The sequence below is a fragment of the Pipistrellus hanaki genome (assembly GCF_964339955.1).
Source record: "Pipistrellus hanaki genome assembly, chromosome: 16".
NCBI lineage: Eukaryota > Metazoa > Chordata > Mammalia > Chiroptera > Vespertilionidae > Pipistrellus > Pipistrellus hanaki.
The window spans coordinates 8,287,815-8,355,248 of NC_140518.1; the positions used below are offsets into that span (position 1 = coordinate 8,287,815).

The following is a 67,434-nucleotide window of genomic DNA, read 5'->3' on the forward strand; positions in this document are numbered from 1 at the left end:
AAAAAGGTGTGAGAGAGAAAGGCAGAAACAAGCTGAGGGGCAAAGAGGGAGGTGAGAAACGGGGAGAGAGCATGTCTATGATAGGCGGGCACAGAAAGGGGATATGACAGAGGAAATAGGCGAGGTCAGAGGAAGGAAGACAGAGGAAAAGGAGAGAAGGAAAAGAACAGTTAATATGAGAAGCATTAGTAAAAGGAAAACAACAAAACAGGTTTTTGTTGTTGTTTTGTTTCCCCCCTAGAAATACACCCACATGAGTGAGAATGGGGAAATAGCAGGAGAAACCGGCAAAGGACATTGTTTGGGGGAGGCAGGCACCGGGAAAGGAAGGAAAGGGACAGAAGGAAAGGCAATCACACAATCCCAAGAGGGGCCACTCTCTCCTACCACTGTCCCCGTCTTCAAGGGGATCTGACCTGGCAGTAGTTCTTGGTTTGTGCCGGAAATAATCACCCAGATTTCCAGGGTTCCTGCCCTCAGTAAGCGGATCCCTCTGATGAGTACTTGTCCGGTAGAGAATCACATGCGATGCTACAGCTAAGACTGAGATAAATAATTGGCACCTGACCTCTCCCAGAAGCACATGCGAGGGCATGGGGTCGGAGCCTCCACTTTTACGAAAGAGCCAAGCAAAGGACTCCCTCCAGCAATTCTCCATGTCCGGTCTCTTCTCAAGGCCAGGCTCTTCTGAAAGCCCTGGCCAGTACGCACCCTCCTTACCCAGCTCTCACCCTGCTGAGGGGGACACCAGGGGGCACACAGGCTGTGGAACCCTCCGGATTTGCCCCCATCGGTCTGTGTGTACCTTGCCCCGGAAGCCCCGCTCATCGGCGTTCTGTGCCCTGTGCCTGGCACGGGACCTGCTTTGACACATGACAGGTGCTTCTTTGTCTGAACACTAGGCACATTCAGAAGATTCTCCTGCTAAACCAGAAAGGCCAGGGATACTGGGCCCCGTTGCCTGGGACATATTATACATGATGGAAGTGGGCAATGGGGTCTTCAGCAGGTCCCTCTGTCTTTGGTTTGCTCCTGGCCGGCGTTTGGTTAATGGAGGAACAAGTGAATGGATCCCAGGTGAGCTCGGTGATCCCTTCTAGCAGCCGGACTCAGAGATAGTAGCAGACCCACCCCCTCCTTCCCCCATACACACACAACCAAGGTGTGCACTGTGGGAGGGACTGTGATCTCTGAAGCCCCTACAGTTTTCTCTGGCTCCGGATCTTCTAGCCCCAAAGGAGTGGCAGACCAGAGTTCCTACTGCGCCCCCCGCCCCCCAAGGGCGCCTTCAGGACTGAAGAGGGCGCCTGGCTCTTCCCTGGCAGAGCCCCAAGGTCCAGGCGACCCCCTTGCCCTAGGGACAGCCAGTGTGTCCATCCCCCGAACCCCCTTTCCCAGAGGGGCCTGGTCTGTGCCTGCTAACAGCGTGGAGCAGGTGACCAGGTCCCCCGGGCCTTCTCCCGGGGTTCTCAGACTGCCTGGCTCTGGGCGGGAACCCCTCTCCCACCCCCATGCGGCCAGGTGGGCCGGAGGCTGGAGCCGGGGTCACTGGGCGGCCAAAGGATGACCTGGTCTCCGGCCAGCGAGGGGAGCTGCAGCCCGCGGCGCCGGCTCCGGGGCGGCCTGGGCCGCGGGCGGGAAAGGAGGGAGGAGGGGGGGGGGCGCCCCGGAGCTGTCGAAGGTTCGCCTCCTCATTTGCACACTCGGGGCACTTAATGGCCGGATGGCCGCGCTCTTTGAAGGGACGGACACGGCGACCATCCCAATCAATCTCCACGGACGAATGAGCGAATCGACCGTCTGCATGAGGCAGGCCCGCGGCCGTCGCCGAAACCGAGTATCGATCGGCGGCCCCGGCGCCACCCGTCTCCCCGCTCTTCCCGGCGGGTCCAAGCCTTCCTCCCCGTTCCCCCCCACCCCCCACCCCAACCCCTGGCGGGACCCCCTGGGGCCCGGGGCCGCGTCTCGGAGCCGGCGACGGGGGGCCGATGGGGCGAGCGGCGCGGGGGGCCACGCGCCCAGGATCGCGGCCGCGGTCGGGAGGGGCCGTCGCTCGAGGGAATGGACAGGACCCGGCGCGTGGACGTGCGGGCGGCGCGGCCCTGGCCCGGCCCCGAGCCCTTCGGCCGGGCCGGGGGGACCGCACGGCGAGCCCCGCTGCGCGGAGCCCCGGCTGCATCTCACCCCCTTCCCGGCGCCCCGCGAGGGGTGGGCATCGCCGGGCCGGGGGCGGGGGGCGCACACGCGTGTTCGGGGAGGAGGCGTGAGCTGAGGAGAGGAGGGTCCTTTCTCCGGGTCCGGGCTGTCTGGGGGGGTAAAGGGCTGTCCTACTTTGGGGGGCCCAGTGGCCGGGGGCGGGGGTGGGGGTGGCCGCCGCGATCGCCCCTAACCCCCCCCGCCCCCTCCGCGAACACCCTCCTAAAGGAATGGGGTCACGTGTGTGGGCAGTGGGCGGGCCCTGCTCTTGTCTGGAGGAAAAAAAGCCATTTTGTGCCCCCCCCCCCAGCCCGGGTCCCTCCCCTCCCCCTCCATCCCCTCCCCTCCCCTCGCTTCCTCCCACCCCAGCCGCTTTCGCAAACTCCTTTCTCACCGAAGCTTTCTCCCCGCCCGCCGCCGAGCGAGCGCCGCGGCTGGGCCCCCTCCCCTCCCTTTCTCCCTCCCTCCCGCCCCCTCCCCGGACCGCAGACCCCGAGCCCAGGTAAGCGGACCGGACCGCCCTTCCCTCCTCTCCGCCTGCCCCGCCGCCGGGGCCCGGGCCGGGCCGCATCCTCTCCCGCATCCCCGCGGGGAGGGCGCCGGGGCCGGGCCGCGTCCCACCCGCCGGCCGCCCCGGCCGCCGCCGCCTTCCTTTCTCCCTTTCCCTCTCCCCCTTCCCCTTCTCTCCCTTCCAAGATGGCCGCAGCGGGTTCCCCTCCCAGCGCTGTGGCGTCCCCGGACCACCCCCTCTTTGTGCTCCGCGCCGTCCCAGACCCGCTGCCGAGGAGGCGGGGGAGGCCGGGCGCCCACAAAGGCTCCGCCGGGGCTCGGGCTCCGGGTGGGGCGCATCTCTGCCCCGCTGCCCCCCTCCAGGACCCAGAGCTGCCCTGGCGCCCCCCCTGCGCCCCTCGGCCCGGGGAGGGGTCGCTCTCTGTTTTTTTCGGGGGCCCTCCCCGCCCCCCCCGGCGTCGCGGACGTGCTAAGCCTGGAGGCCGGGAGGCAGGGGACATGCTTTTTTTTATTGCCGCGGGGACCGGGGGAGGGCGCTCTTTCCTGCCCGGCCCCGGGGCTCTGGGCACCTCCCCCCGCCGGCCCCTTCCCCCCCATCCCCAGGCCGGGCGCCCCGCCCCCGCCCCCAAGCTGGGCCCCGCGGAAAGTTTGGCTCCTGGGAGCACAGGAGCGGCCCCCCGGGAACTGGGGTCTCACTGGGGGCTCGGATCCTCGGACCCAGCTCCGGGGACAGCCGGGGCCCAGGGGGTGGCCTGGAAATGGGGGGGTAAGGTTTATTTCCGATCGCCAGCGGAGGCAGGAGGGGTCTGACCGACCGGCCTGTCTCCCCCTGGGGGGCCGGGCCGCCCCTTCCTTCCCGGGTCCTCCTGCTGCTAGCTCCGGGGAGGAGGGAGGGGGACCCCTGGGCAAGCGGACACCCCAGCCCTTCCTGCCTTCGCGTTGGGCCCAGGCGTGCCTCCCCCCACCCCCAAGGCCCCCGTCTGCCCAGAATCGCTCCGGATGGCTGGAAGAGGCCCGGGCGGTGGATTTGCCTGTGAATATTGTGGAAGTGCCCCTGGTCTTTGTCTCTCAAGAGTTACCCCTTTACCCCCCACCCCTCACCCTCGCTGCCTCAGTCTCTCCAGGGCTTCCTGTAGGGGGGCGGGGAGGGAGGGGGGGCGTCCCTTGGCCGTCTCCCACTTCTCTCCCAGGCCTCCTCCTCTGGGCCTCTTGCAGTTTGCATCTGTTCCTGAAACTCCACTTTCCCTCCTTCCTCCCCCTTCCGCTCTGTTCCAAGGTGTTAGCACTTGGGAAAGCAGCATAAAGCCGACTCTGTTGCAGCTTTTTGGTGGCGAGGTTTCTCCAGGGGTTCCCCCATTTGGAGTTGGGGTTTGTGTTCTTCCAGCTGTCTTTGGAATGAGGCGGGAAACATTGCAAATGTTTAGCGTCCAGACACGGTGTAGCTGGGAGGGGTTCAAGTTGAAGTCCTGGTTGGGGGGCGGGAAGGGGGGGGGTGGAGGGGAAGAGGGCAGGAAGGGGACTCTGCTGCCCTGGCCTCGCCTGGGAGATCTTGGTGGATGGAGCTGTTGCCATGGGAATGGAGACGATCTGAAGAGGAAGAGGGTGTATCTTCCTGCAGGTCAGATGCCCACCCGACTCTTCCAGGCTCTGGCCCCCAGCGGGGAGGTCAGGAGCCGCACCGGCCTTGTTGCCAGGAGACGTGTGTTATAATGTACATGGGGTGGACCAGGGATGCACACAAGGCCAGTGTGTGTGTGTGCAGCTCTGGTTTCAGCCCGGGATGGATGTCAGGCGGGCTGTGTGCTCCTGGTTGGGGCGGGGGGTGGGGGGGTGGGGGGGGTGGCTGAATGCATCTGGCAAAGGTGGGCCGGGCTCTGGTCTGGCTCTGTGTGATGGGGTGTGTCTGTGTGTGTGTCTGGCCAAGTATCTGTGTGTGTGTGTGTGTGTGTGTGTGTACGTGCACGCACACGCACACGCACGTGCTGTGTCTCCGGCCTTGTGTGTAGTGAGTGTGAGAGAGGGAGGAGGTGTGTCTGGCTCTGTGTGTGTATTTTGGGTTTTTGTCTTTGTTTGATCTTCGGAAGCAGGGAGGGAGGACGGGCGAGCCCCGCACCAGGAGGCCGGCAGCCTCCTTTTCGTGCTGCGGGCGGGGGAGATGTGGGCATCCAGGGAAGCCTGAGAGGCGGACGGTGCTCCCAGGTGGACCGGACTGCCCGTGTTCCCCCCAAATCCTTGGGGCTCACGCAGTGGCACCTACGCCATTGGGAGAGGAAAGGACTCCTAGGTCCCACGGTCTGAGACTTGACAGTACGCTCTGGCTCCCTGTGCTTCTGGACAGCCTCAGCCTCCCCATCTGTACCGCGGGCGTGGGATGGGGGCTCTGCGCCCTCTTCGTGCTTCTAGGTCAGCATGCGTGCTGGTTGCCGTCGGCCAGACGTTGGCCCCTCCTAGAGGCTCACCGAGTGATCTGTCTGCCAGGGAACGTGGAGTCCTGCTTCCCCCGTCCTGGGTGGAATAGGGCCAGTGTGCAAAGAGCACAGGCCGTTTCTCGTCCTCGTACCGCCGCTGTGTAACCTCAGGCAAGCCCCTTCCTTCCGAGTGTCTTCGTCTGTGAAATGACATGACGGACAAGATGCTTCCTAAGGCGCCCTCTACCTCTGCGACTCTAGGCGTCTGGATGTGTGACCTTGAGTGACTTTTCCCAAGACCTGGAGGCTTTCTGGGGAGGGGGCCGGGCTAATTTCGTTGGGAGGAAAGGAAGAGCAAAGGATGCTGCCCCTGCGCATCGCATCCAGAGGAGCCGAGGGGCCGCGGGGTTGTCAGAGATCGGCTCTCTCTGCTGGGGAAAGGGGGGGGGGGCGGGAACAACACAACAAAACAAAAACTGAGGGCAAGAGAGGCCTACATCTCGGGGGAGCTTCCAGAAAGAGCGTGGTTAAAACAAAGAGCTGCAGGTGGTCTTTATTAGCAGGGGACTTTGAGGATGTGGAGAGACCAATGCCGGGCTTGATGGCAAGGAGTGGGAACTGGGTGCTGATCGGTCTCCTTTCCTGCCGAGACCCGGGGCTCCAGGGCCCCGCTGTTGTGCCTGTGCAGTCTGGTTGGTGCGGGGACAGGAGGCACTGAGGGAGGGGCCTGGCCCCCGGGTGGGGGAAGGCATTGGAGGTGGGTGATGGCACTCGGGTCCCCTGTGGGGTTGTTGTTGGGGCTGACCTGTTTCCCTTTTCTGCTTCTTGGATCTGTCTCTCCTTCTCCGTTCCCCTTGGGCTAGTCCCATCTCCCAGCCTCTTTCTTAAAGTGACGCTGCCGACGGTCCAGCCCCCTATCAGCCCTCTTCCTTCTGCTTCTCACCACACACCAGCCAGGTGCCGCTGGGGAGGAACTGGGTGTCAGTTGTAGGGCCCTGAGGCTTCCCGGTGGGGGGGCTGAGATGGGGAGGAGGTCCTTGGGGGGACAGGTAACCATGGCAATCAGGTGAGGAGCCAATCCTGGCTTCTCCCCAGCCCCGGAGGTAGCAATCGGAGATTCTGGGGGTGGGGTGGAGCGAGGAGAGTCATTGCTCTGTAAGCACCACAGCGCCTGCCTGCGCTGGCACATCTAGGAAGGACCTTGAGGGATACTCCGGGTCTGGAGGCTCACAAATGCTCGGAGGGAGGGAGAGGGGGCGGGCGATGGCCAGGTGCCCGGGAGCTCCTGTGTGTGGAGGCCATAGGCTGCTTGGCAGCAGCTAGGTGGGAATTCTTAGCAGCAAGTGTCCGCAAACACAAGTGTGCGAATGAGGCGGCCAAGGCCGTGCGCAGCGCTGTGTGTGTACGTGTGCATGTGAGGGAAAGAGAAGGGGGTATGACGCTCACTGATAGCAGCCCGGACCCCCAGCATGGTCAGAGCCCAGGACGTTTTGTTGCTGTCCGTGCCCGCACACAGATTCCCTGGGACACGGACACGTAGTCCTACCAAGTGCCTTTGGAGGCCCAGACAGCACGTATGTGTCTGACATTACACGGGCCCAGCGAGACGGCCGCTTGGAGTTTGTTCTTCCCCCTGGATGGTTGTAATAATATTTGGGCATCTTGCCAGGGACGGAGTTACCATGGAAACCACCAAACAGCGGAGTCCATAGCAAGGCGGCTACCTCATTGTGAAGGGGGAACCCGTGCAGGGAAGGCAGAAGGAGCCCACCCTGTGTGTGTGGCCAGAACCGCTTTCCTCGGGCTGGGCCTGCGGGGCTGGGCCTGCGGGGCTGGGCTGCCGCCTTGCTGCTGGCTCTCCATGCCGGCTGGCTTGTCCCGCTCTGTCTGCCCCGCTCGCTGGTGTCTCTCCCACGTGTGGCCTTTGTGTCTCTCCGTCTCTCTCGGTCTCTGGCCAGCCTCTGTTGGCTGCTTGGTTCCCGGCCAAACTCATCCTGGGGTCTCTATAGAAACTGCTGCTCCCGGCTGTGAATTCCGGTCCTGGACAGCCCAGTGCGGGCCTGTAGAAACGCTCTGGAGAGGAGAGGACGGTGTGTGTTGGAAAGGAGCAGTTGGGACTTGGCCGCCCGCTGAGCCCCACCCCTTGGGCTTCCACTCTGGGAAAGAGGAAGAAGGGAGGGGCCGTCCCTTCTCTGTGCAGCTGTGATTTATTTTTATTATTTTTATTTTTTTATCAAGAAGGAAGGACATCAGCCAAGCCAGAGCTGGGCTTTGCCTGACCTCCCGGGCCCTGCCAGAGCCTGGCTGGGCGCTCAGGTGGCGGGGACAGGGAACTCTGCCCAGCCTTGGCCGGCAGCTGCGGGCCTGTGGCCTGTGGCCTGTGGCTGGACGGTCTGTGGCAGGCTGCAGAGGAGGTGTCACCAGGTGGGAGATGGTGGGTGGCAGTGCCCACGAAGAGACATCACTGCGTGTGCCTGGGACGGGGGTCCTGGAGGTGTGTGCTTGCGGGCACAGGTGGAGCGGTGTGTACCTCACTTTTTTTAATGCATTTTATTGATTTTTTTACAGAGAGGAAGGGAGAGGGATAGAATAGTTAGAAACATCGATGAGAGAGAATCATCGATCAGCTGCCTCTTGCACACCCCCACCAGGGATGTGCCCGCAACCAAGGTACATGCCCTTGACCGGAATTGAACCTGGGACCTTTCAGTCCGCAGGCCGACGCTCTATCCACCTATCCACTGAGCCAAACCGGTCTTGGCTGCCTCGTTTTTTTTTGTTTTTTGTTTTTTTTTTTAATGCATTTTATTGACTTTTTTTTTTTTTTTTTAAAGAACATGTTTGGAACCTGTCCAGAGAAACTGGTGAAATATATATTTTTTAATATATTTTATTGATTTTTTACAGAGAGGAAGGGAGAGAGATAGAGAGTCAATGAGAGAGAAACATCGACCAGCCGCCTCCTGCACACCCCCTACCGGGGATGTGCCCGCAACCAATGCACATGCCCTTGACCAGAATCGAACCTGGGACCCTTCAGTCCGCAGACCGACGCTCTATCCACTGAGCCAAACCGGTTTCGGCGCATTTTATTGACTTTTTACAGAGAGGAAGGGAGAGGGATAGAGAGTTAGAAACATCGATGAGAGAGATCAGCTGCCTCCTGCACACCCCCCACCCCCCACCCCCCACTGGGGATGTGCCCACAACCAAGGTACATGCCCCTGACCGGAATCGAACCTGGGACCTTCCAGTCCGCAGGCCAATGCCCTATCCACTGAGCCACACCGGTTTCGGCGTTCCTCAGTATTTCTTGCGTGAGCGTGAGGCCTGGGACCTGTGTGGCCAGGTGACGCCCAGGCTGCTGCTCTGGGGCCGGAGCTGGGTGCAGAGTCAGAGGACAGCGATGGGTGCCCCTCCACACCAAAGCTGCGTGGAGGCGGCGCAGATGGGAGGGGAGGAGGGTGGCACGGAGTAGCACGACCGAAGTCGGGGGCCTCGCAGCTGGAGGGGGCGAAGGGGCAGAGGCAGCCTGTTCTTTCTCTCCTCTTATTTTCTGGGGGTCTGGCTTATCTGATTCTCCTCCTAGCTCCCAGCTCTCACTTGAACTGGGATTATGGAGCTATTTTAAAAGTCTGTTCTCTTCCACGTTCCTGCCTCCCACATCCTTTGGGAAGTTGGGTCGTACTTCCTGTGGTCCAACCTCAGTCCTTCCGGCTGCTCCAGAAGGGGGCGCTGGTCTTGTTGCTCAAGGTGGGGGGACTGGCCAGAGCGGCCGGCCCCCGGGGAACACTCAGAGGCGCCCAAAGGGACCGGACCTTCCTGCCTCCCGTCCGAGGCCTCAGAGAGGATGCTGGGTCTTTGCATTTCTAATTCCACTTTCACTTCCCAGGGTGAGGCTCCCCGGCCCCCGGCCCCCTCCCCGGCATCATGCATCGGACCACACGCATCAAAATCACCGAGCTGAACCCTCACCTCATGTGTGCCCTCTGCGGGGGCTACTTCATCGACGCCACCACCATCGTGGAGTGCCTGCATTCCTGTGAGCGGCGGGGGCGGGGCGGGGGCGGGGGCGGGAGGCACTGCCCGGGAAGGGAGAGGCACAGACCCTGCCTCTGACTGTGGGGCCCCGGGTCCCAGAGAGGCTGCCTGGGAGCGGGGGCTGGAGGTGCTGACCCAGAGTTCTCATCTGGGATCTCTGCGGCTGATCTGTCACCCCCTGAAGCGCAGCTGCCCCCGGAGTGCCCTGTGGCCTCGGGGGTAAAGGCCGAGGACCCGGGGGAGGGGCAGCAGGCTGGCTGCTGTTTGTCCTCCCTGAGGGCAGCTTGGGGCGTGGGGCTCACCGTATCCATGGCACACGACACTGGCCTGATCCACACACGCAGACACACCAGATTGTCCTCTCCCGAGGACGGACACGGGGCAGGTGCCCTCTCTGAGGACAGGCCCGCGCTGGCCCTCTGCACGGCCCAGACCACCGGCCAAGGCGGAGAAGGGGGACCTGAACCTGGACAGAGGGGCGGGGGGCTGGGCCTGGTGACCCAGGGGGGCTCTGACTCCTCCCTCTCTCCGTGTCCCCCAAGTCTGCAAAACCTGCATCGTGCGCTACCTGGAGACCAACAAGTACTGCCCCATGTGTGACGTGCAGGTGCACAAAACCCGGCCGCTGCTGAGCATCAGGTGGGCCTGGCCCCGCCCCGCCCCCCTCTGCCCCTCAGCCCTCCTGGCTCCTGTGGCCCAGGTGGCAGGTCGTGGCGGGGCCGGGGGAAGCCCTGGGCCTCTTCCTCCCTCGGGGTTGTGTCCAGCTGAGAAGCAGTCGAGGGGCAGAGACCAGGCTCTGAGTCTGAGGGAGGGAGCTGAGAAGCGGGGTCCCTGGCTGGGAGGGCGGGTCAGAGGTTGTTGATAGGGTCCCGTCTGTTTTTCCCAGATCTGACAAGACCCTCCAAGACATCGTCTACAAACTGGTCCCGGGGCTTTTTAAAGGTATCCACACCTTCCTCCTCCTGCGCCCCCGTTCCCCAGCCTGCTGCTCCCTCCTCACCCCGTCTCCTTCCCTCCTTCAGATGAGATGAAGCGGCGGCGGGATTTCTATGCGGCCTACCCCCTGACGGAAGGTGAGGCCATGTGTGTGCGAGCGGGCTGGGGCCGTGCGAGCGGGCGGCTCTGCCCAGATGTGAGGGCGGGGGGCACTGGGCTGTCCGTCCGTCCGTCCTTCATGCACGAACACGCCGTCTCCTTGGCTCGGAGGACGGCCGGGCTCACCCCACTGAGCGCTGAGATTCGGGGTCCGTGGCGGGGCTCCCTCCCCCATCCTAGGCAGCCCCCGTTTTCTCCTCTTTCAGTCCCCAACGGCTCCAACGAGGACCGCGGGGAGGTCCTGGAGCAGGAGAAGGGGGCTCTGAGCGATGATGAGATTGTCAGCCTCTCCATCGAGTTCTACGAAGCTGTCAGGCAAGTCTGTCCTGTGCCCCGTCCTTTTGGGGTCCTGGGCCGGTCGCCCCCTTCTCCCACCCAGCCCCATTCCCCGGAGGGGAGGGCCTGCTGGACGTGTGTGCTGGGGAAGCCTGCCTGAACCAGGGTCTCCCTGGCTTCATTCCACCCACTCCCCACCCCCCCAGGGACCGGGAGGAGAAGAAGGGCCCCTTGGAGAATGGAGACGGGGACAAGGAGAAGGTGAGGGCTGGGCCTGCCCGGGCGTGGGCTGTGGGCCGGGAGAGAGGGCCTGGGTGGCCCACAGCCCTGGGTGCCTCTCCCCTGGCAGACAGGGGTGCGCTTCCTGCGGTGCCCAGCAGCCATGACCGTCATGCATCTCGCCAAGTTTCTCCGCAATAAGATGGACGTGCCCAGCAAGTACAAGGTGCGTCCCGGGCCCTTTGGGAAAGGGAGTGTCTGCGGGGAGTGTCTGACAGTGCGCAGCCCGGCCATTGTTCAGGGCGGGCGGGTGTCACCCAGGCCTGCTGGGTTGTGTAATGGAGCCCAAGCAGACAGGTAATTGAAACCAGGGTTAGGGCGGGGCTGTCTGCAGCTGGTGAAACCAGTGTGCAGGCAGCATGGGAAAGAGGCGGGGAGTGTGTGTGTGTGTGTGTGTGTGCGCACGTACGCACGCACGCAAAAAACACGGGGTCTCATCTGGGGCCAGCTGGCTGAAGGAAGTCCTGGCCAACAGAACTCCAGGGCATTGCTGCTGCTGCTGCTGCTGCTTCTTTTTTTAAACAAAGCTTTTTCTTTTTAAATAAATTTTATTGATTTTTCACAGGAAGAGAGAGAGATAGAGAGTCAGAAACATCGATGAGAGAGAATCATCAATCAGCTGCCTCTTGCACACCCACTCCTGGGGATGTGCCCGCAACCAAGGCACATGCCCCCGACCGGAATCGAACCCGGGACCCCTCAGTCCGCAGGCCGACGCTCTATCCGCTGAGCCAAACCGGTTTCTGCTGGGGCATTGCTTCTTAAATTTGCATGAGCCTGTGAGCCCTTAGAGAGCTTGTTAAATGGCAGGTGGATTCCGCGGATTTTGCTTTCCCAGCAAGCTCCCAGGTGCTGCCAATGCCGTGGCCTGCGGAGCGCACGCTGAGTATCTGGGTCTAGGACGGTGGGTCCCAAACTTTATGTCAGAATCGCGTGGGGAGCTTTCAAACTCAGTTTCTATCTTACCAGCTGGACAGAACCTCTAGGGCAGAGCCCTGGCATTGTCTAAAGCTCCCTGGGGACGGCTCTGTGCGGCCGGGTGAGAGCCGGGCTCCCGGATCCTCCTCACCTGGGCCCTTCCCGTGCCGCGGTGTCCGCCCCCTCCAGGTGGAAGTCCTGTACGAGGACGAGCCGCTGAAGGAGTACTACACCCTCATGGACATCGCCTACATCTACCCCTGGCGGCGGGTGAGCGGGGCTGGGGGACCCGCAGGGCTGGCGCGGGTCTGTGCCCACTGGGCCGCATGGGCACTGCTCTAACCATGACAACGCACTTTGTCCCATGAGCTGGCCTTGTGCAGGCCGGCCTGCCTCGGGCTGGTTCTCCCCCTCTCCCCCCCTCTCTCTCCCTCCCTCCCTCTCTCTCTCTCTCTCTCTCTCTCTCTCTCTCTCTCCCTCCCTCCCTCCCTCCCTCCCTCCCTCCCTCTCTCTCTCTCTCTCTCTCTCTCTCTCTCTCTCTCTCTCTCTCTCTCCCCTCCCTCCCTCCCTCCCTCTCTTTCTCTCTCTCTCTCTCTCTCTCTCCATCCCTCCCTCTCTCTCTCTCTCTCTCTGTTTCTCTCTCTCTCTCTCTCCTCCTCCCTCCCTCTCTCCCCCCTCCCTCCCTCTCTCTCCATCCCTCCCTCTCTCTCTCTCTCTCTCTGTTTCTCTCTCTCTCTCTCTCCTCCTCCCTCCCTCTCTCCCCCCTCCCTCCCTCTCTCTCTCTCTCTCTCTCTCTCTCTCTCCTCTCTCTCTCTCTCTCTCTCTCCATCCCTCCCTCTCTCTCTCTCTCTCTCTCTCTCTCTCTCTCTCTCCATCCCTCTCTCTCTCTCTCTCTCTCTCTCTCTCTGTTTCTCTCTCTCTCTCTCCTCCTCCCTCCCTCTCTCCCCCCTCCCTCCCTCTCTCTCTCTCTCTCTCTCTCTCCCCCCCTCCCCCTCCCTCCCTCCCCCCCTCTCTCTCTCTCTCTCCCCCCCCCCCCGGAGCCCCCACACTCAGGAAAGAAGGCTCTGGGCAGATGGCGTGCCCCCATGTGGGGTCAAACAGGAGGGCCTGGTGGCCGTGGAGGAGTGAAGGTTGCATCCTGCTCCTTGGCCTCCCTCTCCTCTCTCCAGCCTCCGGTCCCACACAGTCCTCTCTGGGTCTGTGTGCCCGGCTCTCCGGCCCGGCGCTCTCCGTCGCCATGCCTCGGTCCTCCTACTCTGCTGGGTCTTTCTCTCTAGGACTCAGGCTTTGCCTTCCTCCCTCCTGGGGCATGATGGGGTGAAGGTGGGTGGCTGCCTGGTTAGCCTCTCCCTCCCCCCACTCTCCCTGCAGAATGGCCCTCTCCCCCTCAAGTACCGGGTCCAGCCAGCCTGCAAGCGGCTCACCTTGCCTACGGCGCCCACCCCCTCCGAGGGCACCAACACCAGTGGGGCATCAGAGTGTGAGTCAGTCAGCGACAAGGCTCCCAGCCCCGCCACCCTGCCGGCCACCTCCTCCTCCCTGCCCAGCCCGGCCACCCCCTCCCATGGCTCTCCCAGCTCCCATGGGCCCCCAGCCACCCATCCTACCTCCCCCACTCCCCCTTCAGCAGCCAGTGGGGTCAGCACAGCTACCAACGGGGGCGCCTCGAACTGCCTGCAGGCCCCGTCCTCCACCAGCAGGGGGCGCAAGATGACTGTCAATGGAGCTCCCGTGGCCCCCTTAATTTGAGGAAAGGGACCTTTCCCTCCTTTTCCAGCCGAGCCTCTCCACCCCTCCACTTTTTCTGGGCTTCTGTTTCCACCTCTTCTCCTTTCCCCCAGCTCCTCCCACCTTAGGGGTGGGGGGTGGGTTTTATAAATAAATCTCTCTTATATATATATATATATATATATATACATATGTACATAGGAAAAACCAAATATACATATTTTCTATGGACCAACCAGATTAATTTAAATGCCACAGGAAACAAACTTTGTGTGTGTGTGTATGTGTAGGGGACGGGGTTCATTTCGAAGGGGTCTTGTGTAATTTGCTCTATTCTGTTCTTGGGGGTGCCTGAGAGTGGACTGGAGGCTCAGTAATGCTTCGCCCCATCCTCCTCCTGTTTCCCAAGGCAGAGGGCGTGTTACAGGGCCCCCCGGCCCCCAAAGCTTTAGGCACAACTCGGACTGGCTGTGTGTGGGTCCGTCCTCTCTCTCCCTCTCCCCCCCATCTTGGCTGCTGTCCAGCCCCAGCCCAGCCAGCCCCCCAGCCCCTCGTGTGGAATGTGCAGAGACTTGCTAAGACAGTGCCTTTTCCCAGTGCGGTGTACCCCCTGGTTTTGGGGAGCGAGTGGGCGGTGGAGATGGTGTCGGCCTCACCTCCTCCTCTGGCAGTGGAAACTCTGTGCAAAGCATAGATAGTTCTGCCCTTCTGTTTGTCTGTTTTTTTTTTCTTCCTGTGTGTGTGGCCTTCGCATCGTTTCCGTAGGGAAGAGAGGATTCAGGCCACGGGAGGCCTCCGCCCTTGCAGTCCCACTGTGGCTCTAGCATTGTGCACCCCTTCACCCCCGTGTGCCCCGAGCCCCGCCCAGGAGCCCCCATCAGCAAGCCTGGGGACCCGGAGTGGAGAGGCGGAGTGGGGTTAACCTCAGACAAGCACAGACCCCAGGCTTTGCTCAAGGCAAACAGCCCTCCAGTCCCCGCCCCACCCCCAGCGGAGGCCCAGGCAGGAAAGGGCCTCGGGGGCAGCTGAAAGCACAAGACAGACGCCCGGAAGCTCTGTCCGCAACACCATCCCGAGGGGTCAGTGGGCCACCCCCGAGGGGCAGGCCCCCATAGCTCTCTGCCCACCGTTCTCTTCCAGTGTACATAGGTCAGATCGGGGTACCCTGTCACAACCGAGGTGTCCGGGGTTGGGTCCCCCCAGCGGGTTTGTCTGTGTTTGCACCTTGTCCGTTGTCTGAGGTGCCATGGCTGTACCTCCTCCTGCCCTGGGACATTTGCATCTCCTGGCTTTGTAATAAATGCTGCGTATTCTCCAGCGCCTCTAGTTCTTTGGGGCAGAGGGGACCGGGAGAGGATGGGGGGGGTCCCCAGGCCGCCGCCTCCTTGTACCGCTCGTCTGTGGCTCAGCCTGCCTCGGGAGGCCCCATATGGAATACACCGGAATGGCCTCTATCCTAGGGCCGGTCTGGTGCCCCCAGACCAGGGTTAGGAGTCAGAGCAGGGGTATGCCCTGTGCCTCACCAGTGACCACAAGAATACCATTCTGGATGGGCAGGCTTGTTTAATGCCACCTTCCCCACCAGCAGGTGCTAAACCTGGCACCTGCTCCTGGCTGCCCCAGGTGAGAGACCTCAGGCTGTGGGAGCAAGTCCTTTATAAGCCAGGGGTTACTGGGGTCCCTGGATGACCACTTCCGGGCTCGGTGCGCGCTTTCCTTCCCCAGAAAGGGGGTGCCTGTCAGGGAGGCCTGGGGCTGACGAGCAGCCGGCCCTCAGAGCGGGGAGCCCACTTCTGCCTTCTGCACCCTCTCGCTCCGGTGGGTGCCGTCGCAGTACGGGGGCTTCTGGGTGGCCTTGCAGGCACACAGGGCCACCATCCGGGTCTCCTGGGCTTTGAACTTGAGCGGGGAGAGGCCGGTGCGTTGGAAGAAGTGGGAGCCGTCACAGAAGGGCTGGTGAGGGAAAGAGAAATGAAGAGAGCTGGCCCCTCTGATGTGGAGGGCAGGTCTGGGATGGGCAGGGCACAGTGGTTAGGGCTCAGGCTCCCGAGTGACACTAGTTTACCTCTCATTTGTAATGTGAGGACAGTGAGAGTTGAGTTATTATATTCTAAGGAAAGGATAATAATTGATTAGGCACTTTGCATACAGCAAGTGTGCAGTAAGTTTGTCATTACAGCATTAGTCTCAAGGGCACAAGGAGAGACTTTCCAAGGTGAAATGGGGCCTTAGGTTTTACACCAAGAGTTTGTTGTTGTTGTAATGGCCCAGTCTCCACTGGTTCGCTACATTCGTTTCTCTCCCCATACTGGTGAAGACTGGGTTGGAGAGAGCTGCACGCATCCCAGGGCTTTCAGACTGGGGTATCGGGTTTTTTTTTGTTTTTTTGTTTTTTTTAATTTTTTTAAAAATATATTTTATTGATTTTGTACAGAGGAAGGGAGAGAGATAGAGAGTTAGAAACATCGATGAGAGAGAGTCATCGATCAGCTGCCTCTACTGGGGATGTGCCCGCAACCAAGGTACATGCCCTTGACCGGAATCGAACCCGGGACCTTGCGGTCCCCAAGCTGACGCTCTATCCATTGAGCCAAACCGGTTTCGGCGGGGTATCGGTTTTTGGCTCCAGGAAACCCCTGGGCATTTGTAGGGAGTGGGTGTAACGGAGGAAGGGGATGTCCTATAGGGAACTGGCTGCCAGGGCCAGCACACGCTTCTCCACCATCCCGGCAGGTGCTCAGCAGAACTGGGTAACGGAAACCGAGGCCCACGGAGGTGCTGTGACCTGCTACTGGTGGGCCTCTGGGGCCAGGCTGGGGTAGGCGGAGAGCGGAGGGAAATTAGCTAATGAGAGTCAGCCTCTCTCCAGCTGACACTGTTCCCTTAGCCCTGCTCCAAATCAGACCAGTGGCCACGCAGGCTGCCGACACCAGCCACACCGCTTGGTGGAGGAACACAGCTCGGAGCTCAGCGCAGGAAGGAAAGGGGCCTGGAGGCTAAGGATGTGGACCAGGTGCCTCTGGATGAGAGGCTCCGGGGGCAGAAGGGAGCAGGCAGCCAGGCTGCGGGCCTGCAACCAGGAAAGTCAGATGACAGGAAGGGAAGGGTTTTCAGGAGACGGGGAAGGGGCGCTGGGGGGCAGCAAAGCTGGGTAGTCTTCCTATGATGAGGTCTTCCCTTTGGCTCCGATGCTTCTTAGGAGCAAGAAGAGAGGAAGAGAGAGACAGGCAAGCCCCTGTGCTTAGAGCAGAGCCTGGAATGAGCCTCTGAGAAGGGAGCCCCAGAAGCAAAGTCCAGAACCCTGGGCTGGGGGGGCAGCGGGGGGTAGAGGAGGTCAGTGTTTGCGGGGGTGGGATGGGACATGCTACACTTTCCACAAAAAAGATGCTTACCATCTAAAACAAAAACCAATGAAATGTAAACCAACAAAAACCAGAAGCCTGGGTCCCACCCGCCTGGCTGTGTGACAGTTTCTGTATCTGGACTCGGCTCAAAGGGTTGATTCAGACGATGCAGCTCAAGGCTATGGGTGCGCCAGCCGGAGAGGGAGCGCTCGGGACACACCCTGCGTTCCTACCTGGGTGTCATGTGTCAAAGGCGTGTGAGTGTGTGTGTGTGTGTATGTGTGTTAGTTCCTCTCACCTGCTTCTTGCTGCGGCCACACACGCACCACCTGTAGGTTTTCCCCGCCACCAGCTCCACCTTGATGGGCGTTTTCAGGGCCACCACAGACTTGGCTGGGGCTTTGGGGAACCATTTGGCCTGTGGCAGGGAAGGGGAGGGGCTTGGGGTCAGCCCAGGTCCTGGAAGCACTGCCTTGCCTATGGCGGCCGGTGTCCCACTGGCTGTGGCTTGTGGCGGCCTTCCCCTGTGATGACACCCTGCAAGGACCCCCCCCCCTTCTCCCCCCTCCCAAGACTCCATAAGTGCCCTGAGCTCCAGGCAGGAAAGATTGGAAGCCATGCAGGCACTCAGGGTCGGAGACCCAGCTGCTTTCTCTGAAAAACCCTGGCTCCACCCTGGAGCTAGGGAGGGGCGGGCTGGGATCCTGCCAGCCTAAGCCGCCGGGGCACCTGGGGCTTGGTTTATCGGGCATCGCTGGCGCCCAGCCCGGTGCCCTCTGGTCCAGCCTGCCTCCCCGGAGGCTGCAGGCGAGGCGGTGGCAGGCTGGAGCCCAGAGGCAGGGCTGACTCTTCCTGGTTGCCTTCCCCGGCCTCTGCCTTTGGGGTCTCCGGGCGTGGGGGGCCTGGGCAGAGGGAAGGGGAAACGGGGGAGTACGTACCAGCCAGGAGGAGATGTCACGCCTCTGGTTCAGCTTCTGCGAGGCGCGTCGTCATCGCCATACAGTGATTTGGAAACAGAAAAACAAAGTCAGTGGGAAGCGGAAGGCGTCCGGAGGGGGGTCATGTGGGGAGGAAGAGATGACCGCTATGGATGGAGGCGAAGGGAGAGGGTAAGAGGAGGGATCACCAGGCAGGAAGGAGGGGCCGGGAGGTGCCCGCCTGCAGCAGGCGCCGGGGGGCTGGGCTGGGGGGGCCGGCGGGCTGGGGAGCCTGGGGGCGGGAGGGGGGCGGGCAGGGGGCGGGGATGCTCACCCAGGCCGCCGGCCGCAGCAGCGCGCCCACGCCACCCATGCCGGGCCTCCCGCACGCCGCCCGCGCCGCCGCCCCGGGTCACCTCCCCGCTCCCTCCGCCCCTCCGCCCGGCCCGGCCCGCCCCGCCTCCGCCCGGCCCGCCCCGCCTCGGCCGGAAGACGCCGCGGGGTTCCGCGCGGGTGGGGCCGGAGGAAGCTCCGCGCGGTCCGGTCCGGCCCAACTGCGGAGCCGAGCCCAGTGGCGGGCCGCGGCCTCCCCGGGCCCCTGGGGTGCGGACCGGCTGTCCCCGCGGCCTCTGGTCCCCCCAAGTCTGCGGGGTGACCGGGGCATCGCCTTTCGTTGCCCGGCCGCGCTCCCAGGCCACCCTCCCAGCCCCCCCACCCCCACGGGCGGGAGCCGGTACCCCTGGGAGCCGTTTTCCCCGCCGAGGCTGGCAGTGTTTCTACCCGTGCGGGGCGGGCCTCCTCGGGAGCTGGTGGTGAGATTCCAGCAGCCCGGCCCCCACATCACACCCTTGGGGGCGGGCCCCCCGCAGGTACCCCTGAATGCTCACCCTGTAGCCTCCGGCGCACCATTACTGCGACCCTGCCCCCCAACCCCCAGGCTCCCACCTCCCTTTCCCTTCCATAAAGCCAGACAAAGCAGGGTCTCTTTGGAGGTTTTTTGTTTTTGTTTTTGTTTTTGTAAAACATTCTTTTATTAAAAGAACAAGTGCTGTTTACGAACTGCCCTTCGTACAAATAACATCCGTTATACAAAGATACAAGAGCCGGGTTATGCACAATTCCAGGCCTGGAGGTGGCGGGCGTTGGGGGGTGGGGTGGGGCATTGCCTTTTGGGGTGAGAATAGAAAGGTTTTAGAAAGACTGCAAAAGGAGCCCTGGGTTTGCAAACCATGGCTTCCCCTTCCCGCTCCCCCAGGAAGGGTCTGCTACATTGAGACAGGCTGGGGTGGAGTTGGGGTGCGGGGGGGGGGGTGTCAAGGTTTGGGTCTGGGGTCCTGCCACCGAAGCCCCACGTTGGGCTGGAGGAAGCAAACGAAGGGCACTGCCGGCACCCCTCAGTCCCCAGCTTCTCAGTAGATCAAGTCAGAGCGGTCAGGAGCTAGACGCTTGCAATCCGGGGGTGTGGCTGTAGGGAGTCGGGGTGCTGGGTCCCAGCTTCCCAAGGGAAGGGACTTAAACCCCCAGACCCCTCTCCCCAGGGATAAAGTGAGCTGCCTACCCCTAACTCTGGCCTACCGCACACCAAGGAAGGTGCTGGAAGCTGGCAGGAGGCTGAGCCTGGAAAACTTGTCTGCATTCTAGCTTGGGAAAGAGGAGTGTGGAGATGGCCCTTCCTCAGAGCGGGGCCCCTCACGTGTCTGGGCTCTTCCTAGGAAGACTCCCCGGGAACTCAGAACAGGAATGGGGGGCGGGGGCGCTCTCATCAGCCTCAAGGTGAGGGCACCTGGAGGGAGCAGCAGGCCCGTGAGCCTGCGGGGGAAGACTCGCACAGGAAAACCTTTTCAAACGCAACCGGTAAAGTGTCATGTCCGCGAGAGGATCCATCAGCTCTGAGCTAAGACAGTCAGTGCTACACAGATTACCCCCCTCCCGCCCCCGCCCCGCCCCCGCCAGCACAGCCCCGCACTCACACTGCACTCACACACACCAGGACAGCCAGGAAGCTGCGGGGAGGTGGTGCGGAGGGGGAGGTGGGAGGGCCAGGAGGCCAGTGTCCTGAGGGCTGGTCCCGGCTCTGCCAGAGCCCCTGCCCCTCCTGGGCTCGGAGGAGGTATCGATCACCTTTGGAGTGAGGATCTGGCTCGAGTGACCCCTACAGACAGGTCCCCTTCCAGTTCTGACACTCATGCACCGGTGTGACCCCAAGGCCCAGCAGTGGCCCTGCACGCACACCCCACTCACATCTCCACGGAGCTCCTGCATCATTTTCAGAACGCCACTTCCGCCCTGCAAACCACATCCTTCCCCTCCCCTAGACAGAGCTCTACAGATCTGCACCCCTTCCCGGGCCCATCCAAAGTCCCTAGGAAAGGGCCGGGGCTGGGAGGGTCAGGTCAGGTCAGGTCAGAACCATCCTCCCTCCCCCCACCACATGGGGACCCTGCTCCATCCTGATGATCTCTAGACCTTCCTTAGGATAAAGCTCCTAAAAGGTGGAAACAGACCACCTCTCTCCTGCCCCTTCCCATCCCCAATCGGGGGACAGCACCAATCCTCACCCAGCCTGGGTCCCATCCTCACATCTGACCTGACCCCTGCCGCTGCGCCCGCCTGTGGGGGCTGGGAAACAGATCCCTGGGTGCTGGGAGGGAGGAGACAGCCGGGGTTCCAGTGCACTAAGTCATGCGGCCCTCTCTCCCCCACGGCAGCCTGGGGGGGGGGGGGCTTATTCCCTCGCCGTCCAGAACAGAAGTTGACTTCAGCTCTCAGTGGACTGGCTTTGGGTGAGGGCGTGGGTGAAGGGAACAGCCCCCTCTGAGAATCTCGGGAAGCTGCTTCTCTTTTCAGTGATTTGGGGGCAGGAGTGAGCCAGCTTCCTAGGTGAAGATTAATATGATGCTGAGTTCTACCGTTGCTAACTGATATTTAGCATTAATAAAAAGTGAGTATTTCTGAGGTCATCACAACGGCTGCCCCCCCCCCCCCCAGCCCTCGCAAGGGCCTAAGAAATTGCCTTGGACGGATTCCCACCCACCCCCTCCATGATCAGCTCCCTAACATATGACAAAGTCTCATCAACAGTAATATTAATATTATTTTCAGTATCAGAAAAAGACCAGTTGAGCAGCACAGGCAAAAATATATCTGCACTACGTTTCTGTCATTGCCAAAAATATACACATCTTCTTTTCTTTATTAAAAAAAAAAAAAAAACCAACAACAAAAGCCCAAAGGGGAACAATCACACACACACACACACACACACACACACACACACACACACGCGCACGCGCGCGCGCGCGCATCCCCACATGCAAAGAGACTGACAAGACGTGAGCCTCAGGGAAAGCTGGACGTGCCTTCTCCTGGCTCCAACCCCAGTGCAACTGACACGGACACAGGCTTCAACCTCGCCCTCTCCCGGCCGCCCCCCTGCCTCCCAGGCCTGGGCCACCAAAGGCTCCGGGCAGGTGGGGCTCCACGATACCCCGAGGGGAAAGAGCTGGTGGGTGGAGGGACAGTTGCTAGGTCAGCGTGAGCTAAGTCTCCCCTGGTTGGTGGAGGTGGCGGTACGGTGCAGGAAGTAGGCTGGCTTATTCTGGGGGGAAGGTCTTCACCCCTCCCCTTGCTCTGTCCCCCAATCCCTGGGGCTCCCCTGGTGCCAGGGAAGCAGGTGGAGGGAGGGGCGCTCTGAGGGGTCTGGGGAAGGGAAGGCAGGATTTACCCTGATTCAAAGCCCTCAGCCCCCTGTCACTCTCCAGTATCAGAGTTCTGTCCTGATTTTTGTTAACCATTCGTGCCCCAGAAAGGGACCAAAGTTGGTGAGGGTGCAAACAAGAGCTGGGAGCCCCCTTCTGAGAACTGCTCCTATCCCTGTCCTTGGCTGCCCCAGGTCGAGGGAGACAGACGTACACACACACACACACACACACACACACACGCACAGGCACACGCACACACGCAGCTAGCTCCATCTCCCCACCCTCGGCACTCCTAAATCCAATATCCAATAGTGCAAAAAGGGGCAGGCAGCGGGGGGCTGGGTCTCCCCCCATCCCTGGGCTTCCCCCAGAGGTGGGGAGGCTGGGGCCAAGTTTGAGGCCACCCGCCCCTGCCTCAGCCTCCCCGTCTGTGGGCTTTTACAAGCTCAGCTTGTGGCCCTTGTTGGGGGGCAGGGGGAGAAGACGGTGAGAAACGGCCCAAGGGACCCTCCTGCCCTCCTGCCGTCTGCCCGCGCTGGGCGGAAGCTGCAGGTACAGCAGGGCCACCCCTTCCTCCTTAGCAGGTTCTGCGCAGGGGCAGGCCTGGGACCCACCCCACACAAGTGCTGATCCGTTTTATGTGGCGGGTCCAGCCAACCCCCCACCTACGCCACGGCCCACTTGCTCCCTGCAGGACCTCAACGCCTTGGCTCCTAGGTCAGCGTGGAGCCGTCCTCCCTCGGAGCCCCTCACAGCGGGTCTCTGCAGAGGGGGGAGAGGCCAGAGAGAAGGCGCTCCCCTCTCGGGCTCAGTCCCCAGCACCAGGCGCACCCACACTCGCCAGGTCTCAGCGGGCGCGCACTCTGGGCTGGGGCTCTCCAGGATCGGGGCGCAGGTGCCTGCTCCAGGCTAGGACCCCCTCAAGCCGGGACTGCCCCCTCCGCTTTGGGGGTCAGGAGGGGTGTGGACGGAGTTAGCCTTTTTCCTGGTTGGCTGAGGCTCCTTTGTCAGCGGTCTGGAAAGAGAGGAAGGGAGGCTGGGGGTTTGGGGGGAGGCATTTGCTCCTAACACCCAGCTGAGAACAGCTCTTTGGGTGAAAGGTGCAGGGAGGGTGCCCAGCTCCAGTTCCTGACGTGGGCTCTGATGGGCAGACATCCAAGTCAACAACATGTTGTGTGTGCATGTGCGTGTGCGTGTGCGTGTGTGGTGTGGGGGGGGGCAGGAGGGGAGTGTGCTCTGCACAAGGGTGCCTGGCTAAGCGGGCATGCTCCAGCCAAAGCCAGCACCCTGTGCTGTCTATGCCCTCAGAGTGGCATAAAGTGGGCATTTCCAGAAAGACCCGCCCAGAGCACCATCTCCTTCTACTCAGGGAGGAAATGCCTTTCTAATTGGCCTTCCCAGAGGGATGCTGCTTCCTAACTGGTGCTTTTGCCATTAGTGATGCTCAGAGGGCCTCTTTCTTGGGTCTGCAGGAGGGAACCCAGGTGCCTGCAGAGGCCTGGGGTTTGGAGCAGGGGGCTTTGCTGACCGAGGGGTCACTTCCTCTCCTCCTCAGGATGCACCCGATGATGGACCTTCTGATGCTGCCTATGCCAGAGCAGAAGACAGGTCAGCCCCAGACCCCTTACTCACCCCTCCTTTGGGGCCGCCGCCGCCGTCCGCCCCCGACAGGCTGAGGAAGGGGTTGGTCTGAGCAGTCAGGACCGGTGGGCCGCCCGCTGCTGCTACTGCTGCTGCGGCCGCAGCTGCTGCGGCCATGAGACTCGTGTTGTTGCCGAGGGAGGGAGCCACCAGGGCTCCGGCGGGCAGCAGGGGTGGGGCGGGTGCCGCGGGCAGCAGGCCAGGAGTGCCCGCAGACAGCAGGGGGGCAGAGCTTCCTGCCAGCAGGCTGGCCATGGGCAGCTGGGAGCCCCCGGCCATCTGCAGCCGCTGCAGCTCCCGCTTCTGCTGGATCTGCTGGATCATCTGGTAGACCACGGTCTGGTGTTCCTGCAAGGAGACCGGACCACTCACATTGGCCGGTGGCTCCCAAGGGCGGCTTGCCCTGCTTGGCCCACGCCCCATCCCATCACAGTGGAGGCAGGAGAGGGTCAAGGTTCTCCTGTCTCTATCTCCCCACTCTGGGCCTCAGTTTCCCCATCGGGACAAGAAAGTGGCTGCACACTATCAGTGTCTGTCACGTGGGACAATGCTGGCCAAGCACCGGGTGTCTGCCATCCCTGGCCCCGCTCCACGCAAGTCAGCTCCCCAGTCACTATGACAACCACCAATTCCCCTAGGGGTGGTAAGACCCCAACTTGAGAAACATTAAACCAGGTCAACAGTTTTCAACTCCTCCTCTTTTTTGTTTGCTTTTTTAAATTTAAGATTCATTTATTTTTGCTTTGAGAATGCAAAGCATTTTCGAGTTTTCTGAAAACCAGAACAGCGTATCCTGGTTTACCCTGGGAAACTGTGCTCCTAACCTTTCCCATCTGGCCCTCAGAGATGACCAGCTAAATTGGGTTCTCGTGTCTCTTTCTAATGTTTCTTTATGTGAAGGTGACTATTGTTTATATAGTTCCAGCTCCCTCCTTTTCGCCGAAGGAAATCTTAGCGGAGCCCAACATGCAAGGCAGACCCAAACGGGGCTGCTCTGGCTGAGGGGTGCCACCCGCTCAGCCGCCTCCCCACACACACTCTCAGGCTCCCCCCCGAAGACCCCTGGGGCTGGGACTGGAAATGCTGTCACTGAGGACTTGCCACCCCCTGGACCTGCTCCCCTAGAGGCTGCTCCAGGCCCACAGGGGCCTCTCAGCCCCGCCTGGCGCTGTCCGCCCTCCCAGACCCTCTGCCCGGCCCCTCCAGCAGAGCGGGGCGGGGCCAGGAAAGGGGATTACCGGGGTCAGCTGTGGGGAGGCCAGGAGCTGCTGGAGCTGCTGGAGCTGCTGCTCTTGCTGCTGCAGGAGGTGTCTCTGCTGCTCCGTGAGGCTGAGGCAGGGGACAAAGCACAGACCATGGGAGGGACAGGGAAACCCCCGCTCCCACGAGTTCCCAGACTCCCTCAGACTCGGGGAGAGAGGCAGACTGAGCTGGGGAGGACAGCGGGAGGTAGGTCAGGCGGAACTTCCCCAGGAGGGAGACCTCTGTAGGGGTACAGGAAATAGGGGGCTGGGTCCTAGAGAGCTGCCATCCAAAGGGCACTCACAACTCACATCTAGGGAGTACCTGGGGCCAAGAGGTGGCTGGATTCTATACGACTGGAGGACATTTTCCCCTTTGGGGGGCTGTGGGTGTTTGGGGGGAACCCCGCCCATAGCCAGCCTCCCCGTCCCCTTCCCCAGGCTGAGCTTCCCCTCACCTGTTGAGACAGCCTGGCAGCTGCAGCGTGGGGGCCCCACCGGCCTGGCTCAAGCCCGCAGGGTTGGGGGCAGCAGCCCCATTCAGCCCCCCCAGGAGCCCATTGAGGGGCAGGGCCCCACTGCCCGCCAGCCCCCCCAACAGCCCCTCGGCCATGGGCATCGCCCCCAGCCCCGCGGCCCCCGGTGCTCGGCCCAGCCCGTTCTGTGGCTGGGCTGGGAGGGGGGCGGGGGCTCCGGGCAGGGCCAGGGGCAGTGTGGCCGGGCTCTGCTGGAGCAGGGGCAGCGGCGGGGGTGTGCTGTGGAAGGACAGCGAGGAGCTGCTGCGGCTCGGGCAGCCTGAGTGTGGGTCCTGGGGAGGGAGGGAGAGGGAGGGCTCAGAGGGGCAGGGGGCCAGGGTGACATTTCTGGCCCTCAGCCCAGCGCCCACCAACATGCTGAGAGCGCACCAACACCCCCACCTCACCCCCAGGCAGAGCCACCAGGAGGAAGAAGCGAGGCCCAGGGCTTAAGGCTAAGCATCCTCAGTGTCTTCACAAATCACGTTCACAGACCAACGCCTGGGGCCCAGCACCCGCCGTCCTTGTCTAACACTGAACACCAATGACGGCCGTGAGACTCTAGGAAGCCAGACTCGGGGTTCAGCGCCTGACCCGCACTCTCATTCTCCCCATGGCCTAGGCTTAGACAGACTAAGGGACTTTGTAGACAGCTAGGGTGACAGGTGCGGGTTCAAACCCTGTGTCCACAATTCAATGGTGTGGGTGGCGTCTCTGCCTCAGTTTGCTCATTCGTCACATGGGGGTAACATAGTACCTACCCCAGAGTGAAGACTAAACAAACCGATGCTTTAAAAATCTCAGCACAGGACATGACGGAGGGCAAATATGCAGTTAACAGTAGTTATTTTGATGATTATTGCTGCCCAAGTCACTCAGTTAGCAAGTGGCAGAGAGAACAAGAAACTAGCTTGCTTCATTTCAGTAATAACCACAACATAACAATAGAGCCTGCCACCCCAACCGCCGCCAATTACCCAGGAATTCTGTGTGTGAGGCACTGTAATGAACCCGTCACAGACACTCACAGAGGCCTTCCCTACCCACTTCTACCCACAGAGAATCCCAAGCCCCACTCGTCCTCACAGCCCTCAAATTATTTCCGTTTTAGCATTTCTCCCGGCTTATCATTATTGACTGTTTTCTCGGATTTAGCCTATCTTCAGGAGCAGGACTGCGTCCATTGTGCTCACTAATTGCTTTGCCAGTTGCCTGGCATTAAGTAGAAGCCTCATAATTATGACTTATCTAATGAAGGAATGCAAGGATCCATCAACTCATTGCTCTGCCAATCACTCCATTGTCCAACCTCCAATGGCTGCAAGGTGGGGCGGGGCCAGGAGGCCCTCGCGCCTCCCTCTCCCGCCCCTCCCCGGGGCCCGCGGGGGCCCACCTCCGAGGACGTGGACAGCGAGTTGTCCAGGCCGAGGCTGTTCTTCCCGGGAGGGCTCTTGCTGGTGCTCAAGGAGTCGCTGCTGCCGGCTGAGGGAAACGGATCAGGGGAGGCGGTCAGGCCTGGAATCGGAGCTAGTTCCTGCCGCCCGGCATGGGCCCTCCCTCCCAGGCTGGGGAAGCTCCCTTACCTGGGGGAGGCAGGCCGTAGGGCCCAGGGACAGGGCCATTGGCGGCGGGCAGGAGTGCGGGCAGGGCGGGGAAGGGCACGGAGAGCTGCACGTTGAGAATCTGCAGCCGCTCCTTCTTGGCCGTCAGGCTCAGGATCTGCTCCTGCAGCCGCTGGTTTTCCTTCTGCAGCGCGTGCAGCGCCTTCAGCATCTCAACGACTGCGGAGAGGGGACCGGCGCCTGAGGGGGCGGGGCGGGGGCGGGGCCAGAGGGCCGGGCGCCTGAGGGCGGGGCCAGGGCGGGGCGTGGCGAGGACCGGGGGCGGGGCCAGAGGACGGGGCCCGGGCCTGACCGGGGTAGTCGGAATGGGACCTCGGAAGGAAGGCGTGGTCTGGAAAGGGGGTCAGGTGAGCTCGGAGAGGCGGGGCCTGGGGAACCCCAGGTGTGAGGACCACCGGCGGGGCCTGGGGCTCGGTCTGAGGCCACGTGATGGGGAGGCAAGGAGCGGGCGAAAACTCGGGGCTAATAGGGTATGGGCTAGGAGTCCGGGGGGACCAAAGGCAGGGTGCAGAGAGTGCAGAGGTCGCGGCGCCAGGTGCAGGGCCCAGAAGGGGCTGAAGGGGAGGCTGAGGTTGGCAGGAGTTAGAGCCGGGTTAGGGTCTAGGCCGGTAGAACCTTGGAGACGTTTGGGAACTTCAGGGAGAGGGGGGACCGAGTCTGAGGTCCTGGGGCAGGCCTCCCAGCCCTGAGCCCCCCTCCTCACTGTTGACGCCGGCCTCGCCATCGCCCTGCTTCTCCAGCAGCTGCTCCATGTTGGTCGTCCCTGGGGCTGCTGGGTCTACCTGGCCGCCCCCGCAGGGTGCGGACGCCGTCTGGTCGAAGAGTGCGGGGAGGCTGCTGATGGGGGACCTGGGATCGGAAGGGCACACTGGGCTCAGGCTGACCTCCCATTCCTCTCTCCTCCCCCTCCTCAGGGGTTCCAGCCATCCGCGTCCGAACCCCACCCTCTCCTGGTGCCCGCCCCTCCGCCCCTCTCCCAGCCCCTCCCCGGCCGCCGCGCCCTCTCTCACATGGAAGACAGACTCTCCTGAGGGGAGGTCCCCCGACACCGGAAGCTGCAGTCCTCCAGGTCTGGCTCTTGGAAGGAGAAGGGAGGCGGGGATCAGCGGGGAAAGGATGCCAGTGGGCCGCTCGGTCCCCGCCGGGAAGTGGGCATGGGATCTGGAACCTTACAGCAGACCCCTTCCCCCAGGACCTCCCAACCCCAGTTCTGGGAGCCCTGGCATGGAAACTGGGCCCCTTGGAAGGAAAGCCACGGATCTGGTCTCTTCCCTTCTCTAAGCAGGCTATTTTCCTCCTCCTGGCTATTTCCACACCTCCCGATTTCTTTTCGGGGAGCTAAATGCTATAGGAATTTTGGATCTAGACATCCCTGGGTCAAACTGGGATTTGATACTTGCTCAAATCGGGCTTGCAACTAACCTCTGAAGTGATTGTTATGAGACTTAAAAATAAGGCAAATACATGTGAAGAGCTGAGCTGCATGCAGGAAGCCCATAGTAATTGTGGCTATTATGTTTTGTATGGCTTTTTATATGCATAAACTCACAAATTAGATGGCAAAGCCCTTGTTGGGGACACAGCATTCCTATTGGGTTGTGGGGGAGAGGGGTGTGTCACCCTACTGTGTCAGGTCTTTAACTCTGGATTCGGTCTCTTTAAAAAGGCCTACCTGAACTGGTGGCGGGTGGTAGGCCCCGCCCCTGGCTGGCCAGGTGGTGTGTCTGCACCAATCAGCTCTCTGGGGCTAGGTTGACTCTCAAGGGAGAGGGTGGGGCGCTTATGACCCGCCCCTTTAACTCCTATATAACCGGAGAGCAGGTTGCCCCGCTGGTTGGGATCACTGTAACCGCTGATCCCAAGGACTCGCTATAAGGCCAGCTGATCCCAAGGACTCACTACGAGGCCAGCTGGGAGCCATACTGGGAGCGGTAAGAAAACTGGGGTCAGAGTCAGGAGACCAGAATTTCCCTACTTCAGCTGCTCACGCATTTATCTCTGCTTTCTCCCGTGACTTGGAGCAGTAATTCTCTCCTGTCCTGTCCCAACCCCTCAGCAGGTTTTAACCTGAAAGTGTACCCAGGTTTGTTGTGTGTGAAAACTTTTTCTGCGGGGTGGGCAATGGCCAGAGGGAGGGGGCAGCCAGAAAGTCCTCCCACCTCTTTTGGGGGGAAGACATGCAGGGGATGGGAAGAAAGGGGAACGGGGTCAGAGACTCACATACCTGTGTGGCTGCTCTCAGCTTGGGTAAGGATGGGGTTAACGACACCCATGGGGGTTCCAAAGATGTGGGTAGAAGGGAGGCTAAAGGTAGAGCCAGCCAGAGAAAACACCTGAGGGAAGGAGGGAGAGTCCAGCTGAGGGTTATTCTCAGATCTAGGGCACAACTGTGCTTATGGGGTGGGGGCAGAGGGGACCAGGCGTGCTGGGGGGGGGGGGGGGGGAAAGAGGGCCAGAGACAGGGAGCAGTTCTGGGGATCAAGCCCAGTATCTCAAGTTCCCATGGAGGGCTGGGGTCTCTAGCAACCTGTCCCCCTCCTGCCCAGGGATGGAGAGCCCGGCAGTAAGTCCTCACCTGAGTGGTGGAGATAGAAGCAGAAGAGGAGGGGAGGGTGCTGGTGAACGGGGAGCGGCTGAGGCGGGGCAAGGCAGAGGTCCCGGGGGGCCCCAGCAGGCTGGAAGAGAGGGGGGTGCTGCAGACCGCCCGCAGCATGCCGCTGCCACCGTGGGAGATGGGGTCCTTGTTACTGGTGTAGATGCCTACAGGCACAGGACACGGAGGAAAGCGACAGTCACCTCGCCCCCCAGGAGGACGTTCCCTGCCCCTGGCACAAGCCCACGCTCCTCTTGGCACAGATGTCACTGTTTGCCTGGGTGGAATCTGCTTGACATGCCTCCTCACTGGCCTGCCCTGCCCGGGCCTGGGGGATTCCCAGCTATTCTAACATCCCAACCAAAGCTTTTTATGTCCTACTGACAACCTAACACAATCTCTCCTGCTACAACTAAGCAGAAGATGGGTATAGAGCCGAAACCGGTTTGGCTCAGTGGATAGAGCGTCGGCCTGCAGACGGAAAGGTCCCAGGTTCGATTCCGGTCAAGGGCATGTACATTGGTTGCAGGCACATGCCCGGTAGGGAGTGTGCAGGAGGCAGCTGAACAATGTCTCTTATCTATGTTTCTAGCTCTCTATCCCTCTCCCTTTCTCTCTGTAAAAAAAATCAGTAAAATATATATATATTTTTTTTTTTAAAAAAAAGATGGGTACAGAGGAGTGTCTTAGAGGTGCCTGTCGCTTCCATCCTTTACCTCTGTCCTTTGGTGTAGTGTCTATCACATTCCCTCTGACGACATGCTTATCCCTCTGTTCCATCACCGGACCGGCTGTGCCCACCATCCCAAAGGGTCACTAACCTGCCCCCAGCAGGGGGGACTCCAGGCTCAGGCTGGGCAGGCTTGCGGAAGGCCCGAAGGTGCGGGAGGCCAGACCGCCCAGGCCGGAGCTGACCAGGGAGCCTCCTGAGAAGGGTGAGGCCGCGGTGGCGGTGAAGCCAGCCAGCTGGGCGCCAGGCAGGGAGGGCGCCGCGGGGGCGCCAGCACCCTCCTCATTCCGGCCGCCCTTGGGACGGCCCGGCCCGTGGCGGCTCCTCTTGCTGGCTTTGTGCTTCTTCTCCTTCACGCCTGTCTCAGGGGGGGTCTCTTCGGCGGGCGCGGGGGCAGCGCTCAGGGTGGGCATCCGCTTGTGGGTGCCTGCTGAGGTCCCAGACCCTGAGAGGTGAGGAGACTTGTAGTCCCCGGGGGACGGGGCCCGGGCCCGGCCTGAGCTGGAGGAGGTGGTGGAGAAGCGCATGATGGGCCCAAAGCTGGAGAAGACCACCTTCTGCTCAAAGAGGTCAGTCTTGGGGGGCTCGGGAGCCGAGGGGGAGGGGGGAGCTGGAGGGGTGGAGGCCGCAGGCTTGGAGTACTTGTCCTCCTCCGGCTGCTCCAGCTTGGGGAAGGCAGAGAAGTCGGGGGAGCTCTGCAGGGACGCAACTGCACAGAAGGAAAACAGAATTACAGCTGCATCCCGGCCCCCCCCCTCCCACTCCCAGGATGCACCGGTGGGAGAGCTCTTGTCAGGGGACGGGGAAGCCTGGTGTCCTGTCCCAGCTCCGCCACTATCTCTGTGTCCAGGGTGTGTGGCCTCCCTCCCCCACGGACAATAAAGGGGGAGAGGAGGAGAGTTCCAGCTCCAAAGGGAAGGGTGAGGGAAGGGTTGGGAGAAGTATAATTTGGTGGGGGGGTCCCCCCATCTTTGACCCGAACCCATGTAAGAAGCAAATGAGAGCCCTAGCCAGTTTGGGTCGGGGGACAGAGCGTCAGAGCACGGACTGAAGGGTCCAGGTTCGATTCCGAGCATGTGCCTCAGTCGCAGGCTCGATCCCCAGCGCCGGTGGTGGTGGTGGTGGTGGTGGTGGTGGTGGCGGGGAGGGTCCATGTGGGAGGCAACTGATCCATGTGTCTCTCACACTGATGTTTCTCTCTCTCTCTCTCTGTCTCTCCCCCTCCCTTCCACTCTCTCTAAAAAATCAATGGAAAAATGTCCTCGGGTGAGGATTAAAAAAACACACACACAAAAATAAAATAAGATGCAAACTAATATGCAAAGGCCCTTGCTGGAGAAGCTCAGGGCCGAAGGCTGCCCCATTCCCAGCCTCCTCCAGGAGGCTCACCTGCCCACACTCACCTGCAGGCTGGAAGGGGCCCCCAGAGGAGGAAGAAGAGGAGGAGGAAGAGGAGGAGGAGGCGGAGGTGAAACTGCTCACACCTTTCCCACTGCTCAGCTTCTTCCCCTTGTGACTCAGGCTATGGCTGGAAGACTTTTTCCCCTTCGGGTCCCTGTTGCTCTCGGAGGTCTCCTGAGTGCTGGCCTCGTGGTGGGAGGAGGAGGAAGCTGAGGATGAGGCCTAAAGAAGGGAGGGGAGAGGAAGGCTTGAGACCAGCTGCCTGGGCCTGGGTTCACCCTGACTTGGGAGTGGAGCAGGAGCACGCAGGACCCGGGCTTCATGGGGAGAGTCCAGAAGCTTCGAGAAGGATCCCTGGTGGAGAGGTGGTGTCAGGAGTCCCTAGACCAGGAAGATGGGGAAGCGGCTGTGGAACTGCTGGGCGTGAGGAGAGCTGAGCATTCTGAACCCAAGAAGCTGTCTGTCCTTCCCCTCGGGGAGGAGATGAAAACAGTCTCGGAGTCTGTACTAATATACTCTCTCATTCATTCATTCATTCATTCAGAAATACTTGCTGGCCCTAACTGGTTTGGCTCAATGGATAGAGCGTCGGCTTGGGGACTGAAGGACCCCAGGTTCGATTCCGGTCAAGGGCATGTACCTTGGTTGCGGGCATATCCCCAGTAGGGGGTGTGCAAGAGGCAGCTGATCGATGACTCTCTCTCATTGATGTTTCTAACTCTCTATCTCCCTTCCTCTCTGTACAAAATCAATAAAATATATTAAAAAAAAAAAAGTGACTGGTAGTACTCAAATCTAAATTGCACAGGTCAACCTCTATTAAAGGGTATTTTTTATATAAAAAAAAAAAAGAAAGAAATACTTGCTGGATTTATGTTGGGAAGTGGTGGGGGCCTGGCCGCATCTGTGGGCCCTCCAGTCCCCACCCTTCCCTCCTTGCTCTCCCCGAGCTGCAGCCACCCGCTGACACCCTAGTCCCTGGCCCTCCGTGCCTCTCCTAGACAGTCTGAGCTCGAAGCGTCGAGCCCTCTGCCAGGAGGGCCTATTACTCTTCCTGGAATACTTCTCCTTCAAAATTCAGCTTGGAAGCCCACTCTTCCAGGAAGCCACCCTGGATTCCTGGGGCGGAATAAGCCACTCTGTCCTCTTAGTTCCAGGGCACCGTGTGCCCACATCAGCCATGCCAACAGCTGCCACTGAAACATACTGTCCCCATTTCTGGGGGCCCCTGTCACCCCTCTGAGGGCGGCGGGGCAGGGGCAGGAGGGGGGCGGGCGCTGCATTTGCTGCCATGTTTACGTTGCATGGTCTCTCGCCTTCGCTGAGCTTCGGTGTCCTGTTTGGAGCGCGCTGAGGGACCTAATGCCAGGCACCCGCTGCAGGGTCAGCCATGAGGATGGTGATGGCTGTGGCTGCTAGTAACACACTGCAGTGTCTGACCGTGCTGGTTGCAAGTACAGGCCTTCAAGTCAGACTGCCTGCGTTCAGATCTTGACTCCACCACTACCTGGCTGTGCGCTTTGAGGCAAATTAGTTAACTTCTCTGTACTTCGAGTTTCTTCATTTATTAAATGGGGTTAATAAAACTGGACTGTTTTGAGGATTAAACAAGCGAATCCCTGTACAGCCTGCAGGTCCCCACTCTAGAAGGCAGGCTGGCACGCGGTGGCTGAGTGAGAGCATCGTATTACTGCCAGGGATGGAGACCAGGGATGTGTCAGCCTCTGCTAAACCAGCAAATGCCCGCGGGAGGAGGGATGGGGGAAAGAGCCACCCTGTGCCGCCCTCCCTGGGGGGAGCCCTGGTCTCCTCTCCTTTGTTCTTTCCAACAGCTGGAGTTCTGAAGGGAGCCAGATGTGGTTCTGAGAGCAAGGGAGGAGAGGGGCTGGGGGGAGGGGCCGCAGCAACGCTGGGGCGGGTGGAGGGGATGAGCAGAGTGCTCCAGCATGTCCAGGGGAGTGCCCAACCCCGGGGGCAACTCCCGGGCCTCTGCCCTCTCCTTCTGCCTGTCTGCCGGCTCCGGGGTGAGGGCACAGGGCAGAGAGGACCGGCTTTTCCAGGTGAGTCCTGGAAAGCAGGGCACGGAGAGGGTTACTGGGGTGGTTGCCACAGCAACATCCCCCTGGAAACCTGATACCTGAGCCTCCTGCAAACAAGATGCCCAGAGCTCTGCCAACCTGGGCAGGCAGAGGGCGTGAACGGAGCCATGCTGGCCCCTCTCACCTTCCCTGGGGCGGGCAGGCTGGCAGGAGGGGCGAGAGGGCTGCTCTGGCTTGGATGAGGGGCTCCCTGGCCTCGGGAAGGGCCTGCTGTTTGCTTATCCTGATGTTGCCCTTTTCTGGAGACAGGCCTGCCATCCCATGCCCCCCCGGGACGGTGGGATGAGGGGGTGGGGTTTCGGGGTGTTGTCAGGGCCCTGCCACGGGCCCCACTTTCAGTCCCTCCAGCATGCACAGAGTAGGATTTTGGTTAGCTCACAGGCTGGGGGCGTCTTCCTGACAGGGAGAAGAGGTGCAAAGGGCAGGGGGTGAGAGACGGGGTCCTCTCTGCCTATCTCTGGAGAACAGGCTCCAGAGCTTGGGGAACTGGAGAAGTGAGTGTGTCTCCACAGACGAGAGCCCAGCGCTGAGGCTCCGTGTCTGGACAGAGGCAGAGGTGACATCTGGCAGCCAGCAGGGAGGGCGGTACCCCCACCCACCTCTACCTTCCTGCTGGCACATGATGGGTGGGGCTGGGGAGCAGAGGCACATTAACCTAAGCTGTGGGGTGCCCAGGTCCCTGGCTCACCCTGACCCCGCACACCCAGCCTCCCTCCCGCTGCTGTGGCCATCCCTCGGGGCGTGGGCAGTGGTACCTTGTCAGCAGCAGGGGCCGCGGGTGGGGTGAGGATGCTGGAGGGTGAGTCAGGCCGCTTCTTGTGCTTCTGTTTAAGGCGTTCCTTGTCCTTTCGGCTCTGGGGAGGGACGGGTGAGCGGATATTGGTTTGGGGGGCATTTGGGGTGAAGATGACACGTGCATATGGACAGTGGACCCCTCTCAGGGACGGGCTTTGTGGGTGGGGCTGGGGGACTTTGGCTGGACAGGAGTGGCTCAGGCAGGGTCCTCTGAGAGCCAACAGCCCCTCGTCCATTCTGCCTGCTAAAAACAGCCTGTCCCGTTATCACGCCGGTGACACAGAGCACCACACACGTGAGCACGCACCTGCCAGGGTGTCCGCCAGGGACACGGAGTGGGCAGAGGGATGGGAGCCAGGCACACTGTGACAGGAGGCACAGGGGACGCAGGCATGTACACTTACAACCTGGGCGGACACAAGGCTAGACCGAGGAGATGTGTGCAGGGCCATGTACTGGGGGCTGTCGGGGCACTGCCGTGTCATGGGGAGGACGGTGCGTGTCATGGGGAGGACGGTGAGTGTCATGGGGAGGACGGTGCGTGTCATGGGGAGGACGGTGAGTGTCATGGGGAGGACGGTGCGTGTCATGGGGAGGACGGTGCGTGTCATGGGGAGGACGGTGCCGTGTCATGGGGAGGACGGTGAGTGTCATGGGGAGGACGGTGCCGTGTCATGGGGAGGACGGTGCGTGTCATGGGGAGGACGGTGCCGTGTCATGGGGAGGACGGTGAGTGTCATGGGGAGGACGGTGCGTGTCATGGGGAGGACGGTGCGTGTCATGGGGAGGACGGTGCCGTGTCATGGGGAGGACGGTGAGTGTCATGGGGAGGACGGTGCGTGTCATGGGGAGGACGGTGCGTGTCATGGGGAGGACGGTGCGTGTCATGGGAGGACGGTGCGTGTCATGGGGAGGACGGTGAGTGTCATGGGGAGGACGGTGCCGTGTCATGGGGAGGACGGTGCGTGTCATGGGAGGACGGTGCGTGTCATGGGGAGGACGGTGCCGTGTCATGGGGAGGACACTGCCGTGTCATGGGGAGGACACTGCCGTGTCATGGGGAGGACGGTGCGTGTCATGGGGAGGACGGTGCGTGTCATGGGGAGGACGGTGCGTGTCATGGGGAGGACGGTGCGTGTCATGGGGAGGACGGTGCGTGTCATGGGGAGGACGGTGCGTGTCATGGGAGGACGGTGCCGTGTCATGGGGAGGACGGTGAGTGTCATGGGGAGGACGGTGCGTGTCATGGGAGGACAGTGCGTGTCATGGGGAGGACGGTGCGTGTCATGGGGAGGACGGTGCGTGTCATGGGGAGGACGGTGCCGTGTCATGGGGAGGACACTGCCGTGTCATGGAAAGGACAGTGCGTGTCATGGGGAGAGCGGTGCGTGTCATGGGGAGGACGGTGCGTGTCATGGGGAGGACGCTGAGTGTCATGGGGAGGACGGTGCCGTGTCATGGGGAGGACGGTGAGTGTCATGGGGAGGACGGTGCGTGTCATGGGAGGACGGTGCGTGTCATGGGAGGACGGTGCCGTGTCATGGGGAGGACGGTGCGTGTCATGGGGAGGACGGTGCGTGTCATGGGGAGGACGGTGCGTGTCATGGGGAGGACGGTGCGTGTCATGGGAGGACGGTGCCGTGTCATGGGAGGACGGTGCCGTGTCATGGGGAGGACGGTGCCGTGTCATGGGGAGGACGGTGAGTGTCATGGGGAGGACGGTGAGTGTCATGGGGAGGACACTGCCGTGTCATGGGGAGGACGGTGAGTGTCATGGGGAGGACACTGCCGTGTCATGGGGAGGACGGTGCGTGTCATGGGGAGGACGGTGCGTGTCATGGGAGGACGGTGCCGTGTCATGGGGAGGACGGTGCGTGTCATGGGAGGACGGTGCGTGTCATGGGGAGGACGGTGCCGTGTCATGGGGAGGACACTGCCGTGTCATGGGGAGGACACTGCCGTGTCATGGGGAGGACGGTGCGTGTCATGGGGAGGACGGTGCGTGTCATGGGGAGGACGGTGCGTGTCATGGGGAGGACGGTGCGTGTCATGGGGAGGACGGTGCGTGTCATGGGGAGGACGGTGCGTGTCATGGGAGGACGGTGCCGTGTCATGGGGAGGACGGTGAGTGTCATGGGGAGGACGGTGCGTGTCATGGGAGGACAGTGCGTGTCATGGGGAGGACGGTGCGTGTCATGGGGAGGACGGTGCGTGTCATGGGGAGGACGGTGCCGTGTCATGGGGAGGACACTGCCGTGTCATGGAAAGGACAGTGCGTGTCATGGGGAGAGCGGTGCGTGTCATGGGGAGGACGGTGCGTGTCATGGGGAGGACGCTGAGTGTCATGGGGAGGACGGTGCCGTGTCATGGGGAGGACGGTGAGTGTCATGGGGAGGACGGTGCGTGTCATGGGAGGACGGTGCGTGTCATGGGAGGACGGTGCCGTGTCATGGGGAGGACGGTGCGTGTCATGGGGAGGACGGTGCGTGTCATGGGGAGGACGGTGCGTGTCATGGGGAGGACGGTGCGTGTCATGGGAGGACGGTGCCGTGTCATGGGAGGACGGTGCCGTGTCATGGGGAGGACGGTGCCGTGTCATGGGGAGGACGGTGAGTGTCATGGGGAGGACGGTGAGTGTCATGGGGAGGACACTGCCGTGTCATGGGGAGGACGGTGAGTGTCATGGGGAGGACACTGCCGTGTCATGGGGAGGACGGTGCGTGTCATGGGGAGGACGGTGCGTGTCATGGGAGGACGGTGCCGTGTCATGGGGAGGACGGTGCGTGTCATGGGAGGACGGTGCGTGTCATGGGGAGGACGGTGCCGTGTCATGGGGAGGACACTGCCGTGTCATGGGGAGGACACTGCCGTGTCATGGGGAGGACGGTGCGTGTCATGGGGAGGACGGTGCGTGTCATGGGGAGGACGGTGCGTGTCATGGGGAGGACGGTGCGTGTCATGGGGAGGACGGTGCGTGTCATGGGGAGGACGGTGCGTGTCATGGGAGGACGGTGCCGTGTCATGGGGAGGACGGTGAGTGTCATGGGGAGGACGGTGCGTGTCATGGGAGGACAGTGCGTGTCATGGGGAGGACGGTGCGTGTCATGGGGAGGACGGTGCGTGTCATGGGGAGGACGGTGCCGTGTCATGGGGAGGACACTGCCGTGTCATGGAAAGGACAGTGCGTGTCATGGGGAGAGCGGTGCGTGTCATGGGGAGGACGGTGCGTGTCATGGGGAGGACGCTGAGTGTCATGGGGAGGACGGTGCCGTGTCATGGGGAGGACGGTGAGTGTCATGGGGAGGACGGTGCGTGTCATGGGAGGACGGTGCGTGTCATGGGAGGACGGTGCCGTGTCATGGGGAGGACGGTGCGTGTCATGGGGAGGACGGTGCGTGTCATGGGGAGGACGGTGCGTGTCATGGGGAGGACGGTGCGTGTCATGGGAGGACGGTGCCGTGTCATGGGAGGACGGTGCCGTGTCATGGGGAGGACGGTGCCGTGTCATGGGGAGGACGGTGAGTGTCATGGGGAGGACGGTGAGTGTCATGGGGAGGACACTGCCGTGTCATGGGGAGGACGGTGAGTGTCATGGGGAGGACACTGCCGTGTCATGGGGAGGACGGTGCGTGTCATGGGGAGGACGGTGCGTGTCATGGGAGGACGGTGCCGTGTCATGGGAGGACGGTGCCGTGTCATGGGGAGGACGGTGCCGTGTCATGGGGAGGACGGTGCGTGTCATGGGGAGGACGGTGAGTGTCATGGGGAGGACGGTGCGTGTCATGGGGAGGACGGTGCGTGTCATGGGGAGGACGGTGCGTGTCATGGGGAGGACGGTGAGTGTCATGGGAGGACGGTGCCGTGTCATGGGGAGGACACTGCCGTGTCATGGGGAGGACGGTGCGTGTCATGGGGAGGACAGTGCGTGTCATGGGGAGAGCGGTGAGTGTCATGGGGAGGACGGTGCGTGTCATGGGGAGGACGGTGCGTGTCATGGGGAGGACGGTGCGTGTCATGGGGAGGACGGTGAGTGTCATGGGGAGGACGGTGCGTGTCATGGGGAGGACGGTGCGTGTCATGGGGAGGACGGTGCGTGTCATGGGGAGGACGGTGAGTGTCATGGGAGGACGGTGCCGTGTCATGGGGAGGACACTGCCGTGTCATGGGGAGGACGGTGCGTGTCATGGGGAGGACAGTGCGTGTCATGGGGAGAGCGGTGAGTGTCATGGGGAGGACGGTGCGTGTCATGGGAGGACGGTGCGTGTCATGGGGAGGACGGTGAGTGTCATGGGGAGGACACTGCCGTGTCATGGGGAGGACGGTGCGTGTCATGGGGAGGACGGTGCGTGTCATGGGGAGGACGGTGCGTGTCATGGGGAGGACGGTGAGTGTCATGGGGAGGACGGTGCGTGTCATGGGGAGGACGGTGCGTGTCATGGGGAGGACGGTGAGTGTCATGGGGAGGACGGTGCGTGTCATGGGGAGGACGGTGCCGTGTCATGGGGAGGACGGTGCGTGTCATGGGGAGGACGGTGCGTGTCATGGGGAGGACGGTGAGTGTCATGGGGAGGACACTGCCGTGTCATGGGGAGGACGGTGCGTGTCATGGGGAGGACACTGCCGTGTCATGGGGAGGACGGTGAGTGTCATGGGGAGGACACTGCCGTGTCATGGGGAGGACAGTGCGTGTCATGGGGAGAGCGGTGCGTGTCATGGGGAGGACGGTGCGTGTCATGGGGAGGACGGTGCGTGTCATGGGGAGGACACTGCCGTGTCATGGGGAGGACACTGCCGTGTCATGGGGAGGACGGTGCGTGTCATGGGGAGGACGGTGAGTGTCATGGGGAGGACGGTGCGTGTCATGGGGAGGACGGTGAGTGTCATGGGGAGGACACTGCCGTGTCATGGGGAGGACGGTGCGTGTCATGGGGAGGACGGTGCGTGTCATGGGGAGGACGGTGCCGTGTCATGGGGAGGACGGTGAGTGTCATGGGGAGGACGGTGCGTGTCATGGGGAGGACGGTGCGTGTCATGGGAGGACGGTGCGTGTCATGGGGAGGACGGTGCCGTGTCATGGGAGGACGGTGCCGTGTCATGGGGAGGACGGTGAGTGTCATGGGGAGGACGGTGCGTGTCATGGGGAGGACGGTGCGTGTCATGGGGAGGACGGTGCCGTGTCATGGGGAGGACGGTGCGTGTCATGGGGAGGACGGTGCCGTGTCATGGGAGGACGGTGCCGTGTCATGGGGAGGACGGTGAGTGTCATGGGGAGGACGGTGCGTGTCATGGGGAGGACGGTGCGTGTCATGGGGAGGACGGTGCCGTGTCATGGGGAGGACGGTGCGTGTCATGGGGAGGACGGTGCGTGTCATGGGGAGGACGGTGCGTGTCATGGGGAGGACGGTGAGTGTCATGGGGAGGACGGTGCGTGTCATGGGGAGGACGGTGCGTGTCATGGGGAGGACGGTGCGTGTCATGGGGAGGACGGTGCGTGTCATGGGGAGGACGGTGCGTGTCATGGGGAGGACGGTGCGTGTCATGGGGAGGACGGTGCCGTGTCATGGGGAGGACGGTGAGTGTCATGGGGAGGACGGTGCGTGTCATGGGGAGGACACTGGAAGAGCCACACAAACCCGAGAGCCCCAAGGAAGCCAGGCCCTCGCCTCACCCTCTTGACCTTCTGTGACCCTCACATGTCACTTCTGCAGCCCCTCCCCGCTCTCAGTGGCCTCAGAGGAGGCGAGAGGCAGGCTCCTTGGCCGGGGGGCCCCTTGTGGGGGTTCTGGAAAGAGGCCTGAGTTTGGGAAGGGGGCGGGACAGGGAGCCGGGGAAGACGCTCACCTTCTTCTGTGCCCTTTCGTGGTGGGAAGGGTGCTTGTCCTGCTGGGCGGACGGGGAGGCTGACCGGCTCCTCCGGCCGGCGATGAAGCCACTGCCGCCTCCCCCGGTGCTGCCGCCGCCGCCGCCCGCGGCCGCCGCTCCGCCGCCTGCCCCGCCGGCGTGCCGGGACGTCTTCTGGGGGGAGAATCGAGAGGAGCTGCCACACGCTCCGCTCATCGGCTTAGAGGAAGGTTCCTGAAGGTCAGGTGACCCTGGGGACCCCTCCCCTGGCCCGCCGGGCCCTGGGAGGACCTGTGTTCTCAACGAGGCTCTGCTCAAGGCAGTTAGGGCTTCCCCAGCGTGTGTGCCCAGCGCACAGACCGGACCCAGAGGCCCAGAAGAGGCCAGGCTGCAGCAAGGCCTGAGGAGGCAGGCCTGGGCCAGGCCCGTGCTCTCCACCCGCCGCGTCCTCCTGGCCCTTCGCAGGCAGCTGAGCCAACGCCCACTCTGCCTCCGTTCCTGGGGTAGAGGATGTATGGGGGCCCCTGTGGGAACCCCTGCTCCTCTCCACTCCACACCCCAGCTTCCCCTCCGGACACTTCTCCCCGGCCAGCAGCCCTCCTCCCTTGTTCCCAGCCCCGCCCCCTCCCCAAACACAGTGCTTCCTTCCTTCCAGAACTGCTGCCCCGAGAAGGGGAAGTCAGCATCCACAGCGAAAGCCCAAACGACCCCCATGCTGCCTCCCCCCCAGCCAGGGCCTGCTCCTTCCTTCCTTCGCTGCTAAGACGCCCCAGGCCCAGGGTGATGGCCTCCGTGTCCCTGCCCTGCAGCTGCTCCCTGAGGCCACCCACTGCCCACCAATCGCCAAACCCAAGGACTCGTTTCAGACCTTGTCTGACCCGATTGCCCCGCTGGGCACTGATCTTACCACCATCCCAAGCTCCTAAGACTCTCCCAATCACGGTTCCCTTCCCACCTTGACCCTCCCTACCCTGACAGGCACCTGGGGGTTCCAGCCCCAGCCTTATACACCTGGGACCGGCAAGCCCACCCTGCCCAGGGTGTCTGACAGCCACCGAGCCTCACCATTCCCATTTGGCACCGCCTGTAAACCAAACCTCCCTCCCTCCCTCATCCTAAGTCATCATCAAACCCTGGAACCAAGGTAACCATGTAACTTATGAACCAAACCAGGACACGGTTGACATTGAAAGTGGGAACTATTAATGATTCCACCAGGGCAATAGGCACAAACAGGGGCTGCCTGGGGTAGACCAGGCAGATGCTAACCCCACACCAGCCTGTCCCTAACATCCCCGGGTGCTCAAACCCATCCACCCGGCTCTCAGCGCCGGGATCTTATCTGCCACCCTCCACGCCTCCTCCGCGGCTCCCACACACGCGGCAAGTCCACCTAGAAATGTTCTCAGCTCAGCCGCATCCCTCCAGCCCCCGCCCTGCGCAGCTGTCTCCCTCCCCTTTGGATCCGGCTTCCCCGGGGCCTGCCAGGGTAATCTTCCCTAAAAAACAAATCCGATCATGTTACCCTCCCGCGTACAAGCAGCCTCACAAGCCTGTGGCCCGGGGGTGAGGTCCAAGCCGCAATCCTAGTCTGGCCACAGCCCTCTCTCCGGGACACACACAGCCGCTGGAGCCCGCAGTCTTTCCAACAAGCATGAGAAAGCACCACTTCCCCAGCCCCCCCCCCACCCCCCCCCGGGGCTCCCTGCAGCCTGAGGCGGAGGGAAGCCCAGCTCTGGCCCTGCCTGAGCTTTTCTTTTCTTTTCTCGCCTCATCTGCTTTAACCCCACCCAACACCCTGCTCTGCTGCTCAGAAAATTCTTTCTCCTCTCAGGACGTGGCCCACGCCAGTCCCGCTGCCTGGGGTTCCTTTCCTTCTGAGGGGCTTTCAAATCGGACTGTCTGTTTGAACCCCATCCATGCTGCAAGATAAGGTACAGAACCCCAGTGGGTCTTAGTTTACTCATCTGTAAAACGGGAAGATGCAGGACATCTAGTCCTTAGGGTCGTTGGAAGGATCGTACAAAATAGTACATGCAGAGAACTTAGTACAGAGGCCCGGGCACAGTAAGCCCCACCCCCACATGTCGGCTCCAGTACCGCCTCCATCAGCTTCTGTGCTGCCTCTTCTGGGGACCCTCCCAGACTGACAGGAGCTCTGGCTTCTGGGCGGGCTGAAGGGTTTAACTCTGATCCACACCCCCAGGCTCTGCTTCCGCTGACTCTCCATTCACTGAGGAGTGCCTCAAGGGCAGGGACGGGTTCCTTCCATCTCCGTCATCACGCGCAGCGGGCACCAGCCTGGCCCAGAGCCCACGCCCTCCAAACCGCGGCTGACGGACCCATCCGTGCCCTGGCGGACGAGGCTCACCATCTTGCTGAAGTGGTATTTGCAGTAGCCGCAGTACTTGACATTGTCCACCTCCAGCACCTCTTCCTCGCACAGCAGGCCTGCCATTTGGGCACTAACCGAGAGAGGTCAGCCTGAGGAGGGTGTGGCCACACACCAGCCCAGCCTCTGCCCTCCTCCCCTCCTGGACCCCAGCGGGGGCAGAGCCAAGGCCATCCCAGGGAAGCGCTGTCTGTCTGTCATGATCACCAGACAGCCGCTAGGATCAGCCCATTGGGTGGCCTTCCATGGCAAACCTCGGAGGGGGTCGCTACGGCTGGCCGGGGACCCCGGAGAGGCCGGGAGTGGGAGGCGAGGCGGGCAGGGGTCTCACCAGGTCACGTGGAAAGCTTGTCGACATCCGTGGCGGTTGCAGGTCATGCAGGCTCCCGAGGCCGCCTTGCTCTCGCGGCCCTGCTCCTCGCAGATGTAGCAGGTCTGCAGGACACAGTGCACTTATCCCCTCCTCCCTCCCACCTCAGGGACCCCCCTCCATCCCAGCCTTCCCCCGTTATCCAGGCGAGTGCCGTCCAGGGGAACCTTCTGTGAGGATGGACAGGCTGTGTGCTGCACTGCCCAGCACAGTAGCCGTGAGCCTCATGGGCACCTGCAGTGTGGCCGAGGACCTGAACTTTAAGTAGGACTTGGTTTGCAATTGCACAGCCATGTGGCTGCCGGCTCCTATGGTGGGGAGCACGGTCCTCGGGGACTGCGTCTGCCTTGCTCCCTGGGGGGCTTATTCTCACTTCCGACTTGAACCTGGAGCCCGCGAGGTGGACTCCCATCCCCCTGGTCTAAGCCTGTCTCTTGCCGTTACCAGTTTAAACAAAGCCTCCTCCCCCCGCAGTATTCTTTATTTCAGTGCCTTGCTTTCTTCACAGCATCATCACAACCGGCATTTACGTTATTTGCTTGTTTGTTGATATTTACGGTCTTCCCGCACACGGGTGTGAGTTTTCCGGGGTCGGGGGCACCTCTGTTTTGATCAGTACTGACCACTGCGCGCCTCGGGTTACCCTGCCCCGGGTGTGACGCACAGTCAGCACTCAGTGGCTGCTGGCTAAGGGCTACCCTCTGACAGCGCTTGAATTCCAGAGAACGAGCACGTCTGTCAGGGAAAGGTGCCTACTCACTTCCTGAGTTTCCTGAAAGTGTGTGTGGGACAGAATCAGATTTCACTGGATGGGAGGGGGCCGGCGGGAGGGCAGGGCGGGGCCGCTGACCTTGTTGAAGCGATCATGAGGCACGTACTGCAGCACGATGGGCTCCATGGTGAGCACGTTGGCGAACTGCACCTCGGGGATGTAGAGGGCACACACCACGTGGGCCCAGCCTGGGGTGGCGTGGGGCAGGCCTCAGGCAGGTCCTAGACCGGGGCCCCTCACAGCCCCACCCTGCAGGCAACCCGCCTCTGTGGCCTTCCCATCGGATCCCAGTGCCAGCCGGGAAAGGGAAATCGGGCACCCCCATACACACACACACACACACACACACACACCCCTGCCTTCCCAGACCCTTGCTCAGGAGGCCTTGCTGACCTCAGCAGATGAGCCCTGGAGCTCAGGGCCCCCCTCACCTCCATTGTCAGTCCTCTTCAATGCCCCGTCTTTGTGTGGGCACAGCTCACACCTCTGCCAATGCAAGGAGGCACAGGGATGGAGGAGGGCCTTTCCAGAAGGGGTGGGGACCTGCCTCCAGGCGCTGGGGGCCCCGGGAGGAAATGGTACCCTGTCTACGGGGGAAGGAGTTGGGGTCTAGAGGAAACAGGATTGGCCACGAGCCGGGAACTGTTGAAGGTGGGTGATGGGAACATACGGTTCCTCAGACTAGTCCCTCCATGTTGGTACAGGCTGAAAACTTTCCATAACAAAAAGTTCAAACAAGCGAGCAGACAGACAAAAATAAAAGGCCCCTTCTTGCCTGAGCGGGGCAGAGTGAGTAATGAGCTGAGGGTGAGATGGGGTAGGCGATAGGTGTGCAGGAAACAGGAAGTCCGGTGTGCAGTCCCACCCCCTCTCATCAGGGGAGACGTTCAGGTGTAGGGGGAGGGGGCAGGGGACTCCCAAACTCACCACCCTGGCTGCTCGCTCCTGAGATTCACATTTCCGGCAGAACCAGGGTCCTGTGGGCACCTGGACGATGCCATAGCAAGCTGGGGGGGGGGGGGGAGAGTCATGGGGCAAATGTGTCAGCAGTGGCTTTTCCCAGAGTGGGGGGGGGGGGAAGAGGTGACTCTAAAGGACTACAGCCAGTTGGGGGGGGGGGGGGGCTGCTCCTCTGGGGGTCACTGACTAGCCAGCAGGACCACAGAGAATGCCCAACCGCGCACAGGACAGCCTTCACCCACAGAACCAAGCTACTCCGCGTAGGGGCAGGAAGTCTGAGTCCTTGACCTTAAACTCTAGTCTTAGAAGACCCTCCTCTCTGGACCTGTTTCCCCATTTCCGCCAGAGACCATCCAGAATAGAGAAAACTGGAGGGACAACAGTACCGTAGGCGAACACGTTTGTGTTGTTATTGGGGGGAGGGGGGTGTCTTAAAGGGCCAGTAAAGGGAGAGGCGAAAAGTTGGGGGTCCAGGGACCTCCTCTACTGCCTCGAACTATATAACAGGGCAGGTCAGAAGCCGAGGCCAGGGGCGGTGCGGTGCAGGTAGCCTGTGGGAGACTGGCGGGAAGAGCCGGCGGCGGCAGCCTTAAGGGCTGTCCCGGGAGGGAGGGGGGCGCCGCCGTGCCAGGCCGGCGGGAGATGCCAGCCTGCGCCCTCGGCGAGATTCCTCAAGGAGTTAACTCCGGAGCCATGTGCTGCTGGGGGAAACTCCGAACCTCCCTCTCCCCGCCCGGCTCCGGCCCCTGGCACAGCCTCTCTCCCTCCCGGAGCTACTCCCGGGAGGGTTCCAGGAGTCCCCTCTCCCCGGGGACCCTTCTCCTCCCTCCCCGGCGCGCTCCTCCCCGCATCCGGAAGCGGGAGGGAGGGGGTGCCTCCCCCTTGACCTCTCCCTCCGGGAGGGAGCCGGGACCAAAATAACCCGGCAGGCAGGAGGGGACACCTCGGAGGTAAACATTCCCGCGGCGGCCCGGACACCGGCGGTTCCGGGCGCCCGGAGCGCGCTCCCCGCCCCCGGCCGTCTCCAAACTCGCTCAACTTGGGGCGGGGGGCGCGGGGCGGGAACAATAGGCTGGAAAACAATGCCTGACCCGGCCCTCCAGGCCAGGGCGGGGGCAGCCCCCCGGCGCCTCCCTCCCCTCCCAGGTGGCGTGGGGGAGGGGCGCCCGAGCCCCGGGAGGTCCCCGGAGGGCGCGGCCCAGGGCGCCCCGCGCGCGCCGCCCCGGGGTCCCGCCGCCCCCCGCGGGCCGCCCGGTACCTTGGTGGACAGCCACGCTGCACGCGTGCCCATCACAGTAGACCAGCGGGTTCTCGGCCCAGCCCCTCTCGTCCGAACATACGCAGCAGCCTCCTACCATCTCCTTCATGCTCCCATGAGCTCCCTCCGGGGCTGGGGCGGGGGGCCGGCCGGCGGGGGTCGGGGGTCAGGGGGGGAGGGAGGGAGCGGGGGGCCGCGCGCCTCCTCGCTCCCTCCTCCTCCGCCGCCGCCGCCGCCGCCGCTTCTTTTCTTTGCCTCCTCCTCCTTCCTCCTCCTCGGCGTCCTCCTCCTCCTCCTCCTCGCTCGCTCGGTCTGGCCGCCCCCCCCGCCGTGCTCTCGCCCTCATGCCCCGACGGGCCCCCCCGCCCCCCAACAATGAGAGTCGCGCGCCGGCTCGCCCCCCTCCGCGCCGCGCGCCCGGCTACCAGGGCCGCCCGGCCGCCGCGCAGCCCGGGCCCCGCGGGGGAGGCGCCGAGAGGCTCATCGCGCCGCCCGCCCGCCCCGCGCCGCCCGCTCACGCGCCGCCCCCCCGGCCCCCCTGCCCGGCCGCGGCAGCCATGGCCGCGCGCCGCCGCCCGCTCGCTCCCGGCCCGCCCGCCGCCGCCGGGTAAAGTCTTAGGTTCAGGGAACAAAGCCCGGCTGGGTAGGGAGCTTTTCGCTCGCTGGCTCCGCGCTCGTCCCCCCTCTTTCTGGTCCTGCCCGTAGTTCTCCGTCGGCGCCCCCGAGCCCTCCTCCCTCTGCCTGTGTCTCTCGGGCTCGGTTCAGGGTCCGACTCTCCAGACTCCCCCTCCCTCCCCCCCCGCCCGGCTCCTGGCCTCTGCGGCCGCTCTTCACGCCCAAGGACACGGGGTGGAGGGCAGGGGAAGGGGCGCTCGGAGGAGCGGGGGCGACCTGAGCGGCTCGCCCCTCCGGATCGGGGGCGCCCCCCGCAGAGGCCATTCTGCAGGGTAGACGTTCAGAGAAACGCGCAGACGTGGGTTCATGTCGCAGGCATTTATTGAATGCTTACGAGGTGCAGCCGCTGGGAAGCGCGGGCCATAAAACAGGTATTCCTGCCCTCGGGGAGCTTCCGGTCCGGCGCTCAGACACGCACGCACCGGGGCTCGTCACCCCAGCAGACACCCCGAGGCACCCAGACACCCAGCCTCACCCCCAGCCTCCTCCAGCCGCGCCGCCCGCCCCTCCCAGGCGGAGGCCGGCCCCTCCCGGGAGAGCCCAGCCCAGGGCCAGCCCCGCAGGCGCTTAGGGACCCACGCACGTTAGAGCCCCACGCCTACGGAAGTGGTCACACACCAGCTACCCTTGACCTTTAGGCACACACACACACACACACACACACACACAACAAACTCACACCCAAGGAATGAAAGCCCCTGACACTGGATCTGGGAAGAAGAGAGGGGGTATCAACTCGAAGGCTTCCTCCCCAAGACCCGTGTGGGGGGCAAAAGAGGACGAAATCTGACCGCCGCCCCCCCCCCCCCCCGCCCAACTTCCTAAAGGGGTGCTGAGGCCCGCAGAGACCAAAGGTCACACCCTCTCTGGGCGGCGGGGTGGCGGCGGAGAGGAGGCGGCTCTGGGGGGGCATCGGCCGCACTTCAAAGCCCTCTGGGCCGGGAGCGCTTCCTGCGGGGGATGGGCAGCCGGCGGGCGGAGGGGCAGACCCGCGGGGATGGAGGCTGGAGGAGGCCGCCCCCCCTCCATGCACGCCCCCCGGCCGGCTCTTCCGCCGGGCCCGCCCCCTTTTCAGCGGCACCTGTTCAACCGGAACATCAAGGGGCCGGGCCGCCGCCTCCCCTCCCGCCGCGTCTGTTTAGTACCTTTCATCCGGGAGAGGGAGGGGTGATCCCGGCCCCAGCTGGAGGCGGGGGCGGGGCGGGGGAGAACTTGTCCTTGACCTGGTCTGCGGCGTCAGGGATTTACTCCCTTAATCCCGGCAAAGCTAGGCTTTGGGGGAGGTTGGGGACACCGAGTTCTGGGCTGCGGCCGCCGCCTTCCCTTCCTCCTCCAGGGAATGCCGGAGGGCTGCCCGGAGGAGGAGGCTCCGTCTAACGGACCGGGTGGCGGGGGAGGGGATCGTCGGGAATGGGGGGGGTGCGGGTCTGCAGTTTGGGGATCCCTGCTCGGACCGCCACGCGCGGGCATCTTGGTCTGCTCCGTGAACTTCGCTCGGACGAAAAGTCAAACCAGACCCCGACGGGAAGTCCCAGGAAACGACCTTGACCGACAAGAACAGAACGTCAGCGGAGATGAACCGCAACCATGTCCGCCCTCGCCGTTCGCCAGTGTCGGGATGTTTGAATGTTTGAATGTTTGCTTTCGGGACCGACCGCGGCCGCTGCAGGGTTTCGCGGGATAAGGGTCACCCGAAGGCCCGTCGGTCCCGGCGGCCGCGAGTGGGCGGCCTGGAGGCGGAGACGGACCGAGGAGCCTCTGTCCGGGGTCCGCACCCGGGCACAGGCGCCGCCGGGAACCTGGGGGGTGAACGCGCGACGATACTGGCGCGTTTCGTGAGTGTGTGGGGACACTGTTTCGTTCGCTCCTTCCCACGACCCTTTGGGGTGGGCATGAACACCCCCGTTTTACAGGCGGAGGAGCGGGTCCCCGCGGGTGACATGGCGTGCCCACAGTCCCACCGCCTAACGGAGGCAGCGCGGGGGTTTGAACCCGGTCCGCTCTCCGCCACCACCTGTCCGCCGAACGCCTGTGTCGGAATCGGACGGTCCGTTGGCCGCTGGCCGCCCGTCTATCGCGAAAGCTCCCTTCGGGTCTGGATCCCAGACTCTGGGGGAGTCCGGGGACCTTGGAATCGCTGCGAGTCCACCCAGGGCTGAGCTGTCAAACTCGTCCTTCAGTTCCCAGTCTTTTTCGGAGCACTTACTATGTGCCTAGCCACATTTTTTTTTTTTTTTTTTTTTTTTAAGAAGCAAGAGCAGGACCCAGCCAACGACTGGTCCGGATCCCTCGGGCTCTCTCTGGTGTAACTGGGTGCTGCTGTAAGGTGTCACGCTGGTCCTGGGTGCGCGGTTTGGGGCCAATGACTGCACTTCTCAGAGCTCAGCTTGTCCCTTTACACGCAGGGGTTAGCGGCTCCTGGCAGGAGCGGTGGGGAAGACTGAACAAAATCCCAATGTAAAGCACACAGTAGGCTTGCAATCCTGCTCGCCCCTCTGAGTGTCCTCCCTATAAGCTGGCCGGGGCAGCGCGTTCCCCATCCCTCTTCCCTCTCCCGCCTCGCGCATCCCCGCCCGACCCGCGGCCCAGGGCCTGGGGCCGAGAGGACCAAACAGAAAATTGTTTCCGCCCGCTCCGCCCGCCCCGCCCCGCCCCGCCCGTCCCCGGAGCCAGAAGGGGATTGTGGGGCCGCCGCGGCCGCCGGAGCCGAGCGGGGCGGAAGCGCGCGTCACGCTGCTTCTCGGGCCCGCCCGCGCCGTCCCCGCCGCCGCCGGCCCGGGACGCGGGCTGAGGTCCGGGGGTCCTGGGGCTCCGGTCGGCTGCCGCGCGGCGCGCGTTTCCACGAAGCCGGGCCCGCCGGTTCCCAGAAGCGGGCGGGGGAGGCTGGCGGGCGCCGCGGTTTGGCTTCTGCCTGGCGGGCCGGGGGCTGCGGCGCCGGTGCCCGGGCCGGGACACGCCCTCTCCTTAGAAAGCCCCGAGCTCCGGGAAAGGACGGCGCGGGCGTCCGCGGGCCGGCGTTTCGTTAGCGTCTCTTTTGCATACGGATTTCTTCCCCGAAAGCAGAGCTGCTGACCTTGGGGGGTGTCCAGAGAGGTTAAGTTACTTTCCCGAAGCAGTCCAGCCAGTAAGAGGCTCCAGGCGGTGCACCTGACCGTGTAGGAGAGCCTGGCGTGGCCTGATGGAAAGAAAGAGGGGGCGCTAGGGCCTGACGGACCTGGGTTCGAGACCCGTCCTCGCTACCTACCGGCTTTGACCATGGGTTACGAATGTCCTCTTTAAAAAAAAATTATTTTTTTTTAATTGGTTTCAGAGTGAAAGGGGCAGAGAGAGAAACATCAGTGATGAAAGAGAATCATTGATTGGCTGCCTCCTGCCCACCTTCCACTGGGGATGGAGCCCACAACCCCCGGCATATGCCCTTGACCAGAATCAAAACCGGGGTCCTTCGGTCCGCAGGCCGGCGCTCTGTCCACTGAGCCAAACGGGCTAGAGCACTCGTCTCATCTCTGACCCTCGGTTTCCCCATCTCAGAATGCGGACGGTGACACCCAGTGGGCAATGACGCTGCTAAGTGCCGGCACAGGGAAGGGTGAGGGTGATTTCCCCGTCAAAGGTTATGACTCCGAGGTGGTCTCTCCTGGCCTCGTTGGGTGTGAGGGTGGGTGTGCTGGTTCTTTCCTGTGCAAGCTGGGTGGATAGCAAAGAGGAACTGGTGGGAGTGAGGGGGTTCCCCAGGCATCGGGGCCAGTCCTCAAGATTATTGTAAATAGTGACTCTGCAGGGTGGGATTTTTTTTCTCTCTCTCTTTCAAGAAGAATACAATGCTTACTGTCAAATCCTGCCTCTGCCGTTAGCTTGAAGTGTGACACACAGTCTTTGCTGCCTTGGTTTGTCAATCTGTAAAATGGGGATAACTGGATCCCCTCCTCCAATCTACAGGGCTTTGGCAACTCTAGCCAGCCAAAGTCCCAGCAAGTGCTTAAGAGTTGTGAGTGAGCCGAAATCGGTTTGGCTCAGTGGATAGAGCGTCAGCCTGTGGACTGAAGGGTCCCGGGTTCAATTCCCGTCAAGGGCATGTACCTGGGTTGTGGGCACATCCCCAGTAGGAGGTGTGCAAGAGGCAGCTGATCGATGTTTCTCATCGATGTTTCTAACTCTCTATCCCTCTCCTTTCCTCTCTGTAAAAAATCAATAAAATATATTAAAAAAAAAAAAAAAGAGTTGTGAGTGAGCCCGTTAGGGGTTAAGATGGACAGAAAGGGAAGAGGTTCATGGTGTGAGGTAGCCACCTACCCAGACTTCCCACAGTTACCCGGAATCTAGTTCCAGCCCCGCCCCCAGCCAGCTGTGTGACCTTAGGCAAAGCAGCTGCCCTCTCTGGATCGTGAAATTCCCTCGGAGTTCACAGTCTGTGGTTGATGACTCTGCTCTTGGGGAAGTGTCCAAGCTGACGGGTGACAGAGGGAGAGCAAATCTGCCCTGCTGTGTTCCTCTTTCCCACCAGTTCCTCTTGAAGTCTAACCTTTTACATTGAAAAAGTTGCATTATTTGCCCGGCCTGTGTGGCTCAGTGGTTGAATGTTGACCCATGAACCAGGAGGTCACTGATTCAATTCCTGGTCAGGGCACATGCTCGGGTTGCAGGCTCAATTCCCAATAGGGGCCATGCAGGAGGCAGCCCATCAATGATTCTCTGGTATTGTGGATGTTTCTCTCTTCCTCTCCCTTCATCTCTCTCTAAAACCAATAAAAACATCTGTTTAAAAAAAAAAGTCTTATTTAGTCTTTCCGAAAACACTTCATTGAGTCATCATCAACGGGCCATCGGAGATACATAAAATGCACCTGGGACAGTGGGAGTGACAGGCATGTAGAGAAATAACTTGAATTCAGGGTGATAGTTCTAAGAACGATGCTGACACGGGCAAGAAGGAAGTAGCTGTTTATGGAGTCAGGGAAGGCTTGAGCTGGGACCAAGTAGGTGAAGGAGGGTCTGCAGGCAAATGAGGAGCAGGAGAGCATTCTTGGGGTGTGTTTGTGTGTGTGTGTGTGGGGGGGGGGAGAGACAGCATGCTCAAAGGTACAGAGGGAGGGCCCTGACCAGGTAGCTCAGTTGGTTAGAGCATCCTCATGGTACGCCAAGTTTGCGAGTTCGATCCCCAATCAGGGCACATGCAAGAGTCAACCAATAAATGCAAAAATGAGTGAGACAAATCAACGTTTCTCTCCCTCCCTCTCTCTCAAATCAATCAACGAAGAAATAGAGGTAGGTAACAGCAAAGTGTGTATTGAAGTTAAATAAGAAGGGGCCCTACCGGTTTGGCTCTCTGGATACAGCGTCAGCTTGTGGGCTAAAGGGTCCCAGGTTCGATTCTGGCCAAGGGCACATGCCTGGGGTATGGGCTTGATACCCAGTAGGGGGCGTGCAGGAGGCAGCTGATCAATGATTCTCTTTCATCATTGATGTTTCTATATCTCTATCCCTCTCCCTTCCTCTCTGAAATAAATAAGAATATATTAAAAAATAAATAAGAAGAAAGGCGTATCATAAGCTTCACTTCAGGAGTGCAGAGGGGAGCGGGGCTCAAACTCCTTACACCTGAGGCAGGAGCCTTAGAACTTGTAGCTCAGAACTTGCACTGCTGTCACGCTGTGTTGCATCTCACCTGTTTCTGTGACGAAGGAAAATGAGCCCAGGAGAGGTCTGAGCACTGTGTCCGAGGCAGGGTGGGATGTGTAGTTGGAGGGCAGGAGGGGGTGGTTAGAGGGTAACTGTAAGGCAAAAGCCAGATGAAGGGAAACGTGGCTATTTTGCCAAGGAGTTGGTTTCCATCTCCCGTCCTCTCTCTGAAGTCAATAAAAACACGTCTTTTAAAAAGGAGGAAGCAAAGCCAGAGTCACATGCTGTTGAGAGGCAGAGGGAGGAAAGGGTTCCGCCAGGAGGAGGTCCCTGGTGGCCTCAGCCTGGAAAGTTCCAGGCACTGGAGGGGGTGGCGGGGCCGCACTGGGACAAGGAGAGGAGAAGGGAGGAAACAGCAGGGAACAGTGCCAGGGAAAGGAGAGGAGCAGCAGGCCAGGGTGGCCACGGGGTGGGGATGATGAGGATGACAATAGCGAAGGTAACAGCTCGCTTTTTATGAGAACCTGTATGCCAGGCACGGTGCTGAGCATCCAGCATGCTCCCTGCAGCAACACTGAGGTGGGTTCTGTTCTTGTTCCCGTTACATGTATTTTTTTAAAAAATATGTGTGTATATATATATATATATATATATATATATATATATTATTGCTTTTTTTTTCAGAGAGGAAGAGAGAGGGATAGAGAGTTAGAAACATCGATGAGAAACATCAATCAGCTGCCTCTTGCACATCCCCTACTGGGGATGTGCCCACAACCAAGGTACACGCCCTTGACTGGAATCGAACCCGGGACCCTTCAGTCCTCAGGCCGACGCTCTATCCACTGAACCAAACAGGTTTCGGCCCGTTACATATATTTTTAATATAGAGGAAGGGAAAGAGAGAGAAAGACAGAAACATCAATGATGAGAGAGAATCATTGATTGGCTGCCTCCTGCCCACCCTCTGCTGGGGATCCAGCTCACAACCCTGGCATGTGCCCTTGACCGGAATTGAACCTGGGACCATTCAGCCCATAGGCTGACATTCTATCCACTGAACCACACCTACGAGGGCTTGTTCCCATCATACAGGAAAGAAAAGAAGCTCAGAGAACACGGCCAGTAGGGGAAGAGGCAGGATCTAAACCTTGTTGTTAGCCACAGGGTCCATGTGAATGAAGGGGGCTGGGCTGAGGCTAGTTGAGAACTCACTCCCTCTTTCTCCCCAGCCCCCTCCCTGTGTGACACCTCTGCGAATTCACTGTCACTTATTTACACCACTGCTGTTTGTTGATCTCTGCTACGTGCCAGATAACGGGCCAGGCAATGCCGATGCAGAATGCATCAAAGCGGTCACAGCCCCACAGGCACTTGGGGTGGAGGCGCAGTGGACTGTCCCAGAGAGGGATGGATAGTGCTTTCGAAGCGCATGTAACATTCTGTCTGCCTCTCCTGCCATTTTCTCGGTACGCTGCGCATTGTCAGCAATAGGTGGTGCCTGAGGCCCTGGCTCCAGTGAGATCACGCTGAGAGGCCTGCAGGTGCAGAGAGCAGAAGGCCAGGCCCAGGCAACACCTGCATTGATGAGGGGGCAGGGGGAGGGGAGCCAGGGAAGGGGCCTGAGAAGGAGTGCCCGGAGCTGGAACCCCAGAAAGAGTGGTGTCATGGAAGCCAGGGAGGAGAGAGGGAGGAGGGAGAGTGCGGCCACAGGGCAGGGTCTCAGAGAGCGGTGACTAGTCCTGCATGGCAGAGGGAGGTGATGTGGATTGCCGCTGGAGGAGAGGAAGACCAGGTGGGTTTTGACAACCTTTCTAGGGGCTGGGTGGTAAGCCAGAGGGAGACAGGACGGTGGAGGGGGATACGAGGTCTGTGAGGGATGGCCCCGGTTTTGGGGGACAGTCTCCAGCACAAGGGCTTGGGTGGACCAGCGGGGGCTGTTTTGCTTCCCCCAGAGAGGATGGAAGAAGTGAAGGATGGGGACGGATGAATGTGTGCGTAAGACTTTCTCTACTTGACAGCATATGTATTTATTTAAAATAAAAATAAAAATTATTGATTTCAGAGAGGAAGAGAGGGGTAGAGAGAGCTAGAAACATCAGTGATGAGAGAGAATCATCACTCGGCTGCCCCCTGCTGGGGATTGAGCTCACAACCGGGAATCAAACCAGCGACCTCTCTGTGCATGAGACGAGGCTCCATCAACTGACCAACGGAGCCACATGCTCAGGGAAATAACATGTATTTCCTGTCTTAACATTTTTTTAGTTCTCTCTTGACCCCCTCACCCCCTTTTTTTTTCATTGACTCCAGAGAGAGGAAGGGAGAGAGAGAAACACTGATCAGCTGCCTCCTGTACCACCCCAATCGGGGATTGAACCCACAACCCCGGGCACCTACCCTGACCTGGAATCAAACCCCAGTGCACAGGGCAATGCTCCAACCAACCAGGCCACACCAGCCTGGGCTAATTCTCTCTCCATTTTTCCAGTTTGATTGACCCATAATTGACATATAACAATGCATTAGTGTAAGGTGTACAACATAATGATTTGATATAGGTATACATTGTGAAATGATTACTGCAATCAACTAACATCCATCACTCTGTTTTGAAATAAATTCTTAAATAGTATTATCTGCATGTAATAAAATGCACACATTTAAAAATATATTTTTTATTGATTTTTTACAGAGAGGAAAAGAGAGGGATAGAGAGTCAGAAACATCAATGAGAGAGAAACATTGATTAGCCGCCTCCTGTACCCTCCCCCCCACTAGGGTTGTACCCGAAACCAAGGTACATGCCCTTGCCTGGAATCAAACCCTGGACCCTTCAGTCCGCAGGCCGACACTCCATCCACTGAGCCAAACTGGTTTCGGCTAAAATGCACACATTTTAAGTGTGCAAGTGGTAACTTTTAATAAGTATATACAGTCATGTAACCGCCATCCCAATAAATATGTTTCCATCTCCCCAAAAAGTTCCTTCCTATCTCACTGCATTGCCTTAGCCCCCAACACCCCGACCCGGTTTCTATCCTGCAGATTATGACAGACTCATTTTGCTGATTCTAGGGCGTCGTAAAGGTGGGATCTTACCATATGTCTTCTTCTGTGTTTGGCTTCTCTCACTCAGCGCTGTACCTCTGAAACAGGAAGCAGAGCCATTGCTGCGCTGGGGACCCAGGTGGAGAGAGGAGAAGGAGCCACTCGGAGCTGCTGGGATCAGAAGCCTGGGCAGTGCTGGGACAGCCAGTGACCAGTGTCCCACAACCGTGGCCTGTGGCAGAAGTGGGGAAAGCAGCCGAGTGGATCTGAACTCAGGGCTATGCTTAGAGCATTGGATTCTGGGGAGCGTAGACCTTGGTCATGTGGGGCAGTGTGGGGCCTGGGGTTTGGAATGGCGGGAAGATGAGGAGACCTGGACCGGACGTTCACAGGGAAGGCCTGCAGGCTGATGGCGGAGTTGGAATTCCACATTCTGGGGTCATGCTTGACTCCTGCTGACCCAATGTCAGAGCCACCACCTCGTCTGTCAGACTGTGTCTAGAGGGCTTCCTTCTGTTGGCCTTGAGCTTTCCAGACCAAACCTCAGCTGGGACCCATTTCTCCTCCCCCTGGTGGAGTTTCTCCATCCTGATGGGCAATCTCTCCCTCACCTGCCTCTCTCCCCTCAGCCTCCCAATGGGCTCAGCCACCTCCGTCCTAAAAGCCACCCTCTTGGCCTTGGCTCTGGGTCTCTCAGTCTCCCGTCCCTGCTCTGGTTTGGGAACCAGGAGCCCCAGGGCTTGATTCATGCTCACTCTCTGGCTCCCACACCCCCTGCTGAATGGCTCTGACAAAGGTCACCAAGGATGGACATTCTCTGGGGATTGTGGCTGCCCAGTGTCCCCCTCCTATTTCAGGGAATGCCCCCATGGGGTGACCTAACTAGAACTCTCCCTCCATCCACCCTTTCCTCCCCACCCCCACCCGCGCCACCTGCCTTACCCTCAGCTCTCTCCATCTTAATTGATGGCAACTGGAGTCATTTCGGATTCCTCTTGCACATCACTCTGTCAGCAAATTCTGCCAATTCTTCCTTAACAATACATGTGGACTCTGATGAATTCCCACCGTCTCCACCATCATCCTCTTCCCCCACCGTCTCCACCATCATCCTCTTCCCCTGGATTATGTAGGAGCCTCCTAACTGGTCTCTTTGCCTCTATTCTTTTTTTTTTTTTTTAATATATTTTTTATTGATTTTTCACAGAGACGAATGGAGAGGGATAGAAAGCTAGAAACATGGATGAGAGAGAATCATCGATCAGCTGCCTCCTGCATAATCCGTTCAGGGGATGTGCCCGAAGGGATGTACATGCCCTTGACTGGAATTGAACCCGGGACCCTTCAGTCCTCAGGCCAATGCTCTATCCACTGAGCCAAGCCGGTTTCGGCTTTTTGCCTCTATTCTTGCTCTGGCTATCTATTCCCTACACAGCGGCTAAAAAGATCCTATTAAACTGTAGGATGAGCCCTAACCGGTTTGGCTCAGTGGATAGAGTGTCGACATGCGGACTGGAAGGTCCCAGGTTTGATTCCGGTCAAGGGCATGTACCATTGGTTGTGGGCACATCCCCAGTAGGAGGTGTGCAGGAGGCAGCTGATCGATGTCTCTATCTCTCATCGATGTTTCTAACTCTCTATTCCTTCTCCCTTCCTCTCCCTTCCTTTAAAAAATAAACTGTAGGATGATCGGGTCACCCCTGGGGTCCAAGTCCTCCCAGAGTTCCCACTGTCCTCAGTGGGAAGCCCCTAGTTCTTACAGGGGCCTATGAGGTCCTATCCAGTCTGCTGCCCCGATCGCTCTGGCCTTAGCTCTCCCCTTGCTGGTGCGACACAGCCACCCCTCCGGCTTCCACGCTGTTTGCTGAGCACCCGGGCACACTCCTGCCTGTTCGCCCGGCTCTCCTGGACCGGGCGCAGGACCACACCCTGTGCCCTTTCTGCTCCCTCCTTACATGAACTTCTCCATCCTTCTTTATGCTTTCTCTTTGTTCTTAGCCTCCGACAGCATTCACAGGTTTATGTCTGTTGTTTATTGTTAGTCTTTCCCCTCTGATGTCAGGGCCATGAAGACAAGGATCTTTGTGGACTTTGTTGCTCTTTGCAAGGGCCGAGACCTGTGCCTGGCACATCGGAGACGCTCAATCAATATTTACTGAAAGAAGGAATTCGGAGCCTCCAACACGTGGACCTGTGACCTACGCCCTCCAATCCGATGCCTTCATGCTCTGCTCTGAGGGGCAAGTAGCCAGGACAGAGGCCGGTGGGGTCCCTCCTGACGGCTCTGTGAGCGGTGCCAGTGGGGTGGTGTCCTGTGCTGGGCCCTGCTAAGAGACAGTTCTGCTTTTTGCTTCTTTGGCTCCACCTTCACGTGGTCCCCCATTTCTCTCTCTCTCTCTCTCTCTCTCTCTCTCTCTCTCTCTCTCTCTCTCTTTCTCTCTCTCTCTCTTTTCTTATAAGCCAGAGCCTGTTTCCTGGGCCCCTGACTTGGTCATTTAGAATCACTAAGGCCAGTAACATTTGGTCCTTGTCCTACTTAATCTCCCTATGGCATTTGATCCTCATGACCTCCCTGCACGTCTCACCTCACATTTCCCAGCTGCCTTTGCTGGAGTCCTGGTCCCCTGCCAATCCCATCTGAACCCAACATGACTTTCCCAGTAAAAGCTTACTCATGACCTTGACTTGTGTGCCCATGACTTAGTCTCTTTTTTGTTTGTTTGTTTGTTTAATATATTTTATTGATTTTTCACAGAGAGAAAGAGAGAGGGACAGAGAGTTAGAAACATCGATGAGAGAGAATCATGGATCAGCTGCCTCCTGCACACTCCCTACTGGGGATGTGCCTGCAATCAAGGTACATGCCCTTGACTGGAATCGAACCTGGGACCTTTCAGTCCACAGGCCGACGCTCTATCCACTGAGCCAAACTGGTTTCGGCTCATGACTTAGTCTTGACTACTCTCTAGTCCTAGACCTCTTTCCCCAGGTCTTCTTGGACTACGCCTACTTAGATTTGGCTCATGGAGCCCCAAACTATACTCAACATCTCCCTATGCCTGGACCCACCTTCCTCTTGTAGGTCCCGTCTCTCTTCTGAGATAAAACTTGAGGGTCCTTCTCAGCTCTCTATCTCCTCAGTCCTCTGGATCAGCTGCCAAATTTTATAAAATACACCTGTCACCTGGCAGGCGTGGCTCAGTGGTTGAGTGTTAACGTATGAACCAGGAGGTCATGGTTTGATTCCAGGTCAGGGCACCTACCCAGGTTGTGGGCTCAATTCCCAGTAGGAGGCATGCAGGAGGTGGCTGATCAATGATTCTCTCATTGTTTATGGCTTTTTTTTCTCCCTTACCCTTCCTCTCTGAAATCAATAAATACATATATTTTTTTAAAATCTACCATGTCAACACTCTTAAGTTTCTTTGATTTCTCTAAACACAGTCCTCTTTCAGCCCTAAGCATCCTTGCAGCTGACCTTGACCACTGCCACGCAACTGACCACCTTCCTTGTCACTATATCCTACATGTGGCTCCTGGGACCAATCCCTGGGCCACACTCATGTGTACTGGGCACTGACTGGGGGGGTTCCAGGACTCCACCCTCACCAGCTCTTTATCTGATGGGGAGCCCTCACCCCTGAGACAGACTCTAGCTGAGAGAACAGACAGCCCGCCCACCCTGTGACGTCTGTCCCTGGCCCCCTTGAGCCAAGGGACAGACCACACAGCCCCAGGTTCCCACACACCCTGACACACAGCATACAGGCCTCAGCAGGATGGATGGAAGAGTGTCCTTGCATTGAACAGAATGCCAAGGAGGGATAACTTAAGCTAATTATCGAGTCATGCCGGAAGCCAATTTATAGACATTGTCATGGTACAGACATCATTTCTTAAGAGAGCGGCTCGGAGGCATCTGGGCAGCTGGGAGCCTGAGCTCATTATCTTCCCCTCCAACCTGCTTGTCTCTTCCTGCATCCCACCCATGAGTCAGCATCGGGCCCGGCTCCCGCTTCCCCGCCTCCCCGTGGCCTGTTGTTTGCAAGGGCTGCGGATTCTGCCTCGAATCCCTGTCCAGCCTTGTGGTCACTGCTTTCCTTAGGTCGCCCCCATCCTTGGCTGTGACCCTGGGTGAGTGACTGAGTCAGAGCCTCCATGTTCCTCATCGGTGAAATGGGGTTTTTCTTTTAAAACACGGTGAACATGGCACTTAGACCGAGTGTGCCAAACACTAGCAGAGAGCTGGGCTCAGGCTGCGCATCCGGAAACGCTCCTTCCTTGTTCGCTTCGTGCTTCCTCACCCTTTCCCCTTGCCAAGTGTGGTCACATGACTTCCTTTGCTTAAAAGGGGTTGGTAATTGCCCGTCCTACCGGATAAAGTCCAAATTTCTCATCAAGGCCTATGACCCTTTCACTCTGGTTCTCACCCACCGCCCTCACCGCTGCTCAGCCGCACTGACCTCCTCCATTCGTTGACTGAAAACCTAGTCAATATGCCCTGGCAGGGGTGGCTCGATTGGCCAGGCGTTGTCCTGTGCACCGAAGGGTTGCTGGTTAGATTCAGGTCAGGGCACACGCCAGGGTTGCAGGCTTAATGGGGAAGCAGCTAATGGATGTTTCTCGCTCACATGGATGTTTCTCTCTCTTACTCTCCCATCCTCTCTAAAAATCAATAAAACATTCTTTAACAAAACAGTAAAAAATGAATAAAAACAGACATTTCAAAGTATTGTCTCACAGACTACTTGCTGGCCCTAAAGAAGAAACTTAAGGCATCAGCTGTCATCAGTGAGCCCGCCAATCAGAGGGGAGCTGGCGGCGGCGCTCAGTCACGGAGGAAGCATCATCATCCAGGAAGTACTTGCCAGTCAGTCCGAATTGAATCAAGCCTGTAGATCTAATTTCCAGTTTACAGGAAACAGAGGATACACAGCACAACTAGAAAGCAATCAGACAAATCTAGACTGTGGGACATGGTGTGTGCAATTTACTGAAAATACTTTACTTAGCAATTCAACAACTCAGTGGCATAGGGGAGAAGAGTTATTCTAGATTTAAATGAGGCTTAAGATGAAACATAATTTTGAAAGGCATTATTGGGGAGAAAGGGGTCAGTTTGGCTGAAGAAACCAAGTTCTCCTTGTCTTAGGACCCCTTGTTTTTTATTAACACAATTTGTCCTAAGGCAAGGTGGAGATATACACTCCAAAGGCCAGGGTTAGTCTACAGAGTCCATTGTCAGATTGGGGAATAGCATACAGCTGTTCAGGTGTTTGGTCAGTAGGAGGCGATAACATGTAGATTAAGATGCCCTGTGCTGTCTGTCAGCAAGCAATCAATTTAATGCATCCTTGTCAGGTTTGGGGAAATGCCTTTAGCTATTCCCAACAGGTGATAACATATGTGACTCAGCCCTTGCTGAGTCCCCAAGTTCCATCAACCTTTTGATAAACTCTTGCAATTATGACATGCTAGAATTGGCTTCCAGCATTGTAGCATATTTACCATTTTTACTGGAATATTTTCAAGTGTTTTAGAGTTTTCATGACTGTTCAGTCCTAATTTCTTCAGGAAGTTTTCTTACTACACTATTATAACCACACCTTACAAAATTAACAATAACTCCTTAAAATCATCTAAGAACCGACCCATATTCAAATTTCCCTAATTGGGCCCCCCAAAATGCTTCTTTCACACTTGGTTTGTTTCCACCAGGATCTAAATAAGATCTGTGTGTTGCATTTGGTTATATCTCTTAAGCCTCATTTATTTTTTTTAAATATACTTCATTGATTTTTTACAGACAGGAAAAGAGAGGGACAGAAAGCCGGAAATATCAATGAGAGAGAAACATCAATTTTATTTAATCTACACTTGGCCCTTTCTCCAGATTCCTGAACCCTTCTAGATGCCGGATCAAGATCACTGGCCTTAATAATGATTACCATGATTACCTATCTAGGTAATGGGCATATGGAGTTCATTTCACGATTCTCTTCTTTTCTTTTTTTTTTCCCAGTTTGAAATGTGTATGATGAACAAATTTAAAATATGGATTTGAGTGCCAACTATGGACTCACCACTGAGCTAAGGCAAAAGTTGAATGTGGTCCTTGTCTCCCTGAAACATGGGCTGTGGCAGGGGAGAGGTGAATAATCAGTTCATCACCCTAATCTATGAACAGGGACACGTGAGTGAAAACGTGTGAAGGAAGGAACACTGGTCTCCAGCGGGGATAATGGCGGGAGCTGACCTGGTCCCAGCCTGCAGGGGCGGGAGAGGTTTTCTCTGAGGCAGAAGTGATTCAGTGGAGCTCAGAATAGGAGCAGGTGTGGGCCAGGCACAGGAGAGGGGCGGTGGGCGGACGTATACAGTCAGAAGGAACAGCATGTGCTAAGGTAGGCGAGCGAGGGGGGATCTTGTTGCTTTAGGCGGTCGGGGTGGCTGAAGGGAGAGAGGAGAGCACAGGGGAGGTGGAGGGAAGGGGGCCCGTTGCCAGATTCACCTGTGAGTCAAGTGAGTGATGGCACTCTTTATTCTGAAGGCAAGGGGAAGACATGACACGGTTTTAAACGGGAATGGGTGGGTGGGTGGGTGGGTGGGGGTGTCACACAATCCGATTTGTGGCTTGAAAAGATAACGTAGAGGGGACATGACAGGATGTGGGGGCGCTGCTGGAGTGGGCTGGAATGGAGCTGGGGGACAGACACGGAGAGTCATGAGCACAGGACCTGCGGAGGCGTTGGCTGGGAGGTGCCAGGATGACCTCTTGCTGTGGAAGTGGGTGGATGCAGGAGCCGTAAACTGGGGCAGTTTTCCTTGGGAATGGACAGTGTGCCAGAGGAGGGGGTCCCTGACGGTGTGCTGGGCTTTAGAAATGCCCAAGATGGGAGCTGCATGGACAGCCAGGTGTCATGGTCGGAGCTCAGAGGAGAGGCGTAGCTGAGCCCCTCGGTGGCCGGTTGGTAACTGTGGCGTGGGCACAGGAGACTGTCTGGAGAGAGAAGGGAGGAGACGCTTGGACTGAACCTCGAGAAGCCCGAATGCTTGGGCTGAAGCCGGGAGAGTGAGCCTGTGCTGAAGATACCAGGAGAGCCAGGTGCCTCCAAAAGGCAGGGGACTAGAAAGTTCCTAGAAAGAGGAAGTGGCCAATCCTATGGGACCCCGTTGAGAGGCCAAGGCCAAGGCCAATCATGTGGGAGTTTTAAAGAGTCTGTGAGTTTTAAAGAGACGGAGGCCCCCGGGGCCTCAGCAGGAGCTATTTTGATGGCCGTGGAGGTAGGAGCAGATGGACGTGGGCTGAGGAGTCAGTGGGAAGTGAGAAAAGGAAGATAGTGTCTAGACAGCTGTGGGGGGAAGCGTGGCTGTGGAGGGGGGAGAGATGGAAGCGAGAGCCTACAGGGTCAAGGGAAGATTTGGCTTTTTCATGGGAGAGACTTACCAGAGGGATAAAGGATGACGCTGCGAGGGCAGATGGGACAGGACCACTGAGGGCATCCTCTCTGCTTAACAGGAGTAGATGGCTGGTGACGGCGGCAGGTGGCAGCAGCAGGACCGGCACTCGCTTGCCTCTGGAGCTCCTCTCTCAGGCCTCCTTTGTGCGGTCCTGCTCACCTTTAGAACAGAGTGGAAGGTTATCTTCTCCTCAAGGTCCCCCTGTCTGGACCTTCTCCTCAAGGTTCCTCTATTGCTACTTCTCAAAGTAGCCGGAACACCCACCTCTCTCTCCAGACTGTGTCTCCATCATTTCCGAGTCTCCAGGGCCCGGCCCGGGCTGGCTACAAGGTGGATGCTCAGTGACGGTGGATAAATAGACGGATGGACTCATTCTAAGCACGTGGAGAAAGTATGGCAGGAGGGCCAGCCTGGAACCATTCCTGGGGATGTGGCGTAGGGATGGAAAAAGGGAAGAGACAGAAGAAGGGGAAAAGGCTAAGCTACTGCCAAGAGCACTTGCACTTATCAAAGGCGTCATGGACCAGGCGCTAAACATGGGGTTCTCATTTCTTTTTTTCTTTAAAAAAAAATATATTTTTTATTGATTTTTTACAGAGAGGAAGGGAGAGAGAGCTAGAAACATCTACCAGCTGCCTCTTGCACACCCCCCCTACTGGGGATGTGCCCGCAACTAATGTACATGCCCTTGACTGGAATCGAACCTGGGACCTTTCAGTCAGCAGAAAGGTCCTATCCACTGAGCCAAACCAGTTTCGGCTGGGGTTCTCATTTCGTCCTCACTGTCTCCTTGGGAGGAATACTGTCTGCTTGTATGTAACCTGGCTCCCCCTGGTTTACCAGAAGGTAAGCTTCTGGGTGTGTGTGTGGGGTTAGGTAACTGGTCCCCAGATCACACAGCTGGTAAAATGATGAGTCTGGAATATGCATAGACCCACCCAGAGCCAGAACTTTAGCTCTTAACCCGAGGTGCTCATTTCCAGGAGGAGAGCCCAGCATGGGCATGGTTAAGGGGAGATGCATCCCAGCTGGTGTGGAGCCCAGATCCTGCCTTAGGAAATTCTAGAAGCAAGATAGGCAAAACGGTGGTGGCTGTGGTGTGGGAGGGCAAGAAATGGCTTCCCGCCAAAACCGGCTTGGCTCAGTGGATAGAGCGTCGGTCTGCAGACTGAAAGGTCCCAGGTTCGATTCCGGTCAAGGGCACGTACCTTGGTTGTGGGCACATCCCCAGTAAGGGGTGTGCAGGAGGCAGCTGATCCATGATTCTCTCTCATTGATGTTTCTAGCTATCTATCCCTCTCCCTTCCTCTCTGTGAAAAATCAATAAAATATAGTTGGGAAAAAAAAGAAAAAAGAAATGGCTTCCCTCTGCCATTCATTGTCATGGGGTAGACTCTGGGTTATGAACATGGACTTGGGACCTGGGTTGAGTCCAGGCTCTGACACTTGCTAGCCATGTGACCTTGGGCAAATCTCACTTAAAGTCACTGTCCCTCATTTTCCTCATTTATAACACTGCCATGAATGGAAATGTAAAATGGTACAGTAGAGCCAGCTTAGAAAACAGTTAGGCAGTTTCTTCAAAAGCCAAACACGAATTTACCATAGGACCTGGGAATTCCACTTTTAACATGAACACTTATGTCCACACAAAGGCTTGTATGCAAATGTTTATGATGATTATTTCTAGTAACTGAGAAGTGGGAACGACCCGAATGTGAATGGATAAACAAACTGCTATTTCCACACCATGGGACGACTCAGCAATAAAAGGGGGCGCTACTATAGGCTACAGCAGGAATGAAGCTCAAAAACATCATGCTTTTGCCCTGGCCAGGTGGCTCAGTTGGTTGAAGTGTCATCCCACACACCAAAAAGGTTGCAGGTTTGATTCCCTGTCAGGGTCTGTTTGGGAGGCAGCCGATCAATGTCTGATGACTCTGACTCTCTCTCTCTCTCTCTCTCTCTCTCTCTCTCTCTCTCCCCCTAATGAAAAAATGTCCTCAGGTGAGGATTAACAAAAATAGATATGTATATACAATATACATAGAATCTTATAAACTTGTCACGGGGATTAAGTAACACAAATTTCTTAAACTTGGGACTGGAATATAGTCAGTACTATAGAAGTTACTTTTTAAAAATATATTTTATTGATTTTTTTTACAGAGAGGAAGGAAGAGGGTTAGAGACTTAGGAACACCCATGAGATAGAAGCATCTATCAGCTGTCTCCTGCACACCCCCTACTGGGGATGTGCCTGCAACCAAGGTACATGCCCTTGACCGGAATCAAACCTGGAACCCTTCAGGCCCCAGGCTGATGCTCTGTCCAGTGAGCCAAACCAGCTAGGGCTGTAGAAGTTATTCTTGGCCTGGATCGCTGGGGCCAGTTCCCTGCCATGCCTTCCTCCAGGGGAGGGCAAGTAGGCAGGTGCCTGGCTCTCAAGCTCTTGAACACAGGCCTCTGGGCCACGGGCTGGGCGGGGGGGGGGGGGCGATACAGAATACGCCTTATTTCAGAGGTGTCCGTTGGAACCCAGCATCTAGCCTTGTCCCTCTTGCTCCTGTGGGGAAATAGGGGTTCCGAGAAGGGTGTTTGTTGTTGCCTTCTCATCCCACTGGCTGAGGACGGGGTCGAGTGACCTCTACTGCAGGCAACGGGAATTGCAACCGGGGCCAGCCCCGTCCCATCGGGTTCCCACCCTCCTGACAGTGCGGGGAGGCCGCGGCTGTTGTCCCCCTTTCACTGAGAGGGACATGAGGACTCCAAGCGTCCGGATGACCTGCCCAGGATTGACAGCTGGGGGCTGGGGGTAGGAACTGGCTCCTCCGGCTCAAGCGCTCTGAAAACCGAGGCGTGATTATTCTCGGTCCTTTCAGCTGGAGAGGGGCACGGATTCCTGCTGTTTGCAAAGTGCTCCTGTGCCGCGGAGGACCTTCCCGCCCGGGCTGCATCCTGGGGCGCCTGCTTCCGGGGAAGGGAAAGAAGGGAGCGCGGGGGTGGAGGGAATTCCCTCTGGGGGAAGGACTCTCAGCAGTAAGGGTCGCTGCTGATAACGCCCCTGCGCTCAGAGGTGGGGGGACTGGTGGCTTTTGGAGTGGGAGGAGGAGGAGGCCGTGGATCTGTGCCGTCCAGGTTCCTGCAGGGGCCCCGGCCTTCTCTCCCGGCATCGCAGCTGCAGAGAGGCTGGAGCAGAGTGGGTGGAGGCAGGTGCCCTTCTGCCCCACAAGCAGAAGAACCAGGCGCCGTCTCGGCGAGAGTTCTCAGCACAGCAGCCCAGAAGAGCAGCCGTGAAGATCATCATCCTTCTAGGACTGTTCTCTTGGGGGGGTGGGGGTTAGGAGGGGCAGGGAGCCTTTGGGGCATCTAGGAACCTGAAGTCTAGACCAGCGGGACCCTGGGAACTCCTCGCATGACACCTGACCTGTCAGGGGGTGAGAGTGTTGGGCAACAGAACCGCTTCCTCCCCCATTCCCTAAACTCAAGCCCCGCCCTGAGGCCTTTGCCTCTGGCCTCTGCAAAGAGCAGCGGGAGGCCAATGGTCCTAATTCCTTTCCATCAGACGGTACTTGCTGACGCGTAGGAAAACACTGCTTCTGTGGCCATGGCCAGGAGGGACAGATGGAAGTCACATCTCTCATACCCTTACAGGAGCCCTCTCCTACCCCAGCCCCAGAAGGAGGTATTTTTGTGGCACCCCTCACCCCCCTTCTACCCCGTTACTCCAAGCCATCCTGCCAAGCTCTCTTTGTATTTCTGGGGATGGGAGGTGGCCATATTCCGATATCCTGATTTTTATCAAGAAGAAAATATTCTGGGGAGTATTTATTTCATTCACTTACACGTGTTTATTAAGCTCCTATTACACCTGGGCATGGGTCTAGGCAGTGAGGATGCAGTGGTGATTAAGACTCTCATTTCACAGGGGGCTCTGCAGAAACGAAAGAAGGGTGAGAAATAGACCACGCTGCGGGGCGGTGGTCCTCCGTTATGTTTTTTTTTTTTTTAAATTGGGGATTCACTTTTTCTTTGCTTTACTGTTTTTTTGTTTTTTTTTTGGGGGGGGTGTCTGTGCATCCCCCCCACTCTGGCCTCTTCCACCAATTTTTGAAATTCAAGACTCCAGAGGGCAGAGTCGTGGGATCTGAGGGAGGACTGCAGAGGTAGCCGCTCGGAATTTGGTCCAGAGGCCGTTCAGAAACTGCAGTGAGAGAAATGGAAACAGGTACTGAGAAAGTCTACCGTCTTCCGTGACGTCATAACACCTTCCCCCTCCCCCGAATTTATGTTTTCCTTTGTTCCCCTGGCACCCTCACTCAATTCCTCACTCCTCGCTCAGTGTTTTCTGAACCCCCAGTGTTCTAGGGGCCTGGAGCAGAGAGGCAGGGAGCCTTCTCTGAGGCTGGTACGCCACCATGGCCTCATCCCCTCTTCTCCTCCCACATTGTTTTCCATCTATTTTAGCTCACGTAGCCCCAGGAGGGGAGACGTGAACGTTCCCGGGCTACGGATGCGAAGACCGTGACCGCCGAGGGAAAACGCGAATTGCACGGCGACGCCCGAGTGCACGGGGCGCCTCCCGGCCACGTGCAGCGCGGCTCCGACACCCACCCGCGCACGCTCCGAGCCCGCCCGGCCTCGCCGGGTCCACGTGTGTCTGTCTGTGCGCGGAATGGGGCCGGGGGCGGGGCCGCGGGGGCGGGGCCTGTTGCGTCACGGGCGCTGCCGCCCAATCAGCGGCGCGCTCGCGGCCCCGGCGCTGGTATTGGGGCAGCGAGGGGGCCGTGCTCCAGAACGCGGTCTCCGGAGCCAGCGGGGAAGAAAGGAGCCGAGCGGGCGGAAGGCGCCCTCTCCGCCGCCTGGGCCCGGGCACCGGGTGCCGGGCCCGGGGTCCTTCCCGCCTCCCGCGGCCGCCGGGGGCTTTGTTTCCCCCGCCTCCGCGCGCTCCGGGCTCCCGGAGAGGGGCTCCCGCGGGGGCGGGCTGC

The 67,434-nt window shown here is 59.7% G+C and overlaps 3 protein-coding genes across 7 annotated transcripts in view; 2 read left to right on the top strand and 1 right to left on the bottom strand.

The window, feature by feature from the left end:
* Nucleotides 1-2,530: 2,530 nt before the first annotated feature.
* On the top strand, nt 2,531-14,764 carry PCGF2 (polycomb group ring finger 2). The gene is made up of 10 exons (XM_084862420.1): nt 2,531-2,698; nt 9,007-9,156; nt 9,698-9,794; nt 10,042-10,097; nt 10,178-10,228; nt 10,457-10,565; nt 10,733-10,787; nt 10,876-10,971; nt 11,913-11,993; nt 13,095-14,764. The coding sequence occupies exons 2-10, from the start codon at nt 9,045-9,047 to the stop codon at nt 13,470-13,472; spliced, it is 1,035 nt and encodes a 344-aa protein (XP_084718546.1). The 5' UTR covers nt 2,531-2,698; nt 9,007-9,044; the 3' UTR covers nt 13,473-14,764.
* Nucleotides 14,765-14,994: 230 nt separating this feature from the next.
* Nucleotides 14,995-46,108, bottom strand: MLLT6 (MLLT6, PHD finger containing). Of its 5 annotated transcripts, XM_084862405.1 has the most exons (22): nt 45,644-46,106; nt 44,353-44,432; nt 43,857-43,911; nt 43,504-43,613; nt 42,615-42,718; nt 42,263-42,356; nt 39,892-40,065; nt 34,011-34,109; nt 31,159-31,378; nt 29,847-30,464; nt 29,008-29,192; nt 28,657-28,765; nt 27,443-27,509; nt 27,136-27,281; nt 26,394-26,591; nt 26,204-26,292; nt 24,754-25,103; nt 24,293-24,383; nt 23,046-23,402; nt 17,734-17,769; nt 17,094-17,213; nt 14,995-15,404 (listed from the first exon to the last, which is right to left on the bottom strand). In XM_084862405.1, exons 1-22 carry the CDS (start codon nt 45,750-45,752, stop codon nt 15,225-15,227), a joined length of 3,591 nt encoding a protein of 1,196 aa, XP_084718531.1. In that variant the 5' UTR covers nt 45,753-46,106; the 3' UTR covers nt 14,995-15,224. The 5 variants fall into 5 exon arrangements, with proteins under 5 accessions (XP_084718531.1, XP_084718530.1, XP_084718528.1 ...); XM_084862402.1 differs by lacking the exons at nt 14,995-15,404; nt 17,094-17,213; nt 17,734-17,769 and adding an exon at nt 20,787-22,428 and having other exon boundaries at nt 39,892-40,062; nt 45,644-46,108; XM_084862403.1 differs by lacking the exons at nt 14,995-15,404; nt 17,094-17,213; nt 17,734-17,769 and adding an exon at nt 20,787-22,428 and having other exon boundaries at nt 31,240-31,378; nt 45,644-46,107.
* A 21,121-nt stretch (nt 46,109-67,229) lies between these two features.
* EPOP (elongin BC and polycomb repressive complex 2 associated protein) overlaps nt 67,230-67,434 on the top strand; it is a 3,158-nt gene continuing 2,953 nt past the window's right edge. The window contains exon 1 of the mRNA XM_084863118.1: nt 67,230-67,434. This exon is cut by the window's right edge and continues 2,953 nt beyond it. The gene's annotated coding sequence lies outside the window, so the exon portion shown is untranslated.

What these genes read in the sequence shown, in the direction of transcription:
- PCGF2 (XM_084862420.1), top strand. Translation starts at nt 9,045, where the DNA reads ATGCATCGGACCACACGCATCAAAATCACCGAGCTGAACCCTCACCTC. An exon ending in CGTGGAGTGCCTGCATTCCT is followed by an intron (nt 9,157 to 9,697) that starts GTGAGCGGCGGG and finishes GTGTCCCCCAAG; the next exon opens with TCTGCAAAACCTGCATCGTG. An exon ending in CGGCCGCTGCTGAGCATCAG is followed by an intron (nt 9,795 to 10,041) that starts GTGGGCCTGGCC and finishes TGTTTTTCCCAG; the next exon opens with ATCTGACAAGACCCTCCAAG.
- MLLT6 (XM_084862405.1), bottom strand. Translation starts at nt 45,752, where the DNA reads ATGAAGGAGATGGTAGGAGGCTGCTGCGTATGTTCGGACGAGAGGGGC. An exon ending in CGGCCCCTGCTGCTGACAAG is followed by an intron (nt 31,379 to 34,010) that starts GTACCACTGCCC and finishes TCCCTTCTTTAG; the next exon opens with GCCTCATCCTCAGCTTCCTC. An exon ending in TGGCGAGGCCGGCGTCAACA is followed by an intron (nt 26,592 to 27,135) that starts GTGAGGAGGGGG and finishes CCCTCTCCGCAG; the next exon opens with TCGTTGAGATGCTGAAGGCG.